Here is a 72,089-nt window from a genome sequence, read left to right as displayed (position 1 = left end):
AATTCCAAGAGACAAATAAGTAAAATGAACAATAAATACAAATATTTTGAATGTTGTAAAGTCGATTTTAAGAACATTAAAGTTTTGAATTTTGCGAGTAAGCTGGAAGCTGACATGTTTCTGTTTGGTATATGGTAGTAAAGTTCAGGGGTGAAATTTGTGCACTAGTTTCTTTTGAAATTGAAATATTTGTTTGAGATTTTTTGAAGAAGAGGAGGCAGTTGTATGGGCAGATCTATAAGGTAGTGTTCCTCTGATTCATTATCTTGGGGTTGAGGCAGTAATAAATCCAAGACAATAACAGTTTCCTGGTCATTTGTCTCTTCAAGAGTTTTATCATATTGTAATGTTTCGATTTCTTTAAGTGGGGACTAGTTTATGTTAAATTGTGACGGAAACTCTGGCTCCGAGTCCGACATGACTGAAATGACAGGGGAAGTCGTCTGCAAACTGATAATGAATCAAATCTGAACGAGATTTGGGATTTGCCATATACATGACTGTGAAAAAATGCAAAAAAAATCATTATTTGGTTTACATAAAATCTTTTATTTCATTCAGGTGAAAACGAAACAAAACAGCAAAAAAAAAAAAGATTAACCGGAAATGCAAACGCAATTTGTTTATATCGTATCTATGGTGGCGGCCATGATTAATTTACGCATACCAGAAAAAAAGTAGTTCCGCCGATCACGCAAGTGGGAGGAGCCAAAAAAGTCGATAACCTGCTAATGTACGGATACAGCAAAAAAATAACCGTATACCTTTATTCATTTAACAAATAACCTCATTGCAGGATAAAAAAAAATGTGTAATTAGAAAAGTATAGCAATAGTGTTTACATGTATGAATAATTTGCCTCCATTAGGTCAGTTGACACAACAATGTTGGAACAATGTGGCATTTCAGTATAACAGTATGACTTGCAGTTCCAAAGTGGTAGTGACCAACCGAATGGCTTTTCAGGATAACATTATGACCTATGGTTTTAAAGTTAAATGACCAACTAAATAATGTCATTTTATGTCATTAAATCACGTAACCAAGGAAATTTAAAATCTTCAAACTGGTCACATTTGGCAAAAGAGGAATTGGCCGATTTATAAGGTGGCTTGTTCTGTGAAAAATAGCAATGCATTCTAAGAGTTGTTTCCATTAATGTGTTCTACAACCCAACACCTTCTGTTTGTTGGTCAAAACATGTTTAATGCCAATTCAAAACTTTGGGCCTTTTATTACATTTCAAAGCTTGCATCATTTGTAAATGATTTAATTTTTACAAACAGTACTGCCAACAAAGTAGTGTTCTTGGAAAAATAGTATATTAAAGATCAAAGAGCTATTTATGGCAATTTACCATTTGTACTGTTTTCGTAAGTTAATTATAAACAAAGTGTTATAATTACCCCCCCCCCCCCCCCTTATGTTGTTTTGGCTTGGGTACAGGTCATATTAATTGACAGTTTAAAGATCGTACTATGAAATGACTCGATTGCCACACCAATTAACACCCAACCAGTGACAAAATGTGATGTCTGGATTAAATTTGTTGTTTAAATTACTGTCCGATTTAATTATCATATGTCCACTGATGAAATGAAAATCAGTCAGTGAATGAATTATTAATAACGTAATATTATATAATCAATTACAGTTTTGTTGACAAATTTATTACCTGTGAACAATAACCGGGTGGCCGGAATTTAGAGTTTTTTTTAATTGAAAAATGTAACCAAAACTGTGAAAAACTTGCAGATGTGCGGTTTTCGGGGGTGGCCGGTCTATTGAAGACAAAATACACAGGTATTAAGTTATATCGGCCGGGACTTTTGAAAACGACCGATTTGAAGGGAAAACCGGTTTTCTGAGGATCCACTTTGGAGAATTTTCACTGTATCTTTGTAGTCAAAATATTGACATTTCTGTCTTGGTCAGTACTCAATAAAAAATGACTTCATGATACCCTAATTGCCATGATATGATGACTTTACACTTGTGTTTTATACAAAAAAAGTCTCTTACACACATGTGACATAGTCATTCCTTCAAAACTGGAGATTTGTCATTTTTTACCTGGAGACTTGGTTTGAAAACTGGAGGTTTTTTATGTGTTTTTTTTTTGCGGCATAACATATCAAGTATGTGTGAAACTTATGGAAAACCTTGGAAAAAGTCTATATCCATGAGAAAAAATGTTGAATACTCTATTGGAATAGTTGGAATGACATTTAAGTTCAGGAAATAAGAGCCTGTTATATCCTGAACTTACCCTATTTTACGCTACAACCAAAGGATTTTCCTTTGATTAAATAAAATCTGATCATTTTAGCTGTTTTTAGCCTCATAAATACATGCACTTTGGCATAGTATCATGTGACAACAAGTTTAAACCTACAAAACACACTCAATTTTACACCCTTCCTTTTCCTTTCATACCATAGTAAACCAATGTTTGTTTGATAATTAAATTACACTAATTTTTCACTTATTTCAGAACAAGTTGGCACTGTATGCTCTGGTACTTTTTGACGTAGATGGTAACACTAGTATAGTAAAGACCACAAAAATAACTCCTGCTCCAGCCAAAAGTTCAAGGTGCACTTTACAAGTTGGATCACAGAAGTTCTTCATTGAAGTTCTTGAGTTAGCAGGTACATTCAATTTAATTGGATTGTAAGCATTTTAGGAGCCAAATGAGGCCATACGCTAAAAGAATCTTCTTTTTTTTTAAATGTGTATGCGATTTTGACATCTCTTTTATTAGATTCTTATGAAAATACCTGCCTGCATTTATCAATCAGATTACAGATATCTCTTTCAGTTTTCCAGTTATAAGGGGCGAAAGGGTACCACAGACCTAAAAATGGACCTTTTAAACTTTCTGGTGCAATTTTGAGGAAAAAAAAGTCAATTGGATATCACATGTAAATTCCAGCCACCAAATTAACCATATCTTCTACTGTTTTTGAGATAATGAGGTACAAAGTGATCCATGCATGAACCTGAAGCAAACTTTTATACTTTTAAATTTCAAAATATTCTGCACTATTGCATCTAAATGAATTGTTGGGTCAATAATGAACAGTAAGTCCCTATGTTTACTTAGTCATAAACGAATATTGTGTCCACACTTTCCACAAGTGAACACAGTTCAGCTGGCTGCGGTCACAAAGCTTTTTATCATAATATATTTGAATTACTGTGATTAAGAATTTTTGTCATGACATACATGAGACAGTTTTTCAGTCTTTAACACGATGAGTCTGTATTTTGCATATTTTTGTCCCATCCCCGTTGAAAATAAGCAGCTACATGTAAAAGGGGAAAAATGTGTTTTCATTATATTTAATAAAAATATTTTTTTTGTTAATCTGATTTAGATTTTTTTTAAACAAAATTCTCGCCCACATTTTTCAATCAAATTTCTGATATCTATTACAATTTTTGAGTTGTTTGTAGCAAATGCTAAGTCCTTTAGAAAGCATCATTTAAGGAGACTTTTGAACTTCTAGTTAAATTTCAACAGTTGTGCTATGTTTTTTCTTCAAGTGAATTTTTTAAATATTTTGCAGAGACACAACAACAACTAGAAGCCTGTCAAGTAAGTTGGGAAAAGACTCACAGAGCCCTAGCTATTGACAAAGAAATTGCCTCCAGACAGAGTAAAGATCAACAAGAAGATGGTTTCTTGAACATTTGGCCAGAGGATGCTATGGTAGAAATTATTAAGAAGCTTTTGTCTCTTAACTGTTAAAAAAAATCTTGTACATGTACTATGAAAGTACTTTAATTCGTGGATACCAATTTTCGTGCATTAGGGAAGAAACACAGGATCCTGGATTCTTTAATTCGTGGGTTTGCTGTTTTCAGTATACAAATCAAAGGAATTCTCCTTTTCGTTGGGAACCTAATTTCGTGGTCTGGCCTACCTACGAAAACCACGAAAATTGGTACGCCACAATGGTACTTCCACATTATATGCTTACAGGAAATATCCACATGAACTGATGATTTCACATTTTTACACTTTTAAAATAAGTGCAACTAGTATTGCTCCATTAGACTACTTGCTTTAAACTGCCTAGCCATCCTTCCCTGTCTGATTTTGACCTTTTCGATTATGTCTCAAGTACACCAGTCACTAGCGGAAGCTTAATCAGAGCAAGGGTGTTTTCTACACAAGCAGAACCAAAAGATACATGTAAAAGGCTATTACCAGTAGAGCCAGTTATAGTAGTTGAAAACCATACACAGCCATCACCTGATGATATTCCTGTCCTGCAGCCACCACCTAGCAAGGCACACTCGGAACAAGCATCATGTGATGCAGACAGCCCTCAGCCACAGTCTTCAGAAATCCCTCAGTTTACAACATCTCCTTCAGCACCATCATCTGACTCTTGACAGTCCAACTGATGCTTCACCGTCTGATCCTGTAAACTTTCAGTCAACAGAAAATGTTCTCCTACCTCTTACCACTACAGCAGCACCACAACTACCCATCATACAGAACCATCCTACTGCAGCCCTCTTTGACATCGACCACCAACTCATCAATCAAACTAGGCCATTGGCCTTCCTGAACTCACATTTCCAACAACCATTAGAATAAAGCATGATGAGAGTGGTTCCTCAAAGAAAATTGGAAGCATGCTATGCAGGCCCTATCCACCAGGTTAGAGACCACACAGAAATATACAGTAATCACCTGGAATTAAGAATTCATCCTGACACCATCAGAAACATTTCTGCTCAAAGCCATACAGAAAAGCAATTTATGTTTAACTTGGCAAAGCAGCTTTATCAAATTGAAGAGTTGCTGAACAGAAATACACTGGTGCCAGAGGGAAGTTGCCACTCTCCCCACGCAGAAATCATGCTTTAGAGCACTGTGTAAGTGACATGCTTGGCAAGACAAAGTTAAACTGATTGGGACAGCTGTCAGTGATGGTATAAGGAACATGTTCAGAAGAAAGTGATGTCAGACAAGTAGTGTCAATTCTTAACTATGAAAAAAAAACCACTCAAATGACAAAAGCTATACTTTGAAGTAGTGTATATGTTTGTTGTGTAATATAACTATTTATGATAATATAGGTATACACATATCCTTTTTTTGTTATCTTTATGCAGGTCACAGTTGATCTTTCCTTTATGTATAAAACTGTTCAAGTAATTTATTGGTTGAAAGGCCTTCTAATCTCTACACTCCTTGTTCATCAATGTAAAGACAAGACTTTTATTATAAATGCTACAAGCACTTTCTTTACTATTTTTTTCGTTACAAATGATTTGTAAAAAGCCCTCTACACTCATCCTATTTATTTTGATGAGGAAGCCACTGAACCAAGAATATACTTTTCAATCAAGATAAATAAAAACACTTAATAAAAAGCTACATTTGTATAAAAAGTACAAATCACTACCAAGAAAACTAAACTGTAAAACATCACAAGAGAAATTTTGAAAAAAATATCTTTATTTATCATAATCAGTGTTGGACATCTCTAACTGTTAACTTTTTTGTGAAATTATTTACAGACACACACACATATTGTGCAACTTCATCCTTAAAATAACATCTGTACTAGGAGTTCAAAAGCCTGATGGCTGTCCTTGATTCAATATAACATATAGTAAAACATGGTATAAATGATCAATAAACCGCACATTTGTCAGAAGTTAATGTAAACCATAAGTCAACTATACCGTGTACAAGTTCGTCTTTCGTCTATGGCTAGACGACGTTTTGTAAATACATCTTCACAGCAGCCCAAACATTCTCTATAGGGTTTAAGTCGGGCGATGAAGGTGGTGTTTCCGTAACATTCTGTAGAATTTTATTCTCCTCCATCAAGTTTTTGGTGGACTTAGATTTATGTTTAGAATCATTGTCCTAGAAAAAACACAAATTATATGCATTCTTAAACAGATGGCAACTGCATTTTTATTTTACAAATAACAAAATTCTCAACTGACCTACCCTTTACAATAATTGCTGGCAGCCAACACAAGTAATGCTTTTTGTATTTGAAAATTAAATAGTGAAACATGTCAAAAGGGACATGTTCAGTTTACACTTGATGGTAAAAAAAGGAGGATGACTTTACAGTGTGAGTTTCAAAAGGTTAAAGTACAAATTGCCTTAGGCAAAAAAAATCTTTTCTGCTATCCTACCTACCCTAAACATTTTATTGGCATTTTGGATCAAGCACAGTTACGTCTATATTATTTCTCCATTAGCTTTATGTATTTTTTTTTAATAAAATACCCTTTTTTTCTTGCTGCTAACAGGAAACAGGACTATATTTTTTAGGGCCTTAAAGCATATACACATTTTGTGACAAACCTGATACAGTCTGTAACCATCAGGAAAAACTGCTTCGGTAAATGGGAGTAAATTTGCTGTTAGGATCTCTTGGTAGATTTTATAATCCATCACACCTGTAAAGATGCATATGTCGGTTCTCCCGCTGTAAGAAATGCCACCCCATACATGGAAATTATCAAAATTGCAAATTCTACTTCACTTCTTTTCTGAAAGTACTCAGTCATTTGATGTTGAGATATAACATATGCATCTACATGTACATACATGTCTGATGTGTTTTCATGAAAATGAAATCTTGTCGATAGTAGCTAATCAAACCTTAAGTCTATAATTCTAGATTTGACCATAGTACAACGAACATATTACAAAATATGAAGTAAACATGAAACATAACTAAATTTGGTATGACAAATAAATGAAATTTGCAAATAGACCCCTAGTCCGAAGACCCAGGGAAATCAGGAGCTTAAGGTATGGCTTCATGTATAAATCGTATTATGTACAGTATAAATTAAAGGGGTAAAAATTATAACTAAAATCAAACATACAAAGTAACAAAAGCAAATGAGCAACTATGACTCCACTAAAAAATTTGGAGCATGGACCAGGTGCGCCGGTAGGGTAAGCGTACACTGCTTTTCTAGAAACACCCGTCGAGTTGCTCATATAAAGTAAAGTCCGGATAGACGAAAGGGGAAAGGAAAATATGACACGTTGAACAAATCAGTTTTCATGGCGCAGATCGATTCACCGTAGCGATCCACGATTTCATGATGACGACCATAACATAAAACTTATGTAAAGACGACTTCAATCTTGTAGCAACATAACCCTTTTCCAGAAGTTTATTGTTACAATTCTAGTGCGATACAAAAAGTCTGCGTAGTTTCGGCAAGCTCTGGCATAACGTAGGAGTTGTTATATGGAAACTCCATACTCATGTTTAATAGAGGGGGTATCACATTAAAAAAAAGTTTTTAAGGGGGGTAAGAAAATATCATGTGGGGTCAAGAAAACTTTATTTGATTTCAAAATGACCAGTCCCCCCTCCCAGGTAAATAATGATAAATTCTTGTATCCATTTGAATCGTAAGGGGACAAAAGGGGGCTATAGAGTTAACTTTTGTGTCCTGGATCTTTTTATGTAATATTCAAACCAGAACCTATTATTTTCCGCCTATTGCATCTTTGTATTTATATAAAATCATGTATCATTGTCCTGCCTTTCTTTTTCAAATGTGATCCTAGCCCAGACCCCCACTCATAAAAATCAGTATGGTTACTCTGAGGCGTATTCAGCGGGGAGCGTTACGGGCGTGCGCCCCCTCTAATATTTGCAAAGCATGGGTTGTCAGGGGTAGATTTAGGCGGTTTTAAGTTGAAACTTTAAAGTTCTCGCTAATTTTACCACAAAAGATATCTACATTGCACCCACTCTAGAATATTTCAAAAATTTAACCTCAAAATTTTTATAGCCTCGCTCCGCTCAGCAAAATTTTCACTGTGCGCCCCTATCTAAAATCCTGGATCCGTCCCTGGTACTCCTACAATGTAAGAGGTTGGAATTCCGTTCCTCCATACCCCATGATGGCACCAAGTCAGAAAATAGCTTGCCAGACAACCTCTATCATTGCTGCAGTACAACATGGTTTGCTACCTAATCATTGTACTGCTTTTTTATTTATTTCTATATTGCTTTTATGGAGAATATTACAATAGTTTCAAGACAGGCAACTTGTTTCATGTTAAACGGTTAAAACAAAATATGAGGAAAGTTTTACAGGTTAGTGAACAGGGACGGCTCCACTTTGAAAAGGAGCGGTGCAAGCCAGTGTGATGGTGATGCTTAGACATTATTTACCATGTTGGGTCAATTTCACACATTAAAATGACTAATTTTCTGATAAAAAGGAGGGGTGCCAACCCCTTCTGATCAATGAACAGGTATTACCAGCACAGTTGACTAATAAGTATCATTTGAAAGAATGTCCTATTAAACAATTGCATCATGAGCTTATGGTATGATTATCCTCTCCTCAACATCTCTCTTAACTTGTGAAAAAAAATCACCGTTTACGGGTCTGTAGAGTTTATACAAGGAAACCATGAATTCAGATCAATTCAATGTAAATTATAGGTACAAGTACATGGCATGATTATAATTAGCTTAACATTCAACAATAAATCCTTCTTTTTCAAAATTTTTAATGTCTGTGAATGTTTATATTTTATTCAATTTACCCGTGGAACTTGTTTTTTTTTTCATTGGTTGGTTGTGATTTCAATGCCTATTGCAATTATTTCTTGCATTTCAGAACAAAAATGTTTTACTGTATGAAATGATCCTGCTTTATACTACTCTACTATTATGACATTTTGACGCGGTTTCATAGTGCTACCTCACAGAATCAACAGTTGCTGGTTGGCATGTCATACCACTAAAAAACACATTATAATGAATTAGCCAAATAGTTGTTACACAAAATTACTTGTTTGAGAAGCAGTGAAAGATTCAGCACTAACTAGTCATAAGTAGAAAACTTAAATACATGTACCATTCATGTTTGCCAATGAGATAGTCATTCAACAAATACCAAGCAAGTAACGATTAAGCTTCTACAAGTGAAATCACCACATTGTCATCAATAATGGGCAAACCACATACCATTAGGCAATCTATAAAAAGGCTCCAAAACAAATAAAGTAAAACTATTCACAAAAGACCATAATCAACCTAATCTACAGAAAACAATGAAGTAATTTTTAGCTCAGTTGATAGTGACAGCTTGCAGTGCAATGGATTTTAGGTTGTATTCCTGGACGGTACTGTCGAGAAGTATACATGGCTGTTATTGTATACATGTATGAAAGTGACTTTTACTTTTGAAGCACAACACATTTAAACCTCGTACATTTGCATAAGAAATATGATTTTGCAAATATGTATTTTCAAACTTCAGCTTCATATCAGCTTTCATTACAGTGTAAGCAGAGATTTGAACAGCATTGAAGATCATCTAAATTCTACATGTATGTATTCTTTTCAGTCATATATATGCCATGGATGACCTAGAAGTATTAAAATCAGTAATAAATATACATAATACTCATATTCAAAGTTATTGTGATTCATAATTCCTGTACTGAAGTAGACCTCTATTTAAGTAAACCCTACATTATATGGCTCATTTGATGTTTTTTTTTCAAACAAAACATCCCATTATGTTAAAATATTACGTCTATGTTACTACCTTCATTTAAGTATCATGGGAACTGTAGTGCTACATGTTAAGCGATAAACACATATGGGATCTATCTACATTACACATGTAGAAATAATACAAATACATTTCTAAAATAAACTGTCTAATGAGGGTTTACAGCGAACAATCAAAAGATTTTGAAAAGGGGGGTCCAAGCTATTAACTTCCTCATTTTTGCTAAAATTCTGCATATTACTTCCAAAATTTGCCAAAAAAGGAGGTGGTTCCTACCTTTGGAACACCTCAAATCAATATTATTTTTCCCAATAAACACGGCATAAAAATATTGTATACAGAACCTCCAATAACTTCACAATCTATTATCATTCTTCATTTGAACAGAGCTTCCTGTTACGTATGACTTGTCTGGTAACTTGTATCATTGGTAGGTGAACATGACGGGTGCATCGGTGCATCCAAAATTTTCTGGAAAATATCAAAACATATTTCCACTCTTCGTGTCTTTATAAAAATGTTTACATGGACTGTGGAACATGTATACAGTACATGTATAAGGCTTAATCTTTTGTGTGTACCATATCTCCTGTAATTTGAACTGCACTAATTTACTTAGACTACAGCACATGATTTAGACAAATTATAATTAACAAACACATGGTATATGATAAAAACTTAAGTTATTCATCAAAATTCTTCATTATTGTAACTGTGTTCGAGCTAAATAAAATATTTGTATTTTCATCATGGCGGCACTGTAAACAATAATGAATGCATATCATTAATGTTCGTTCGTTTTGCTAATCAACATTTTGACATATAAGAATATAAAAACAGAAAAAATATAGCAAACAATTGAAATAAAAACAAACGATCATGTTCGGAATGAAAAGAAAAAAAACTCAAATAAAACATTATTTTAGCGACAAATATGCCAAAGTTCATAAGCAAGCTGCCGATAAAAAACACAATGGAAAAAATTTTAAATAGTTTGGTGTTTTTGAAGGGTTTGTATGGTCTCAAACTACGATTTTTAGATTCGTTAGTATTTAACTGAATGTGGTACTTACTTTTCGTTTAAATACATAGCCATATGAGAGTACACGAAATTTTCAACTCAAATTCAGACGACCCCCCCCAATCTGACGGCATGGTTTTTCACAAAATACCGTTCGGGGAAGTCTGACTTCAGTTAAAAAGTCATGTAAAAGTCCGAGAATCCCGAACTCCTCTTTCCATAGGCTGCTGTCATGTTGTTCAACAGATTGACTTCCGCTAACCCGAATAATTCAGTCGTTATATTCCACTCACTATCAATCGCTACATTAGATCGTGAGTCGGAGAATCGATGACGGTGAGGGCTTGAATTATTCGCGTTAGACTTCCGCCAACCAGTTTGAATCATGCCAAACGAAACAAAACAATCCGTAAAATGAATGAACCGATCACTCGTCACGTGATGACCAATCGCAGCAATGCATGATGGTAGCGTTCACCGGTCATCAGTTTGACGGGTCGGAAACTGATCGCTGACTGACCGGTGACTGATCGATGTTTGGTGACGGATCGCCAAAAACGTTCCGCGGATCGGTTCAGGTACTGTATATTCTGTATTGATTTGTGAAAATAAATTGAAGTGACCTAGCAATGTTATGTAGCCTGACCACATGCATTTTTTGTTTATTTTACATTAAATATTCAAGTAGCCATTCCAACATTCAATCAGACGAAAATAGTTACTGAAATTGCAATTTAAAGTCTGATTGCAGCTGAGATAAAATTCTGCAAATATTTATTAAGAGTTAGTATGCGTTTTTTTAAATTTCAAATGTGCTGTTTGTTGAAAAAAATATATACTAATCTAAAAAAAATTGCAGATGCTGTACTGGCTTCCCATGGTACTTCGGAAACAGCCATGTGGGATGAATGTTCCAAGTTCCTAAAATATGCCCCCAAAAGGAGTGGTGGTTTAAAGAATAATTGACTTGTGCATGGTGATTTTTTTTTAATCTTAGCTGTTTAAATTATATAGTAAATTTATAAATATACCAATAAAATAATACTTAATCACTGTGATATTCTTATGAAAACCTCAAAATTCTTGATGTTGAGTTGTTGGTGGGATCAGTTGTATTGTTTTTGTCGTGTTACCAAGAGAATACAAGAAACTATTAGTGCATGTTTGCCAGATGACAAGCAAAATATACATGTAGGTTTCTATCTCAGGTACATCAAATTTGACAACAACTATAGACCATTTTATTTCTATAGGATAATGCTAAACCAGCAGACTGTACCTTATATATGTAACTGGCATATTGAGAATTTGCGATCGAAATTGCTTTTAAAATCTCAGTATTGATATTGTACAACATTACAAGAAGCATTTTAATGTTGTTTTTCTTGCTACCATAGTATACTTTAGCTATGGTCAAAATACATTCAACATGGAAAATTAAAAAAAAAATTCAAGGTTGGCTCAACGTGGATATTGAGTCTACAATTATCGTGGATTCCATGTTAAAATTCAACTTTGATTCCACCTTAAGTTTCCACGTCATTTCAATTTTCAAATCAATACCATTTTTCAACGTTTAATCAACGTTGAATCCACGTGGTGTGCCCGCTGGGTTATTACCTGTCAATCAACGATACTGCATCTTTCCTTAAAACGGTTTATTCTTGAATGCCAACATCCTTTGATCTACTGACAATTTACTTGTAAAATTTAAAAGGTTCCTACTCCTATCGAATACCACAGCAGGGTTCTTTAACGTGCGAGGAACGTGGCATCTTTCCCAACACGGTGCACCACTATGGTTTGCGGTCAGGTTTTCCGTATAATAGCCTGACAACCCCAGCATGTAACATGCCCGGGGTACCCCATTCCACCACCTGGGGCACACATCCCAGTTGCTCTGTGGGCAGAGCGCCTAGCCTCCGGCTAGGTTTCTGAGCACTATTTAGTCGCCTTTTACGACAAGCTTAGCGCTGCTGCAGGCCTATTCTTTTGACACCCGGACCTGCACGGGGCTATAATAATACAACAAGACCGTAATATTTAATACGTAAGAATGAGTTTCATGGCACCATGAAAACTGATTTATTCAACTGGTCATAGTTTTCCGTTCCTCGTTTGTCTACCCCGGACTTGATTTTTTATGAGCAACTCGGCGGGTGTTTCTAGAAAAGCAGAGGACGCTTACCCTACCGGTGCACCTGGTCCATGCTCCCAGTTTTTAGTGGAGTCCGAGTTGCTCATTTGCTTTTGTTACTTTGTATGTATGATTTTAGTTACTTTATGTTCTTTGTTGTGTATGTCTGTTTTCCATGTCTGATCTTTGTCCCAGGATTACATTCTTTTGATTACCGCTATAACCTTGGTTCCCTTGATTACTCTTTTAATTCCGATTCCTGTTAAAACTAAACAAGATTTAAAAGTGACCATCAGAGTGCGTGGTTAACGTGAACAGAGATCAACCACGTGTCCACTGTGGCCCGGTGGGAACGTGTCCAAGGGTGGACACAAATGGTCCCAAGCCCACCGTGCAGAGGGAATCGTCAAAACAGCCTATAATCGTAGTGTACATTGACGACGTTATTGCAATCGAGCAGATTTTACTGTAACGATATCATGGTGGATAACACACATTCAAATGTTAGTATGTAAATGTTGTTATTTGTTGAGATCTTTCCCATTTTTCTATTTTCAATTTTATTTTTCAATTCATGTTGTATACGTAGTTGGCAGATAAACAAGGATTTGGAATAGGAAGAATAAAACGAAATACATAAATCGTGACATACTAAATTTATGCTGAAACAATTCTTAAACCTCTACCTTAAAAAATCGTGACATACTAAATTTATGCTGAAACAATTCTTAAACCTCTACCTTTTATCATGTTCCATTTATTTATCCTCAAATTGAATGTGAAGATGATCATACAGTTACATATGCAATATTCAGTCCTTCTAATGTACACATTTCCCCAGACGTTAAGTATATATTCTCATCTGATTCTCTTGGGGTTCGATGGGGTTTGTTCCTTTTATCAGGCACGAGACCGCAATTAATTTTCAAGTGCATTTCAATATACACATTTGAGCAGATTAAAAAAATTCCACCGGTGCAAACTGAATAAAACTTCTCTGGCCTAAAGATATGTACAAACAGGATTTTATATATCAATTGTAGAAAATTTTACCATCATTTTCTGAAATTAATACATATAATTCGGAGATGGGGTAAACATGACAAATGAACTGAGTTAAAAGTCCTAAATTTTAACCTTCTTCCACTGAACCAAATCACAACTTTTAGTCAGAATTGATTAATGAAAAAAAATCCCAAGTAATTTTAACCTATTTTCTACCAATTAGAGGCAAAACTTCAGCAAATAAGTTTCCAGTAAAAATATGAAAAAATGTGGAAGGTACCTACTACCAAAGTTGGAACTATATTCGTATACAACGAAAACCAAGGGGAATTAATTGTGTTCTCGTACCTATTAGATCAACAAATGTGCTCAATTTGAATACAAAATGCACTCATGTCAAGATAAACCTTTTTTGACTTCAAGTACAAAGTTTCATCATGATTAGTTGAAAAATATATAAGTTATAGCAAATTTAGTATCAGTGGTACATTGCATGACTCGCATGTCCAATGGTCGAAGGAAATAAGGCCCCTCTAAAATGTGCATTTTTTTTTTTAATGCAATATTTTTGTGATTTTTTACATTGGTTGCATCATATTATGTGTATTTGATGCAATGAAGTTCAGTTTACTCAAGTTCCAGCTGTTTTAAGGCCAAAAATTGGGTTTTTATACATGCGGCCATGGTCAATGCACTTTTAGACCATGTATAGGGGTACACATAAGAAAACTCATTATATGATGCTGACAAAGACTTAAATTGATCAACTTCAAACATAAAGTGGTCTACACATATCAAATGTACATTGAAAACAATAAGAAGTGGTTTCAAAACTAAAACTGTCACTCCAGATCAATTTAAACCAGACCTCTACAGAGCTTGTTCAAGTGTGATTGTGTCCGATATTAAAAGTTAGCCTTTATTTGGGTTTTGAAGGATGAAAGATCTGAAACAAATGTAAAATAATGTAAGGTTCTAAGCTTATCAGGTACATAAGCAGACAGTCAGCTGTATTTTTCCAGTTTTTCTACAAAAAATTTCATTTTTGAAACCTTATAGTGTATGCGGAAGTCTAAAATTAGGTGTTTTTGAGAATCACAAGGTATATACATGTAGTGACTTACATTAGATGCATGAATATCAATGGAATGAATATATTAGGTTTTTTTTCACATTATTTATATTATTTACTAGCAAATACAAAAGATTCAGACCAATAAAACACATATCTGTGATTTTATAGATCCTAAGACAAGGCTGTGAAAACCCCTGATTTTGCCATATTTCATTGACTGGGTTCATAAAAATTACACTAAATTGTCAGATTTCTGCCTAAACCTTGTTCATAAAGTATGTTTTTTGTTGATTTGATGTTCCTAGTGTATAGTTAGAGGAGAAAAACTCAAAGCTGTACAATATTTTCCCCACAGGTTTATATTTCATACCTAGCACCTTAGCAAAAGTGCAATTTCAATGGAAAATCCCATAGAAACCATATTTTTTATTTTAATTTCAGAAAATAGAGAATAAAGGGCCAAAATCTTATTATTTCATGTAGATTTACTGAATTCTTGAAAATAAACACCAAATTACCCCCAGCAAATACTAGCAAATACAATTTCTGATACCCTGGCAACCCCCTTATTAGGCACGAGACCGCAATTAATTTTCAAGTGCATTTCAATATACACATTTGAGCAGATTAAAAAAATTCCACCGGTGCAAACTGAATAAAACTTCTCTGGCCTAAAGATATGTACAAACAGGATTTTATATATCAATTGTAGAAAATTTTACCATCATTTTCTGAAATTAATACATATAATTCGGAGATGGGGTAAACATGACAAATGAACTGAGTTAAAAGTCCTAAATTTTAACCTTCTTCCACTGAACCAAATCACAACTTTTAGTCAGAATTGATTAATGAAAAAAAATCCCAAGTAATTTTAACCTATTTTCTACCAATTAGAGGCAAAACTTCAGCAAATAAGTTTCCAGTAAAAATATGAAAAAATGTGGAAGGTACCTACTACCAAAGTTGGAACTATATTCGTATACAACGAAAACCAAGGGGAATTAATTGTGTTCTCGTACCATCAAAGTTGTTATTTCGTATATATTGTACGCATGCGTGAACTGTTAACGATTCAAAGTTATATTTACCCATAGATTCTACTTCCTTTGTCTCCATTCATGCGTTATTTTTCATATATCAGGTACCAGTATCGTATTGCATATCCCTGAAACATGGATGCTATAAAAATATAGTGCATTTTCTTTTTGCCTCTCTACAAACTAATATTTTGTCAAAAGATATGAACAATGACTTATAAAATAGAGCAAACATCACACTGTAAGATGAAGAACTTTTTTAAAAGAAAATCTAACATAATATCATAAAAATGTTCCACTGAAAAGGTTGGTTTGGTGAGTGCAAAACGAAAGTGAAAGTAGGGAAAATGGCTATTTATAGTTCGAGACTACTTTTCTGTCCGATCTTCGTGGACTCACCCTATTTTCTTTGCGGGAAATTATTTTTTCACATGTCCTTAGAAATGCTACATAAGTGAAAGTTTTATTGAATCAATTTACATATTTTTTTAAAAATCCTAAAAATATGCACTTCACTATAGAAGTCTATGGGAAAATTAATACGATACTGAGACCTAGTAAGCCAGTTTTTCAAGTAAAGTTGGATATTCAGCAAGTGGTCTTTACCAGCTGAACAAGTAGTACCCCAATGCAGGTAACACTTTTAAGATGAATTAGCCAACTTTTGAACCTGATTTTTTTATGGTAGCTCTGGTTTTTTGCATTTATGGTTAATCTTTACCAAATTTGGAAATGCATTTTGTTTTCATGAATTTGTATAATATCAGTTCAATAAAATTATTATCTTGACTGTTTATGATGAGCATATCTATATTCATGTAACCTAAAGCAAGTAATACTCCTGCATAAAGGATAGTTTTCAAGTTACAACACATTTTAAGTATGTGGTTAGGACTTGAAAATAGTCATTTTCCATACATTGCCTCTTATATATGAAAAAATGAATATTTTTTTAATTTTTTGTTTTTCATTCAAATAAATAGCTAAAATGAGTTGCCATATAACTGTGTGGTTGATTTAAACACAGAAATGTCACAAAAGTCAACAGCCAATTTTTTAGTGGACTTTTTTTAGTGGTTCAAATGGACAGATTCTAATGCGGCAAGAAAAATAAAGGTGTTTTTTCATATAAAAACTGAATTTTTTCAAAAAGTATCTAAAACAGACAGTTGTTATTGTAATATTTATACCAATAAACTATTTTTCTTGCATCATAGCTATCTGTTTTAAAGAAAAAGTCCTTTTCCTGTCATATTGAGGTCCTTTTGTATCTACCTGGGGTACCAAAATGGCTTAAAATCTGTATTTTCTGCATATGAAAAGCTATATTTTTTTAAAACTGTGATATTGGTATAATTTTTTTTTGGATTTATTATAATTGAAATGACCATATCTATAGTTTAAAACAGTTGGTTGTACCAGTCATTATACTTTACTTTAAACAAGAGGCTCCCTTGAGTTAAAGACAAAATAGGAGGTTCGAATATTAATATTTCCATACATGGAAGTCACAAGTGGGGATTAAATAATGATTTGGAACTCATAGTACAGCTCATGTATCTACCATGTCAGAATAAACCCCAAATTTGCTTAGCTTGACTAATGCAGCAGCTTTTTATCAAAAGTAATATTTTCTGGCTAACACTGAGATATTAGTCTCATGCCTGGAATAGGGTACCTATATACAAATTTTAATAGAAAACTCATGTTTATAGCAGGGCAATGATGTTCTGAATTTTCAGTATGAAAATGAATACTCTAGCAGAAAAACAACAAATTTTATGATTATATTGAAATGTTTATCAGTAGTAAGCCAGTTTTTCAAGTAAAGTTGGATATTCAGCAAGTGGTCTTTACCAGCTGAACAAGTAGTACCCCAATGCAGATAACACTTTTAAGATGAATTAGCCAACTTTTGAACCTGATTTTTTATGGTAGCTCTGGTTTTTTGCATTTATGGTTAATCTTTACCAAATTTGGAAATGCATTTTGTTTTCATGAATTTGTATAATATCAGTTCAATAAAATTATTATCTTGACTGTTTATGATGAGCATATCTATATTCATGTAACCTAAAGCAAGTAATACTCCTGCATAAAGGATAGTTTTCAAGTTACAACACATTTTAAGTATGTGGTTAGGACTTGAAAATAGTCATTTTCCATACATTGCCTCTTATATATGAAAAAATGAATATTTTTTTAATTTTTTGTTTTTCTTTCAAATAAATAGCTAAAATGAGTTGCCATATAACTGTGTGGTTGATTTAAACACAGAAATGTCACAAAAGTCAACAGCCAATTTTTTAGTGGACTTTTTTTAGTGGTTCAAATGGACAGATTCTAATGCGGCAAGAAAAATAAAGGTGTTTTTTTCATATAAAAACTGAATTTTTTCAAAAAGTATCTAAAGCAGACAGTTGTTATTATAATATTTATACCAATAAACTATTTTTCTTGCATCATAGCTATCTGTTTTAAAGAAAAAGTCCTTTTCCTGTCATATTGAGGTCCTTTTGTATCTGCCTGGGGTACCAAAATGGCTTAAAATCTGTATTTTCTGCATATGAAAAGCTATATTTTTTTAAAACTATGATATTGGTATAATTTTTTTTGGATTTATTATAATTGAAATGACCATATCTATAGTTTAAAACAGTTGGTTGTACCAGTCATTATACTTTACTTTAAACAAGAGGCTCCCTTGAGTTAAAGACAAAATAGGAGGTTCGAATATTAATATTTCCATATATGGAAGTCACAAGTGGGGATTAAATAATGATTTGGAACTCATAGTACAGCTCATGTATCTACCATGTCAGAATAAACCCCAAATTTGCTTAGCTTGACTAATGCAGCAGCTTTTTATCAAAAGTAATATTTTCTGGCTAACACTGAGATATTAGTCTCATGCCTGGAATAGGGTACCTATATACAAATTTTAATAGAAAACTCATGTTTATAGCAGGGCAATGATGAACATGTATCTTGTGTTAAGAAATGTATTTGTTTAGTGTAAATAAGTCCTTAGTAACCAAATATGTTGAATTTTCATCATTGTCATGGAAGATATTCATGTATCTTCTTGCGATATGTGTTATTCTAACCTCTTTTAAGTAAAACATGTTTTTTCTTTGGCTCATAATAAAATGGATAACTGAACAAACTTTTTCTTTGCAAATAAGTATTGTTGTGCAGAAAAGAAAGTCAAAACAAGCCTTTTAGTTCCCAGTCTTATGTTTTGGGAAAATTCCATGATTTTCTATACTGTCAGCCTCATATGCTATTTGTGGGTATGAAAACCAATAATGAGATAAAAAGATCTATAAAGTACTGTTTTCAGTGCCCAGACTATGAGAGTTCAAAAAAACTATTTCTGAATGTGTTTCTCATTTTTGCCATGTATACAGCCTTTTTCAATATACGAATGCATGTAGCAGAACACAAGGCAGAATTATCCCCAATCTGGGGGAGCAGACCAAGTATTAGATTTGCTCTAGAATCAATATCCTATGTCTAAATTTAATAAATCAGGTATTTCTTAATTCCAAACAAATAGAGCTTTCAAAAATCGCAAGAATTACATAACTTAAAAAGTCTCACGCTCCTTATGGCAAGTTCTCAGGAACCTCACATCTGGAAAAAATATGATTTTCACCATAGAAACCACAATTTCTTGTATATGTTATGGTGCACTGAGTATGAAAATGTAACTTGTGTTCAGAAATTTATTTGTTTAGTGTAAATAAGTCCTTAACAATCAAATGTGCTGATTTTTTTTTATCATTTCAATTGCAACGTCATAGAAGATATTCTTGTATCTTCTTGCGATATGTGCTATTCTAACCTCTTTTAAGTAAAACATGTTTCTTCGTTGGCTCATAATAAAATGGATAACTGAATACACTTTTTCTTTGCAAATAAGTATTGTTGTGCAGAAAAGAAAGTCAAAACAAGCCTTTTAGTTCCCAGTCTTTTACTTGGCATTTTATAAATGTCTTTTCTTTTTGTAGGCATAATATAAAGATGTGCAAAGTACTACTATTTGGCATCGATTCCCTGCTTTTAATTATTCCCTCAACAAATGGTATGTAAAATATGGTACATTTTACTATGAATGGAGTTTGTGATACGCGCTGTTTTTGAAGATTTTTAAAACTACCAGTCTATATGAAATTCTGACACAGCCTATAGTAGAGCATGTAGAGATAATTCATGATATAGTTTATCAAGAACGATAACTCTTGGCTCTTGGAAAGTGTCAATTTTATAGACAATGCATACAATTTTTTTATCTGAAAAGCACAGCAACCGAATAACAAATTAAGACTTATGTGCTTTGTAACTGATTCTGAATTACACATAAAATGAAAATGAAAACAATACCGAGCGTTTACATTAAAACATAATGTTTATCATTTCTAAATTTCTCAATTTAATCATTCAGGGATCTTCATTTTACTCTTGTTTTTTTTATTTTTCATTTTCGTCTTCCTTTTAAGACTAACTCTCATGAACTTTATGAAACACTATTAACTAAATTATATCTTGATATCTAGACGATGTTAATCGCTTTGTGCGAAACTCTCGCCTAAGGATTACAAACATCTCTTCAGAAGTATCACTCAATATAACACAAGAATTTTATATCGCAATTCAGACGATGTTGATCGCTATGTGAAACCATCGTCCAAGCTCTTTGACCACAAGATCAAGAAGAAAACGAATTATGATGATTGGGGGTTCTCGCACGACCGTCCCTTGCGGGCATTTTGTTAGTAATGTCAGTTAGTAGTAGAAGGTAGCAGAGCCCAGCCTTAGGGATACCTGACCGAAGAGTTCAGTCAGAGTATGTCCTACTAGCGGCTGATCATGGGCTGCTGTATTGACGCTCTGGCCTACTCCTAGATCCCACATGGGTCCGAGAGCGTTTCCCCACTCTAACTATTTGGGAGTCCGTCAACGTATAGAGTGGGCGCGAATTAACTAAGGGGGTTTTGACGTCCTTGACTACCCTGTCGGGACTCGCGCGGACGGCCCGATTTGGTGGGCTTTAAATAAGTTTGCTATTTATTTAAATTGTATTTTAAACAAAAATAAAAAAAAAAAAGAGAAATTATAATAAGTTAAAAAAAATAGGAAAAAGGTAATATAAATTATGAATAGCTGAAATGTTAGATATTAAATAGTAAATAGTAAGAATGAAATTTTAAAATGGACCATGTAAAAGAGGAAAATTCAAGTTGGATGGAGAAGAGCTAAGGACAACCAGTCGGACCCAGAAGGCGGAAGACCTGTGTGATTTAGTTTGCCAAATAGTATATGCGTTTAAGAGTTAAATGGGTGTGGTTTCGTGAATATCCAAAGGTGAAGTGCAAATTTAATAATTGATAATGCTAGAGTTTTAGTTACCAAAAGTGTATGCGTTTTAGAATGCCGAAAAGTTTATGCCGAGCCAAAAACTGTATGTAAATTTGCGCGAATTACTGATTGCAACGGCATTTATGGACCCAGGTCACATGACTTAACCATATGACTTGATCCGTCTATAAAGACAAAAGGGGTGGTTACAAAATATCGACCATACCTGAGCATTGAAAAAGATAGGTTTTCTCCATGTCAAATGAACTAGCCCTACTTACGGTATAGAAACAATTCAACTAAAACCAATTGAAATTGCCAAAAAAAAAAAACAAATGTAACTACTTTAACAATAGTATTGATGTTTGTTTGTTTGTTGGGGTTTAACGTCCGAGCAGCAATATTTCAGCTATATTCAGACGATGAACATGAAATTGATGATAAAATGAGCATGAGATGATGATGAAATGAAAAAGGGATTGGACACAAGGACAATGGGATCAATAATTTTTGATTGCCACTTGAAATAGGGAGAGGTGGGTAGGGTCAGGCAATTTAGCCTCCTGTGGCGGAGCCCTATGGTTCCTACTCCGGGAGAATACCACAGTAGGGTTCTTTAACGTGCGAGGAACGTGGCATCTTTCCCAACACGGTGCACCACTATGGTTTGCGGTCAGGTTTTCCGTATTATAGCCTGACAACCCCAGCATGTAACATGCCAGGGGTACCCCATTCCACCACCTGGGGCACACATCCCAGTTGCTCTGTGGGCAGAGCGCCTAACCCCGGCTAGGTTTCTGAGCACAATTTAGTCCCCTTTTACGACTAGCTTAGCGCTGCTGCAGGCCTATTCTTTTAACACCCGGACCTGCACGGGGCAACAATAGTATTGAATAAACTACTGTAATTGTACTTATTTTCACGGGAACGTAATGTCGTTATTACTGGTCTATGAACATATTCGCTGCTACTTATTTTCGCAGAAATTGTAGTTTTTCCGTATTGAATAGTGATAGAAATTCTCTTCAGTGCTTCATTGTATTGACCTTAAAATTGTGCACTATTCCTTACAATGACTGTATAAAGTTTGGATAATATTTTAAGTTCTTGCGATGGTCAGCGTTATTGTTTACTTAACAGATAAAAGGGATTCAACTTATGTATGTAATTTGCCGATAATTGCCGTCATATTATTTGTCGAAATTTAAACACAGTTGTGTAATTGACAAATAGAGGCGTGGATTGTGTGATGAAATAGATGTATGACTAGTCCGAATTTTCTCTGCCCCTGCAACCCTCCTCTTTTTTATTTGGATATTGATATGTCGGGTTGGGGTCAGAACGAAGTGTTTGTTGATCTCACGTGACCATCTGTGTATGACCAAATCTAGCTTGCGTCACGGAAAGTTGGAAATCGAAAGTAAATGGCTGCTGACCCTGGGTTAAGGCTTTCAAACTTCTTTTTACCGAGATTTGATGACAAATAGCCGATAAAACTTATATCAGCATAAAGAAAAATGAATCCCGAATCTTTGCAATCTCTTTCAAGACTTTGCAAGAAAATAGATAAAACGAGAACTAGAAGATATTGATTCTCTGTCAGAGTTGATAAAGGCCGTGAGGTAATTAATGTTGAAACGAACGAAAGTTTCAAGCAGGTCAATGAGTGCAAAGGCTACAGCGGTTTTCAAAGACCCCAATGTAGCAAAAACATTGTCAACTATGCACGACAAACATGTTGTCGTACCAGCAGACAAAGCCCAAAACAACATGTTTTTGTCTGCAAAACGTTTTACGTCCAATGTTAATTATCAGAGGTAGATGTAGAAAATAATAGCAGTGATAAGATCTATACTGCTACCACACTCTCCAACGAAGAGATTGTGGAAAACCATAAATCTGTGCTATCTTCTATTGGTCTCTCTACCAAGGACGATGATTGTGATTTACTGTCTATGTACTGGATTCCTAAACTCCACAAGAATCCATACAAACAACGTTTCATAACTGGATCTGCAAAATGTACCACCACACCTCTTTCAAAACTTTTAAATTCTATACTCACAACTGTCAAAGAGGGTCTACAGTCCTACCACAATACTTGTTACTCCCGTAGTGGTATTAATTCAATGTGGATCCTGAAACATTCGAAAGATCTTTTGAAAACAATCAGTTCAAGACTATTATCTGAATATAATAGCATTAAAACCTGTGATTGTTCAACCCTGTATACTTCTTTTCCTCATACTTAGTTAAAATCCCGACTTAAATATATTATGCATCGTTGTTTTTCCAAAAAAAACATGGTACACCTAGATACAAATATATAGTTCTTGGTAGAGATTCTTCATACTTTGTAAGAAGTAATTCCAAATCATCTTAAAAAAAAACAGAGGAAGATGTTTACAAAATGCTGGAATTTTTAATAGACAACATGTTTGAGGGATATATTTACCTAAATATGGTGGTAATCATTACTTGAAATCACGTTTTGTGTAGATTTGAGCAAAAATTTGGTTAGAAATGAGGAAAAACTCGCTTTCATTATTGCGGTTAAGGACATATAAGCATTTCCCTATGGCAACCTGAAAAATCCATTTTTGAGTACTTTTTTTGCTTTAGATGCCCTTTACTGGTCATGTTTTAACGTGAAAACACTGTATTTTTATATTTAAAGCCAAAGATATCACCTTTTGTGAAAAGTTAAAGATTTTGGGTTTTTAACATGTGGCCAAGAAAAAGGGGGAGGCATGGCAGAAAGAAATTATTAAAAATAGACCAATTTTTCAGAATATGATTATTTTAAAGGCTATCCCCTTATTCATATTGTTAAAAAACAAGTCGTGATTGAATTTTTTTATTTGAAAATTCAGAAAAAGTTCTTCGCAAATATTTAAAGCATTTAAGTATGGTAAAATATTGTCACTTTTTTACTCGCGCAACGTGGTTAACCTATATTTAACAATAAAATATTTAAAAAAGTGCTTGTCATATTTCACTGAAACTTTGCAAATGCATTCAGTATGTGTATAGGGAGATACTTGTATAGTTATTTAATTTTTCTAAGACAGAAAGTGACACTTTAGGTTACAGACCATCAATTCAACCAATGAGCATTTGGAACGTACGCAAAAATAGTCCTACGCAGAAATTACCCCTGTTCCTCATAGTGCTGCGAAAAAAGTTCTCATTTATTTAAAAAATTTAAACAGTTTCTGAATGATTTATAAATATAGCCCTATCTTGTGAAAACACTGGGATTTCCCATGCTATTTATAGACCCTTCACTTCCGGTGACCAGTACTGCACTGCAAGTCTGCTAACCCCACATGCCATTCTGAGGATTGTGAGCTGACATATGTAGAATCATGCTGATATATAGTCCTCTGCAGGTTAAAGTTAAGATAAAATCCAGAGAAGCCATTGAATATTGTGAAATTAGCGTAGAAGCCTATGGGAAGTGGAATTAGTGGTTTCTAGCCTTTATGGTCGTCATCATGAACTCGTGGATCGTTATGGTGTATTCATCTGCACCATAAAAACTGATTCATTCAACGGGTCATGGCTTTTTATGGGCAACTCGGCGGATGTTTCTAGAAAAGCAGAGGACACTTACCCTACCAGTGCATCTGGTCCATGCTCCCAGTTTTTAGTGGAGTCCGAGTTGCTCATTTGCTTTTGTAACTTTGTATGTATGATTTTAGAGTTTTCATGTTCTTTGGTGTGTATGTCTGTTTTCCATGTCTGGTCTTTGTCCCTGGATTACATTCTTTTGATTACCGCTATAACCTTGGTTACTCCTGTACATGTATTCCCCCTAAAAGACTGCCTATTTTCTTAGTTTAAAAGACTTATTCATAAGTACCTACTGACAGGAATTGAAATGTGTTTTTATGTTCCGAATTACAGAAAATGAATATCGTAAATTATTAGTCAGGATGTAGTTCGTTCCTAAGTATACAAAGGACTGATCATTATATCAATGCCTTTCAGTCAAGGAGAAAGTCTTGTTTATATATTTTCGAGAGTCAGTAACAGTATATCACATGTAGATTCTTTTATGCATGTACAAATGGACATCATACTTTTACTGTTTTTTGGCTTTACTGGATTACGATGAATTCAAGGTCAGATACTTTTTCAAGGTCATTATTAGAACATATATATGCGCTATGTTTAATAAAGTTGAATACACTTAGCTGAAGAAAATTGGTTTAGAAAAGGGCAATTACAGGTTTAATACCTAACTTTAGATCTTCTTTTGCATATCTCAACCATGAAAAGTTACCATTTTCAAGGGAATCTCCTTAAAGAAAAATGGCGGCTATGTCTCTGTCGTCTTTAATTTTTCGAAAACAAATTTTTCAATTATAAGTTTCTCAAGGGGTCCTACCAGATGCACTAAAGTTTTTATGCGATTGCCAATATCACTTTCAGACGGTTTTGCATGGTTTTCTCATGGTCAGCCTCTTAAACTTATGTTGTTTCCACATTTGCCGCAACTGTTCATGGTTCGACGACTGGGGTTGTATCATGCTGCGCTCAATTTTTCTTCAAAACTCTTTTCCTCTAAAACAACCGGGTCAATTTTAACCAATCTTGGTATTAATGCTCCTTATGGTGTTCTTCATAACGTTGATTTGGGAATTTTTTATTCATCGAAAAACATTGCCGAAGTTACTAAAAGTAATAAAAAGGGTCAGACAGAAGTTTTTTGCATATATTTCCAAAACTGTTAGGTTAAGCCAAATTGTGACTGTGCAAAAGTGTCCAGCATGATGCGATCTGTCTTTCGTCATATTTCTATGAAAACTGTTTAGCTATGATGGGGTTACTGCCCCTCTTCGGCATACTTATGATATATTTAATGTTATTACGTGAACAGTATCTCCCAAAGAAATGCTGGACAGAATATAAAAAAAAATGATAAATTAAAAAAAATGAGCGTTGGGATCAGTTCGTTTTGAGTTATTGGACTTCATTCGTACAAAATGGGATGATTTTATCCTGTCAATTTATATCCGAAGACCTATGCTACAATATCAGTGAATCTTTGGTAATCTGAAAATATTATTTACAGCACCCTTTCTATTTTTGAACAACAACGAAGACTAAAAGAAAGAAAAAAAATGAATAACTGTGCATAAGTTTATTATGTGTATCTTACAGCTGAGGTTTCATGGAAGGTAAAAAATCCCGCTGTTTTTAACACAAATGTATACCTTCTATGCATAATAAATGACGACTACTACAATTGTAAAAAGTTCGTGAAGCAGTGGCTTGGTGGAAAGGACTATGGATCTTTGTGCTACGGTACAGACTGTAGAGGTTCCACGAAGTATAGTATTATGAATTCAACTTGTTCGTATACATTAGTGATAAATCAATTCTCACAAGAAGATTTGAACTGCGAATACACATGTTCATATGGTGTTTCAAACATGCGTATGAACCTGACTGAAACGATGGGACGATTCAGATGTAAGTTTTAATTTAAGCCTTACTAAACATTAAACAATTTCATTCACTAGAATTTTAATGGGAATTTTGTATAGTCCAGACGATTAAGATGGACACCGGAATATATTGTTCATTTACTTTTGATACTTTGTATTTATTATGTTAGTTATTTTATGTTCTTTGTTGTGTTTATCTGTTTTCCATGTCTGGTATGTGTTCCTTTATTACATTCTTTTGGTGTCCGCTAGAATCTTTTCTTATCTTTTTTGGTTCTTGTTAAGGAGTAATCATGGGGAACTAAGGGTCCAGCAGAAATCAAAAGAATGTTATCCAGGGAAAAAGACCAGACATAGAAAACAGACAAACACAACAAAGAACATAAAGTAACCGACATAATACATACAAAGATACAAAAGTAAATAAGAAATTCGGACTCCACTAAAAACTGGCAGCATGGACCAGGTGCACAGGTAGGGTAAGCATCCGCTGCTGTTCTAGAAAAACCCACCGAGTTGCCATAAAAGTCAAGTCTGAGGTAGATAAAAGAGGAAATGAAAACTGACACGCTGAAAAAAATCAGTTATAATGGCGTAGATGGATACACTGCAACGATCCACGAGTTCTTGATGACGACCATAAAAGTTCTGTAGTGATGACTTCAAGCTAGTAGCAACATAACCCTGTTCCAGTAGCCTATTTGTTAGAATTCTAGCGCGATACAAAAATCTACCTAGTAACGGCAAGCTCTGGCATCACGTATGAGTTGTGATATGAAAACTCCATACGCAGGTGCTGAAATAACCATATTAGGATGTTTTAATTATCAGGAATTTGTGTGTGAACTACCGTTGTTGAAATGATAGTATTTTCATCAAAACATGATCTATTCGTTGTCCACAACTCCTCCTTAAGGACTTGTAGGATTGATATGAAACTCAAAAGAGTGTTCGATTAGCAGTTGTAGACGTGCATATTGACAGGAATCAGTCATATGTTATTATGTTATCAACAAAACGGGTATTATATGCTTTTTAAAGTTGGGTGTTTAAGAAAAGTTGGCAAATTGTGTATCAAAAGTGCTTACTTTTTCCACTAAAATGTGTGTCCAATATGAATCATGTGTCTTCATTGGTCATCAATGTACAGGGTTCAACAGGCTGTGGTGGTTTAAAAACCGTTAGGGGCAATGTATATAGTGTATATTACATTATTACCTTTTGTAACATGTAATATGATTTTCAGATTATCCAGAGGGACATGAAATTTCCAAAAAGCGTCAGCAAGATGACATGGATAGTTTAACTGTAGAATTTAAAAAGATTTATCCAAAGCCTGAAAATTGCTTCCTTTCGATAGTAAGTATAATGATATGTAGTTAAAGGGGAAATTATCAGTAACCATCGAAGTTGAAAACGATGGAAAATCCTTTGATTCGACAACACTGAAAGCACACACAAAATGAAGGACAGGACTAGCCTGACCCCGGGCTCTAATTGCTTCTTTCAAGATACCCGTCGTGCTGCTGATGGTCAAGGAAAAGAAGGATTTATTTGAGATAAATTTCGCTAGTCATATTCAATCAGGCAGGTCATGACGACGACCGTAGAGTTTTCGGAATAACGAACTTAATCAATGGGCTACATATACTTATAGAATTTTGCTTAAGGTACAAACATATAAGTAACAATTCCTAGAAAATTGATTTATTTGAGAGACGAAATTGTATGCACTTGATCCCGTTTGCATAATGATACTACAAGTTTCCATACAAAAAATGAAAGGATGGATTGTAGCCACTTTCCTATATGGAGAAGTTTCATAAATTTTGTCGTACACTTTATATGCTGATCTTAGTCTGTATTTTTTTCTTCACTTAGTGTTGTTGACGTTACCTTCTTAATGTAATCTATACCTCAAAAGGGTGAATTCAATACAATTCAAACGTTGCATAGTGTTCGTTGCTAATAAGGGGGCGGGGCATACCCCCCATTTAAAATCAAATAACAACCCCTACTGACGTCATACCTAATGTCAATATATGCTGAGTCATCATAGAATGACATTTTTCACCTCATTGAAAGTCTAAGATATGTTCAACATCACCAAATGGTAATAAAATTTACATTGAATATTCAGCATACAACTTACACAGTTCAAGATCAAAGCATTATATCTGAGTCTGAATAACACAGTGGATGATTGTACTTCTATCAAAGGCAGGCACACATAACCAAATGATTAGGAATCTGAATGAGGACTAGAACGGGGGTGTTGTTATTTAAAACTTGAAATTAATAAAATGTGGAAAACAATGAAGAAACGTCAAATTATAGTAACATAGTGCTGTACGAACTTTAAACAAGGACATAACAATGAATTATTTTTTTCGTCAATAGTATCTGGAGAAACTGATTGCATTTTTTTTCATCCCAAAGCTTTCCCGAGACACTCTTTTATTTTTTGGCCAGTTGTTATTATAATCTATGATCGTAACAACAATGTGTGGATATCATCCTGGGTGTGTCCCGCAGATCTCAAATGACGACGTAGATGGAGGTCTGGGTTCCATTTGTAGTCACTACGATAGCCATTCATTCACCTATAGGTTGTTCTGTCTTGCCAACGTAGTGCATACCACATTGGCACTGAAGAAGGTATTTGGTGTTTTCGGTTGTCCTAACTACCACATTAGCCAATTTTTAAAAATAAACTCTCTAAAACAAGGGCCAACAGTTTGAAATTTGATAAGGCTGTTGACCATAATGTGTCAATAAAAGATCCAAGTTCGTATTCAACGATATTGGGGCACTTGGATGTCTTTCCTAACTACATGAAAAATATGTTATCGTCTTTGCGGACAAAGCTTTAAGCAACTTTGTATTTGTTTGTAAAACCCATTAAATCAAACACCTTATACGTCGTTTTCGACTAGTTTCTATTCCGTTTCCGTTTTGTATTAAGATTGTACGTGTACCTATGTCGCGTGATTTTTCGGAACTCGGATGCATACAGAGACAGTACTTGCTGATTTTGAGAAAAAAATATTCCAAAATGCAACTGATGGTGTGTTATGCTTGTGTGTAAATCAGACACTAGAAAAAGTGCAAGCAAATACCCGTTCATGGAAGATGTTGAATTTTATCTTTTTCCAAAGAATAGATCTAGAGCACTCAAACACAAGTGAGTGAATCCTATTAGGCTATAGACCGTGGCACCATGTTCAATAAAGCAAACCAGAAGATACCTCCCTAATTTTCAGGAAACAACTATAGAATAGAGGAAATAAAGATACCATCAACATTTATAACAAAAAGTTTATCTTCAGCCAATAAAGGTGCCACATTCACAGGTAATAATGTACATGCAAACAATTCACCAGAACCACAAACCAGACAATTGCATTAAGAGTCTGAGCATTGAAACAATTCGTAACTCATACTGTTTGTATGTGTGGATGTAACCAATAAAACTGTTCCGTAATACGTATATTTTTCATGTGGGTTCCGTCGTTGATTCATTCTTTCGTAATATCTTGAATTAGATACTTCAGGTGACCACCTTCCGAATTGAAGAACGTAGTAAAAGGGCAGATAACCCAACGGTAAAGTTCGACTAAATCTGCTGATTCCGCGGGGTCGTGCTTCACGTGGATACCTAAATTGTTATTTATTTGTTATACGCACTAGACAAGGTAAGTTAGTTGTTTCTATTTTATTTTATTTATAGTTTATAAGTATTACTTATAATTGTAAACGGTTGACAATCTTTAAATATTTTAAAATTATGATTTTGTGGTAAAAGTGTTTGCCGCATTCATCATGCTTCTTAGCAAATGAAAAATGAAGTAGTGAACGGCACCCATTGGCACTTTTTCTGAAGCGATGAAATTGAGTTTTATAGTTAATAATGATTTAGTTTAAGCGTTATTTTATTGCAATTCACATAAATTTGTCATTTTTACAATTATTCATGATATCAGTTGTCTCCCTTCGATAAAGTCTTGTTCATATAATACACATAACTCAGCTTATTTTAAATTGCAATATAAGATATATATATATATATATATATATATATATATATATATATATATATATATATATATATATATTTGTACTGAATATTCAATACAAACATTTTACTATTTGTGTGTTAGTATTTTATGTAGATTTTCAAACTCATCATTAAAGAAGAGGGTGGTAACCAAAGCTAAGTTTTAATTATCTGTCCATCCTATAGCATATGAAAGTTTGTGGATAATGCAAAACACCATTACAATAAATACCAATTACAGTGTGACCAAGCTTAGGAAGATAATTTTTCAAATAATTTGCCAAAAAAAATTATAATAAACAATTATAGAATGCACATAAAAGTAAATTATTAGAAAAAAATAAGCAGTTTATTCTGGATGTTGTCTTCCCCCTCACCTATACCGTGTTCATGTAATACACATTTCATTTATATGATTGATCTTTTGCAGCGTATTTGTACTTTCTGTTAGAAAGAACAGTTAGACCTACCTGCTGCATAGTTAACTTTTCATCTCATTTAATGGTATGTATGGTAGCTTCTATTTTACATTTTGACATTAGCATGGGGCGGATCTATATAATTTGAAAATGTTTGAAGCAAGCTTTGGTTCCTCAGAAAAAGGGATGATATTATGACATGATTTAATTTGTATAGTAAAAAAGAGGGGTACTAACCCCTTGCACACCCCCAGGGCCGCCACTGAATTAGTTAACTCTATTAAATGATTTGGATTGATATATATTTAAATGCATATTGAAAACAAAATCTTATTTGGATGCTTGTTAAGATGTACTTTGTTGTAGTAACCTAACTATAAGGAAAGGGTTGTATTTTATTAATTCAGCAGGATCGTAAGAATGAAACGTTCATATTCTGTGCTTTTACAGAAAATGGCTAGAAGTGGTCTTATTAAAAGATTTTGGATGGAATTCCCAAAAGGTGATGATGCTAATGCAGCATTAATGTACAGATTTATCTTTGGTGAATATTTTGGAGTTCTCCAAGATAAAAATATGGCTGAGGAACTTCATGATGCCTGCACATATCCAGGAGACTGTAATTGCCGTACATGTGGGGAGAAGGCAAACATAATTGCTGCTGTTGATGATGATGATTTTTTTTATTTAGATTTTGTAGAGACATCATCAAATGAGTCTTCATCAGAAAACAGTCAGCTGATTGATGTCATAGGGTTTTCATCTGGTGATGATACCCTATCTGATTCTGATACAAAGTTACTTTTAAAACATTCTGAAAATTATTTTGAAAGTCAACTGTTGTCAGAGTCAGAGTACGCCAATGACAATGCAGATGAATCAGTCAGTGCAAGTTTCATTGATTCAGATGAAACACAACCTCCAATTTGTTTTCGAACCAGTCTCTATGACTCAATGATTCTTACACAGACTGATTCTCCTTTGCCTTCACCTGAATCAGAATGTACATTTGGCAGTGATGATGAAACTCAGCCTCCTATTGGCTATGAGGTTAGTTGCAGAGGCACTGCTCTAAATTTACAATCTGATTCCAGTGTTGAATTAGAATTTCATCTTCCTCCCATGATTATTCCTGAAGATAGTAATGAGCAAAGTGATAGAGATTCTTCACCTCATAATATCTTCAGCTATATCAAGCGTAGAAAGCGAAACCAGTAAATTCATCTTTAAATATTAATGCTACTATATTGAGAATAAGTTTTATTATCTCCCTTTGTTACTATTTTGAGAAAAAGAGTTTTATTGTCTCCCTTTCTTACAATAACTTAATAAAAACATTTTAGTTATATATTAACAGTCTGATTCTAGTGAGGAATAAGAATTTCACATCAAAACTTTTGATTATTCTAAATTTTTTTAAAAGCCAGCTATAATTGAAATGGATTTTTATGTATATAGCAATTACTGTAATAAGAAGTATAGTGTAAATTTTATTTTTTATTTGAACATAAAGTCTCTTTAGTATTGTATGGTATTATGTAAGAACCAATGAAGAATAATACGTCTATAAAGTGTCATCATTAATTGGAAATCCAAAACAAAATATTAGTGTGTGATAAAGGTGAGATAGCTAGCTTTGCAAAGTCTTAACTGTATTTCATTAAATGCATCTCTAAAAATCACACTGCTTATCATTTTATCCTTAGCTTCTTTAAATGAGGTAATGCAATACTAACATGGAACACATTCCACCTTTACCCATCCCTATTATTCGTTTTACCAATGGAAATGCTGTCCAGTTACTTAACTTTGCAAAGAGATATAAGGGATGTGGTTCTAGAAATATCCTACATCATTGGGTATGTTTAGCCACAAAAATAAATAAACAGGAGGTAGTTCCTTCAAGTATTGAGAAGAAAGTAAAAGCTGTGGCACATAGAGTGCGATTGTTAAGGGCGGCAAAAAACTCATGAACTATTTTCCTATGAACGTGAGGATTTCCCCAGAAAGTATAGGACAACAAGATACATAAACACTCATATTAACACCTTTAGTATTTTGAAGAAAAGGGTACAAGAGAAAAACATTAATATCGGAAATGAGAAGAAGAAGGTTATTAGAAGAAAAAAAGTTATTAACGATTTGAAAAGTGAAATATCCTTCCTAAAGAAAAAAAATCTTATAAAAATTAATTCAAGAAGCTGCCAGACTGTGAAAATTGAAGATAAGTGTGTAAATGTTGAGGACAAAACTACCCAGTGTAATATGTTTAGACAGGACACTCATTTATTGAAAAAAGAAATCATATATTGGCAAAATAAATGTATACAGGAACAAGAGAATAGAAATTGTACTTCAGATACTGGTAACAATGATACATTTACATGTATTGAAAGTAAAGACTCAGAAAGAGGTAATCCTTATTCTTAACAAATGAGGCAAAGTGTATTTAGCTGTTTAGGAAATAATGTTCCTATTCAAAACATTTCGTCTGTTGTAAGCAGTATCATTAAAATTTTTACTGATGAGGAAATTCTACAACTGCCATCAATTTCAACAATTCATAACATGATTAGGGAAGGTCGGTCAGTATGCAATAAACAGTTGGAAGTAGTCATCAATGATAATAAAGATATCACACTGATGAATGATGCAACTACAAAGAAAGGCAGACATTTTTATGGTAACAAAATTGTTACTAAAGATGGAGAATATACATTAGGTAAAGACAATAGACGTATGATTAATTTCACCCCATTTATGAGATATTTAGTAAAGTTCCAAATGAATTAATAAAGGTGGGTGGCACATGATGGTTTAACATTGTTAATTTGGAATAAATTAAAATTTTGTAACCAAATATTTATCAATTTTCTGCCTTCGTAACATTGTTCTCCAGTGCAAATTCTGCATTAATTAATTTGTGTTTTTTTCATAGTTTCTTCTACACAAAAATGTTTTTGTATAGAATTTTACATTATCACATGAGTTAGCTCCCTTACTTATAGTACATTCTAATCAAAGTAAACTGATATCAAAAAGGGCATAATAAAGTTTTTAGAGGTGAGGAAATTCAATAATATGGAATAAATTCATATCGTGTGCCATACAATTGAATTAATAGTGTTGTTTTTTTTGGTTAATAAGTATGAATTATCTCCCTTTGCATATATATATATATATATATATATATATATATATATATATATATATATATATATATATATATATAGTTTCACATAGATGTGTTCCAAACATTTTGTCCTAAGTAGGCTTTTAAAAAAATTTTAAAGCTGAAATAACTATTACAGGCATTAAGGAAATATCAAGTGGTACTGCTGAACATTATGTTGATGCTACAATGGAAATGGTTACTGATGTTACTGATCAAACATTATTTTTAGAAAAATTGAAAAACACAATGACGAATAGAAGTGCTACAGAATTAAAAGCAAATAGGTTACTCAGAAAACTTAAAGATAATGATGATAATGATAGTTATTTTGAATTTAATGAATTTAAATGCAGTGTGCATCATTTAATTCTGTTTGCGAGTGAAGCAGAAAATGTCATTAAACTTATTGAACAGGAGGAGGGAGTTAAATTTGAAAAACGTTTTAGAAATAAAGGTGAATCTTATACAGGAAACCTGCTAAGGTGTATATCTAAGCTTTTATACAATGACAAAGTTGGTAAACCATTAAGTTTTAAAAAATATTTAGAATCTTGTGGAAAAGAATATGTGCCTATTATGAATTATAAAGGAAATCGTTTTAATGTATTTTTTCATAATGTGTGTGGTTCATTCTATTTAAAAAATTTCATCAAATCTTTCATTACATCATGCTCTTCAGGACCATCACCAAATTTCATGAAATCATCTATTGTTCAACTATTGGAAAATACAACTATTTAATCAATTCTGTTTGCACTTACCATGATCAACATTCACATCACAACTCCATATTTCAGTTTGGGGTCTACCGATTTTAGAAATGTCTCCATTTTTTAATACTTTTGTCAACAATTGGAACAGATAACATTGAAACCTTCTTTAATTTTGGACCAAAGATATAGACTTTTTCCTGCTAGAAAATTTAATATTCCAGAGTACCAGTTGTGTATTTTTGATTTTGATTTCAATTCAGATGATGTTGTTTTAAAGATAATAAAAGCAGTTACAAATAAAATATTGAAGAAGGCTCAAAGTTTTTTCAAGGATGTTTTACCAGAAGGAAAATACTACAGTGTAAATGAAAAAAAACAAAGATAGAAAGTTCCACCTGTCCTTCTTCAAATATTGCTTTAGAAAGATTAATGGGCCAACTTGATCGCCACAAAGTTATTTCTCCAAATATAAACACAACTACCCTTAATACCAAGCTTTTATTGAAAAATAATAAAACAATGGAGTGGTTAAATATTACCCGCCATATTTTTGGTTCCCTGCTAATTTATTACTTTATGTGGTAAGACTCTTATTAAGTACCAGTTGTAGCATTTTCATTCGGAACTTCTGGTTTTGTCTTTTACTAAAGGTAAAGAGCAGAAATATGGCGGGAAATCATGGTATTTCAGCTCTTCAATTGTGAGATAATAGGGAACATTTCAAAATATCCATAGAAACAAGATGGCGGATAAACCATACATTCAATGCAAAATTCTCGTAGGAAAAATAAATTTTGAATTTTTTCAATCTCGGAGGTAAGAACGAAAAATAATTATAGAAGAATCGTAGTACAGAACGACATGAATAAAATGGCAAGTTTTTGAAAGGAACCGTCGAGTAATTACAAAAATAAACGCAAAAAACCGCAAACAATCTGAGGTGACTTGGACTATAGATTGATTTTTTTTCCTGAAGTCCCTACTTGAATGGTTCCGGCATATCAAAACTCACATGTTTTGCGTATTTTATACTTTTGATATACTTCTAAGTAGCTCATGGCACCAAATTGTAAGTTTATAACATATTATAATACTTTTGAGATATATTTAAAGTCCTGGTTAACCTGTATTTTGCATATCTTTCGGTAGTTCATGATGTTACATTGATTTTCCATTGCGTCATACAATTTGTTGTACGTTTTCTTATTTTTTAACTGTAAACCCATATAATATCCATATAACCCCTTCTTATGATTTTAAGCAACCCTTTACGCCTTTATTTTTTATTTGTTGCATCGCAATAGGGGCACGTTCGGTGATTTTTTTAACGTCCTAAATTTTGACCTTTTATGTATTGAAAATCACTGTAGGAATACATGCGAATCTTTTTAATTTTTCATGGAAAGTAATGTGGGCATCGATTTTTCTGCTTTGTCTTGTTAATCGCCAATATTTTACCGCAACTTTTCGATATGTTTTCAAACCTTTTTAGGAATTGAATCATTTTCATAATATGATTTTTGTATTGCCATATTTTATGTACATGTATTCATTTATTTCTGTAGTACATGTTGTAAGGACTGTCATATTTTGTATTTTCAGTATTTTACCCTCTACGGAAGTTGGTTCATCCATGAAGCTTAAAGAATTATCAATACTTCTTCTCTGTGTGACAGAACAAAAACATTCATTAGGCAGCACTTATGTGTCTATGTGTTTATGTAATAAGTTTTAAATATTAAAAAGTAGTTACTTTAATGGGCATGTTAATTGACTAATTTTACTGTGAATTAATGGAAAATTTATATTATATACAGCTATACAACTTTCAGTTGCTCCAGATGAAAAAAATCAACTAAGACAACCAATATATACTGTCCGGGTTCAATGTGAAAGAAAGAAAACAACAACAACAGAAATACTGATAGGAATGTAAACTTAAATCATATACTGTAAACCTAATAATTTTCGCGGTGTACTAATTTTCGCTATCTTGGCAATTGTCTCAAGAACGCGCAAATTAGTACCTGCGAAAATATGTTCACATAGCCAAGTCTTTTGACCGTGATAATCATGGTTTCAACAATTTTGAATAGAAACTTCGTTTTTTTGTAAGGATCGTATCATTCAATGCAAACAAGTATGCATTTATACTTAATCACTTATTAAAACTTATACGGTAAAAGGATGTGGGTTATAATTTCTGAATTTATGATCTTGTTTATATAATGATTTGCATCAGTGACCAAAGAGTATAAGAGTTATATGCTGTTTTATTTTTGGATGAGTCACATTCAGCTGATCACTCATATGTTCAAAGCAGATTCCACAGGGAGTTTAACACATCAATTAGCAGAGAAGACTACACAAACAGCATTGGATCTCAGGCAGACCTTAGCTCCAGTGTAGTTCAAAATTTAATAAGTGAAAATGAAAGTTTAACATTCTACTATTGCATCAAACTCATATAATGAATATTGTGACATCATCAGATAAGAAAGTAATTTTTGCACTGGCATGCATTATTAGCTAACAAATATTTGTTGGAATATTTAATATCCTAGAACCTGCATTTCTTAAGTACTATGGTGGTGTTGCTAGTACAGATGAGAAGTATGAAAATTGTGGGAAGAAACCAGCTCAATCAAGGAAATTGACAAAATATGAGGAGTACACTTTGATTTCGATAAGGTTACGACATGCAGTTCCCTTAACAATACTTCCCGATTTTTTTAATGTATCAAGTGCTAGAGTTTCCCAAATCTTCACCACATGGACATGTCACATATCTGAACTTGCATGTCTACTTATCATATGGCCATCTAGGCAATTAACTCAAAAACTCAAGCCTGTATTTCTTAAAAGGAAGTTTCCAAAATGTAGAACCACTATTGAATGTACAGAGATATTTATTGAAAGACATAGAAAGCAAACTGCATAGGCTAAGACCTATAGTAACTATAGAAGTCATAATACATTTGAAGCTTTAGTTAGAATAACACCAACTGGGGCCTTCAATTAATTGTCAGAGGTATGGGATGGTAACACGTCAGATAGATTTATCACAGAACATATTGGTTATCTTGAAATAAAATTCAGCTGGTGATGTAGTAATGGCTGATCGTGGTTTTCTGATACGAAATTTATTAACAGAAAAACGTGACTACTTAACTCTTCCTTCATTCTCACGAAAGTGCTCATGGGGAAAAGGGAGACGACTCAATGCATCTGAAATTGATGATTGATTTGTAAACAATGTATTTAGCGAGGCATGATCGGGTAGCAATGATTATAATGTATGCTTTCACTATTTTAAGCTACAAAATAAAAATGGATAAAATACAATTAATAGGAGGTACTTCATAAACAATATATTGTTCGATACTTATGATGATAGGATCTCCACATTTCTTATGGATGAATATTTCTTAAAAAAATAGGATATATATCAATATTTCAAGAAGAAAAAAATTGAGTCATTCTTAGTGTTATATGTAATTCATTTTATAAGAAACAAAAGACAGGTAAAAGGAATAAATAATAACATGAATTATGCGTCATAACTTTCCTTTGGATGGACCATTTGATAGGGTTAGATAGTGTAATGCACCAAATGCTGCATAAATCACCCATTCACAACACAGTGTTATAAATGAGGTTAACCGTCCTCAGCAAACTAGAATATGACATTTTTTTAAAATTAAGTTCACGTGTTTTATGAGTGTTTCCTTGAATACATCAAAATGTTGACAATTTTATTATAAATACATTAATAACGAGAAAACGAATTGTTGTGTATTCTAAAAGCGTATTTTGGCATATATTTAATGCTCGAATATATGTTTTCTTTTACTTTTAGAACGGGAAGAACTTGAGCGGCGTTCTCAGTAACTCATCACGACCATCATTCTTCTATACGGCGAAGTACACGTTCACACAACCTGCAACTGTATGTAAGGATACAGCGGGGACAATTTTCTGTACTTTCGACAGTAGTGACATCAAGAATTTGACAATGATAGCTAACAACACCTGCGAAGGTACTATAATAAAGTATTTAACCCATTTGGCATTATATATACATGGTCAAAAGAAAAAAATCAAGGGCTACAATAGAACAATGTACATTTGAATATAACATGTATAACTGTAATGATGATAATTCCATTATTTGCAATCGCAAAACTGATTGAAGTGTAGTCGCAAAATTTGAACGTTGAAAGCCTCGTTTTTCCTTTTTTTAATTGTTTTTATGAATGTACGGGATCTTTCCGCTTATACGGTTTAATTTTTGGTTGCAACTGATTGTTAGTTTAAAAAATAATGCAATGTTTACAAACTAGCTCAATAACTGCTATAAATTTAACCACATTAATAATCAGTTCCTTGTCTCCCCTTTTCTATAATACCATATACAATGTATAGTTTGTTAAATTAAAGCAACACATTTTACTTTTTTATTTAAGGTAGTGATGATAATATTCCTTTGGCAGTAGTAATTACAGTTATAGTTATAGCTGCTGCATGTTTGATATTACTTGTAATAATTCAGAAACGACTTGGGTAAGTTTTAACTTTCTTTTATATGCTTTTAGTGTTGCGTAATTACCCCATACATTGTTTTCGTCTTATTTAATAATAATAATAAAAAATTATCTTGGTACACGAGTATGATTGCCATTCAATGCACAGCAAGCATGTGCTTCATTCTTTTTCATTTAAAATTCATCAGCAATTGCTTGCCAATCATGTTTGTTGGTTGGGTAGAATATTACTTCATCTTTTATATTCCTGAACAATTGCCTGAAAAACCTCGGGTAAAGAAGTGTTTATGGTATTGCGTGCAAATCTAAAGTCGTACTTAAAGGTCGGATACTTGTCATCGGCAGCTAAGTGCCTGATGGCGATGTCAGGCTTAAAGTCTTAGTTCGCGTTTATTTTTTAAATATGAGTATTCATAGAGCTTACTTTAGTTTTCGAGAAAGAACTAATTCGTTTCTGCTAAAGATGCCTAGACAAAACGTACAATTTAAAAATGCATTTCGTCGATTTTGAGGAGTCTACGGCTTTTCTAAACGGGTCTTCGGAGTCTTGGACAAACTCCATTGATTACTTCAACTAACATCTCTGGTATCTTAAAAAACTTTAGAAGGAAGGCTGATCCTCAATACGTAACTCTTCCATAATTTGATCATAGCGGTAAAACTGTAGTCTTATTTCAACTGATAGCCAAGGGCGAACCCGAAATGACCTAGTTTTTGACTTAAATGTCTTGTTCTTGTTATTCTTCTTCTTCGTCGCCTTCAGACTAATAAAACAGCAGTCTGATTTTGTAATTGTTTAAAATAATTCAGAAGGACGACTACATTCGATTGTGTGTCCATAGTTCAACGGGATTGGGTACTATATGAACAAACTGTAGAGTTTTTAAACCTTGTTAAGTGGCAATGACATGAGCATGAAAAGACGATGAAATGGACGTTTTAGCTATAGACGGGTCGTAATAAGGATGTGGTAAGGACGGCAAGGGCGTGGTGAAATCTTGCTGCTTTGGTCTTGCATAGAGTGGAATGAATGTGTTATGGTTCTAGTTCAAATGTGGGTCGTAGTGGGAACGAAATGACATAACATTGCATTATGATCGCAGAGCAGTCTTTCCGTACCAACAATGCTGTAATGACCATGCCGATTTTATCACAAAATTACTACACTCTTGCCACGCTTCTACCGCCACCAGATTTCAATACGACCGCACTACGCTGGTTTTAAACATGGTCTGTCCACGCTCATATAGATCATAAAGACGGAACTACATTCTGACCACAACCTAACTGCGATCATCACGGTCGTGCCGTGATCGTAAAAAACGCCATCATTTCTGAGAGTGTAGTGCGATCGTAACTTAGTGTAACAATATATTACCCAAAAGGAAGGTGAAGAATGATTTGGAGGTTGTGACTTGAACCATTTACGAATAAGGAGCCATGAAGGGGCAACTTTGATTTTGGTCAATTTGTGTCTTGTTGCAATCAAATTTCAACGCTGTATCAGTTTGAATGGTGTGTACTTGACTTTCCTAACTGTTCACGGTTCGATCCCTGTGGTCAAACTAAGCGCGCTCTACAAATCATTGTATTTAAAGGACCAAGGACAAACATTTCAAAGAATTGAACTATGTAACTCCAGTAGACGCACACAAATGTCCATGCTATTGCTCCATTATTTTTTGTTGCACAAGAAGTGGTAAGAAACAAGCATTTTCCTAATGTCCGGTTAAAAATTGTGAATGTAGTTGAACTTCAAGATACCATTCACAAATGGCGTCTTGGGTTTAATTTTAGGGTTGTGACTCGAGTGTGAAAAAGATATAAACAAACGTTTTCGGATTTTTGCATGATTAGTTGTGTAAATGTTGTAATTGTACCAAAAGATACCGTACCTCTTCAATAAAGTTCTGATTTACTGTGGAGATTGTGCTTGGGACGAATTATGAATTATTTAACGAAAATTTGTCAAGATGATTATCACCCCTTGCAAATATAGTTTGGGGGATATGTAGGTTTCACCTTTAGTCCGTCTGTCAATCCGAACTATTTTCTTAATAACTTGCAGCATTGTTATGAAACTTTGTAGGATGTACAATAACATGGTGATTTATACTCTCATTAATTCATGTTTGGGCAAACATTGTAGAAATGACGGCTGTAAGACTTTATGTTGTTTCAAGTAGATTTACAGTCATTTTCTATTATTGTGTTGTCAGTAAAAAATAGTACTGATTTCCGTTTTGAATTTGGTTGTGTTGGCAATGATAATGGCAGCAAAATTGTGTGTTAATTGCTTAGTCTATCCCAATAAACACTGTGTCCAATATGAATCGTTCGTCTACATAGGTCTCCAGATGTATAGGGTTCAACAGTCTGCGGTTGTATTAGTACCATAATAGGCAAGGTCTAGTTTTGGTCAAATTCTTATCCTTTGTTATATATCTAATTGCAATCAAAATTCAATTCTGGGTGAAACTTACGTACCCCAACTGTTCAGGTTTTGACTTAAATGGTCAGAGTAGGCTTTGCCCTCAGAAACTTATTTTTTTTCAAATTTGAATAATTATGTAATTAAATCTTTTTTTAAAATGAATATACATGGCTTCGATTCATTAGTCAAAACGTTTAAAGACAAATACGTGTTTAAAATATTGCTTATCTATATGGATTTCTGATTTTATTTATATGTAGAACATGTAGAAAACGATGCTGTTTACCCCGAAAAGATGATGATAAACTCTATAAAGAGGTAGGAAGCTTGAAATATATATACGTTCTATTTGCGTTTAAAAGTAATACGCTGAACATTAATACAGTCTAAAGTGTAAGTATAACATGATAATAACAAAGGAACAAAAAATGAAAAAAAATAGTATTTGAATATCTTTCAATGATAGTTTAATGGCTAATATATGAAACGATAATTCTTTTCTCTCAAATCCAGTTGTGTTGCACTGTCACATTTATTGGTCAAGCTGTATATAATTGATAAAAAATGAAACGAGACATCACGTGATGTTCTCCATCAATACATAAACGTAATTATTTAACGATATCTGATTTATTATTCAATCTAGGAAATTGTTCATCTTTGTTTTTTTTTTAGGAAAGAGGAAGAACCGTGGCACTAATTTCGGTCAAGGAGAATAACATGGAACATGAAACAAATGCCATTGAACAAAATAATCAGATATAGTCACAAATGCAACACATTGTTACTATTACTATTATTGTGTGGATTTGAAGTAATTGAAGTCATAACTACAGAAGTTTTATGGCCGTTATCATGAACTCGTGGATCGTTATGATTTATTCAATGGGTCATGATTTTCCTTTCCTCTTTTGTCTACCCCGGACTTGACTTTTTATGAGCAACTCGGCGGGTGTTTCTAGAAAAGCAAAGGACGCTTACCCTGCTTACCGGTGCAACTGGTCCATGCTCCCAGTTTTTAGTGGAGCTTAATTTAGTCCGTTTAATTGTAAAAGCGTTTATTATATTATATAATGCAAGAAAATATTAAAACATACATAAAAGGAGCATTAAAGATCTTCTAGATACAAGTAAATTTAATTGCTCCGAAGTTAGTTCTGTCATATCGCTTTAAAGTGGAGCAGAGTTCGGATCCTGCAAAACCGATTGAACTCCAAAGCTTGTTCAGCGTGTACTCATGTTCGAATGTTTTTCATCTTAGGCATATTTGACGCCCTTACTTCGAATTTTCAAGTTGTTTTCATCAGACTACGAATATATAAGTTTTTTTCCTCAGATATATTAAAGAGAGGGTTAGGATCCCAAGGATCGGTTTAATCTCACCGCATGCAATGCGCCTGTCCCAAGTCAGGATTTTATCAGTGGCAGCCTAATAAAGTATACGTCAACTCTTATAAAAATCAAAACTAAATATGCAAGTTTTATTCGTATATCTATGTATTCTGACAATGTGTAGGAATATTTTATTTTTATCGGTGTGTATATTTACTTGTGTCATCAACTCAGTGCCCACTATTTACACTAAAGATAGGGGTACTTACTTCGCATATTCTATAAATCAATGAATCAACAGTGTTTGATCAACGCTTACCCTACCGGTGCACCTGGTCCATGCTCCCAGTTTTCAGTGGCGTCCGAGTTGCTCATTTACTTTTGTTGCTTTGTATGTAAGATTAGTTAGTTACTTTATGTTCTTTGTTGTGTATGTCTGTTTTCCATGTCTGGTCTTTGTCCCTGGATTACATTCTTTTGATTACCGCTATAACTTTGGTTCCCTTGATTACTCTTGAAAAAAGTTTGAAACGATTCCTATATTTTTAGCTTGTTGACCTAAGCAGTTATTTGTTACTTAATGTTTTGGACTGCACCTACATTAAAGTTTACTACGGCATTACTTTTATATTTGCAATTGCATGAAGACCTTTTTTTTACGTAGACATTTAATGACATATTTTTTTTATTAAAGTCCATTGGACTCAATTGAAATTTTTTGTTTGATTAAACAATGTGTGGTTATCAGCTGCTTTTGAATTTTTAACTAGCCCACTTAAAAACGAGCATTTTTCCGACGCAGTTGGTATAGTTCCGCTTTTTACTCTTTGACCTTAAAGACGCTCTCCCATGGAAACACAAGTCACCTGATCGTAGTTCTGTTACCCGATTGGCCAAATAGTGACAACATAGTGGCGTTCGAAAAAATGTATCGAAAATTGAAATTGCGTGACATGTATTACTTCCTGAAGAAAATGTAGACAATTGTAAGTAAAAAGAACGAAATTTTACTGCGTCGGCTTTTTTGTAAAGATAGTACTTGTTTTCGAGGTAGTGGTTGTATTATGTTTCGATCTCATGATGTCAACATATTTTTATGGTTCGTTTTGTTATTGTATTTTCCCACCACTGTCCTAGACAACAAACATGTTTCACCCCGCCATATACTTTAAATGTCTGTCGAAAGCCAGAAAGCTGTAATCCAGTGTTTGATGTCTTTTTTAAGTTCATTGTTATTTGTATTTTTTTTTTTTTTTTGCTATAGATTAGGTCGATTTTGGTCTTTTATAAATAGTTTCACTTCATTTAATTTCGGGCCTTTTAAACCTTTTATAGTATAGGTTTCGTCCATCATTGAGGACAGTGTGGTGACTTGTAGATGTTAAACTGTCCGATCCTTGGCTTTTTTATGGATTCCTGTCTAACTGCCAAACATACCACATCTCCCAATTTTATAGCAAACCAGTTCTAAAAGTGATATTGGGCTGATATTTTGTATGTGGGTCAAGTATGAATAGTTACAAATCATATTTAAGTTTCGTTCCGCTCCACCAATATTTTATCAAGTAATGGCCCTTGGACTTTGAAATTTCACTAAAATCGCCATTTACGGCACTTTTTTCGCATACGTTTGCAGATATTGGGCTGATATTTTGTATTCGAGTCAATTATGATTATTTCCAAATCAACGTAGCCGTAGAGCAATTCATGAAAATGGACCACCTCAACATGCGTGGGATATGCTTGATCCGGAAGGAAACATTAGGAATTTAGATGATTCTGCAAGTAGACCAGACGATAATGATGGCAGTGAGAAAGAACAAACTGTTAGGCTACAATTGCATTCTGCACCAATATCTAGCTCAAAAACTTATCCACAGTTTGAACAAGGGGCAAATGCTGTTATTTAGACACATACATGACTGGTGTGTTACATACAAGATGGGGCTATCACCAAATCCATTTCATATTTTCATAACAGGAGGAGAAGGGACTGGAAGGAGCAGACTTATTAGAGGAATATATCACCAAGTATCAAGAACATTACTAACATCTGTTCAAAACCCTGATCATCCCAGCATTATGTTGACCGCATCAACTGGGACTGCTGCTTTTAACATTGGTGGAGCAACGATACACAGTGCATTGAAATTGCCCGTGAAGGGAGCTTACTATAGTTTGCGTTGTAATCCCTCAGTCCTAGCAACATATCGATCAAAGTATGAGGACTCAGTGATCCTTGTCATTGATGAAATCTCGATGCTTGGTCGAAAAGTATTAGCGCATGTCCATAAACGTCTTCAGGAAATAAAGAATTTGGAAGGCTCCTATAAAATATTTGGAAATGTCTGCATACTTTCCGTTGGTGACATGTTCCAAATACCTCCAGTGCAAGCATTCAGAAAATATGATACAAAATCAACTGAAAATCCGGATGAAATAGGACTCTTACTTTCTGGGTTGTAGACATTATTTTATGGTTCATGAACTTCAAACCATTATGCGTCAATAAGATGACTTACCTTTTGCAGCTATGCTAAATAGGGTCAGACTGGCTGATCATAATGAGGAGGACATTGAAGTTCTGAGAGATCGTGTAGTCGGAAATAAAGCCTACCCTTCAGATGCGCTTCATATTTTCTCAACTAAGATAAGAGCCCAAGAACATAATGATCATATGTTGGATCAACTGGATCCTGAAATACACAAAAACATAAAGGCAATCACTCGTATACCTGCATCAATTCTATCATTCAATGTCAACAATGCAGTTTCGGATTTGTCGTACATTCTTGAACTAGCACCTAGAGATCGTGTAATGCTTATAAAAAATCTTGATGTCAATGATGGACTTGTGAATGGAGCAACTGGAATCGTATTGGACTTGATATATTCTCCAAATGTCAATCCACCATCTCTGCCTAAGTGCGTTGTTGTTAAATTTGATGATCCAACCAGTGTATTGCTAACATGGCAAGCATCAACAATATCTCTGTACAATTATCCTGAAGGTACTCCGATATGTCCGATAGAAGTCCAAGAACACATTGGAAGAAGTGAGACATCACCAAAAATAAATAGGATACAGATACTGCTTGTACTATGCTTTGCATGCACAATCCACAAAATACAAGGTACTACACTAAACAATGTTGTCTTGTCATGTGCAGGAATAAAACAGCCAGGAATGATGTACGTTGCATGCAGTCGAGTGACCGAATTATCTGGATTACACCTACTAGATTTTAAGCCAGATGCAAGAGTAATCAAGGGAATCAAGGTTATAGCGGTAATCAAAAGAATGTAATCCAGGGACAAAGACCAGACATGGAAAACAGACATTCACAACAAAGAACATAAAGTAACTAAAATCATACATACAAAGTAACAAAAGTAAATGAGCAACTCGGACTCCACTAAAAACTGGGAGCATGGACCAGGTGCACCGGTAGGGTAAGCGTCCTCTGCTTTTCTAGAAACACCCGCCGAGTTGCTCATAAAAAGTCAAGTCTGGGGTAGACAAACGAGGAAATGAAAACTATGACCCGTTGAATACATCAGTTTTCATGGTGCTGATTGATACACCATATCGATCTACGAGTTCATGATGACGACCATAAAACTCCTGTAGTGATGACTTCAATCTTGTAACAACATAACCCTGTTCCAGAAGCCTATTTGTTAAGAGTTCTAGCGCGATATAAAAAGTCTGCGTAGTTTCGGCAAGCTCTGGCATAACGTATGAACACTCCATACGCAGGAGCCGAAGGGATGTTGCCACAGATGAAAGGAAAGTTAACAATTCTGAATGAAAAGTCATCACGTTTGTCGTAAAATTTGGTCAATAGTTTTCCTTTACCATCGATTTCTAAGTGTAGGTCAAGATATGAGGCTGACTTCACAGCGTCTGTAGTATCCTTTATCTCAAGTTCTTTTGGATAGATGCGATGTATCAAATCCCCGAAATTAGGATTGTTTAAAGATAATACGTCATCTATATAGCGGAAACTGAGATTGAAGGATCTAGAACGATATTCTTTTTTTCTGATCAGATCAGCTATAAAGTCAGCCTCATAAGAGTGAAGGAATAGGTCAGCAAGTAAATGAGCACAATTTGTTCCCATTGGAATGCCGACCGTTTGTTGAAAAACACGTCCACCACACTGGACAAATATGTTGTCGATTAAAAATTCCAGCATTTTGTAAATATTTTGCAATCAAGTCTTGTAAGAAAACACAAAAAGAAATGACACGTTTGCGTTCAGACATGCCACTGCAGACATTTTTTCACAAACTGGAAAAAGATCAAAGTAGCATTCGTATTTTGGTGTTCAATATCAGATCTGTTCAACACAAAGAAAACATTCTCGATTCAGACCTCTATTTAAACGATGTGGACATTATAGTCTTGACTGAAACATGGAAAAAGACTAAATCAGACCTAAATCTTGATCAATTTCCGTATCAGCATCATGACATCAGATCACATGAACATATAGAGGTCACTGGCAGTGGTGGTGGTGTATCAGTACTGTCCAATATCTATGTTACTCCAGTAGTCTTGAACAAAGTGCCAGCAGGTGCATGCAATGCTGCTGTCGTGACTTGTAAAATCAACAGTGTCAATGCAAATATAATTGGTATATACAGACCTCCATCCTGCAAATTTGAGACATTTATGAAGTGGCGTACTAAGGTCATTGCCAGTATAGATAGGAGCAAGCCTACTGTGATCGCTGGAGATGAGATTTCAATGTAAACTTAAGGTAAACATCTGCAGACAGTAGAGGATTGAATGTGTTCATGGACCACTTACATTTCCAACAAATAGGAGACGCACCAACTAATCAATTCGGAGCACTGCTAGATCAAATATGGATCAACTCGGACATTACATATTCCCAGATCATGTTAGCAACAGCTCATTATAGTGACCATTTCCAAGTTTTTACTGATCTTGAAATATAAATATTGTACAGATGGATCACATTTGTATTTTTAAGGTTATTGGTAAGAGTACTTGATTATTTTTCTATGTATTGCTTATTCAAAAATTTAAGCAACACATAGGGGTCACTTTTGAAACTATGCACTTGTAGTTTGACCAATTTCGAAAATTCATAGTCCATCCACTATGGGCCACATATGTCAAAGATAAATATTGAGTCCATATTGGTCCCGAAGTACAGTTTTCAACCAGCGGGGCCCTAAGAGATGGCTGCCATCTCCATGATATCTAGTTTGAACATATTTGTAATTTACAGTACACCTCTATCTGCAACGGTATGTGTCTCATAAGCAAAAATCTGCAAAAATCACTAAAAATACATGTTTTCGGGCTATAACATCAAGACGCTACATAAAACCGCTTAGTCTTCTCATAACAAATGAAGATCCTATTTAGATACACATTTTAAGCGTCCATCATTTTCTTCTATCTGTTTCTGTTTTGGAGTCCATCCCATAACAAGGCCAAGGTCAAATTTCAAAGTTACCTATGACCTTGACATTTTTAACCACACAACATATCATCTAAGATCTACAGTGAAGGTCATAAATCTATACCACTTATGGTTTTAAAGTTAAGTGACCAACCGAATTGTAAGTCGCGAAATCGCGTAACCAGGGAAACCTCGATTTTCGTTTTCGAAACATGTCAAATAGTACTGCCCTCTGTTTCTGAACACGTTGGAACTTTCTGCTTATGTGTACCTATGTCGGTTGAAGAAATTTTTACAAAATTAGTTTTTCCGCTACGGGTCAGATAACTCTAGAACGACAAGTGATTACGTCTCACAGGATGAATTCCAAAGTCTTATCTCAGATTGCAAAAGATGGTCAAAATCTTGTTGCTATACAATTTAATCAGAAGCGGAGAAATTTGGCAGAAGAAAAAAATGAAAGGTCAACTGTTCAAGAACAATTGTCAGGTCTTTCCTATCCATTTCCTGTCTATTCTGCACTAATGGAAATGGCCAAATATCATTACCGTCTTAACAAAGAGAGCATATCAAAGTTGTTATAAAAGGATGAGACCCTAAAAGGAGATGAGACAAGATGATTTATTTCATGTATATATTTTAAAAGGTAAAGTTTCTGACAATAATTAAATATACAAAATAATTATCCTACTAATAAGGAATAGTAATTTAGTTGTAAATTTAGAAGTATTATATTTTTTTTCTGTTAATTTCGTCAAAACTGTCGTTAATAATAATGCCAAATGATTATTTTCGTTGAAATAGAAGAAATCAAAGGGAGGTACTTATAAAGTACCCAAAGTAAGGGTCTCAATTATCACTTCAAGGTCAAATCGCCATCCCTCTATGTAGTACTAAAAACACACTGACAGTAGATATATGCTTTGTAAATGGATAAGCTGTGTGTGTGATATTCGAAAGTAGTCCAAAAAAAATCTCAGGATGTGTACTTTTAAATCATAATTTTAATTTATAAAGTGTATGAATAGTGTTAACATGTGTGAATAATAATTTGCTTTCATCACTTCAGTTGACACAACAATGTTGAAACAATGTTCCTTTTCAGTATAACAGTATGACTGATTGTTTTAAAGTTAAGTGACCAACCGAATTGTAAGTCACAAAATCGCGTAACCTGGAAAACCTCAATGTTTTTTTCGAAACATTGTCAAATAGTACTGTCCTCTGTTTCTGAACACTTCAGAACTTTCTGCTTATGTGTACCTATAACGGTTGAAGAAAATTTTACAAAATTAGTTTTTCCGCTATGGGTCAGATAACTCTGGAACGACAAATGATTACGTCTCACTGGGTGAATTCCAAAGTCATATCTCAGATTGCAAAAAATCGTCAAAATCTTGTCGCGATATAATTTAACCAGAAGCGGGGAAATTGGGCGGAAGAAAAAAAAAGAATAATAATATTCAGAAGAAATACAAGGTCTTCCCATTCAATACGATAAAGAAACTACACTTTTTGAAAATGTCGTGAATCGGTGCATTTTCATCGATTCCAGAAATAGGTCAAAATTTAACAGAAGTATTTATCATGGCACATTTTTTAGTGGAGTCTGAGTTGCTCATTGATCTTTTTTACTTTGTATGTATAATTTTAATTACTTTATGTTCTCTGTTGTGTTTGCCTTTTTTCCCTGTCTGGTATTTGTCCCTTGATTACACGCTTTTGATTTCCGCTAGAATCTTGGTTCCCTTGACCATTCTTGCTTTAAACTTAATGATAAATGGGCGGTAACAAGATTTTACAGAAAAAACACCATCAAACAATACAGTAATGAAGAACATAAAATAAGCAAAAGTTGAACTCTCTAAAGTATTTGTTGTATAAGGAACATCAGGTATCATCATATATACTTGAAGTTGATGAAAAATTTGCCAAATAAGAAGAGACAACATTGTGGTGTTTTTGCTTCATACATATATAAAATAGTTCAATGATAGTGATTTTGACATAGCTCTCCCCCTCCCACACACACACACACACACACACACATACATACATAAATACACTTCACCATAGTAACGAATGAAGTATCACCATTCAAGGAATACATGTATATAACAGTTATGTACAGGGTGTACATAATTTATTCAGCTTTATATATGTCTGTACATCACTACATGTATATTGTTTGAATGTGCTAGGGCTAAATGTTGATACATGTAAATGTATATTCATGTAATAATTCAATGATTTTCTTTTATATAATATGGCTATGAACATACTTAAAGATCTGTTTTATAGATCATAGTTAACACATGCATGTATGATTAGCAGGAAGGGTCATGCTTCTTCAAATTTTCGGAGTTTTCAACTTTTGATCTGATGAAGATTGCAAAGGAAAAGTATGATCTGTTTTAATGAATGAACACATTTTGAACATGTACTGCAAACCGAATTCCCTGCAAAATATTTTTGATGTGAATTATGTTTTTTTTTTAACATTTTATTTTCAAAATAATTATGTATACATACACAACAATATTAAGTGTTAGCACAATTATAGAAAGTTATGTTAATCACATTAACCACTGTACCTGTCCTATAGGATATGATTCCATTAACACCTCCATCCAGTCATTGGAATGTAGTTAAAACACAATTTGGCACAACACTTTTTCAAATGCACTTCCATTTAACAAATAACTAATACATCCAATTTCAATGTACATGTATGATATTAATGTACACACGAATTATGGTAAGTAAATGCTTCCTTCTGTTAACTTTGCAAACAGTTCTTGAAATCAAAATTGAATCCTGCATCTAAGTTCCAGGGAATATTTATTCACAAATAATAAGTCAAATGTCTTGTCAGTCTGAGTTGAAAACTGTTGAAGTTCGGTAATATTCTATACTCGATATTCCATCATCAAAGTTATAGCATGTAGAAACCTGGCTTGTAGGTATCTTTAGGCCACAGAAGTTTTATTGTTTGTGCCAGTGAAATTGTTTTTAATCTGTTCAAATGTGTATATTCGAATGCACTTGACAAGTCAATTGTGGCCTCGTGCCTGATCGCGCAGACGCAACTATCAACCATAAGTGAAGTTAACCCTGCTGTCCATGGTTTTGAAAAAGCTTTGAGTTGTGAAATATAAACATACAGTTACTAGTATCAATTTACAAATTTGCGATAGGGTTAATATATTTATCATTTCAATTCACATTTCGGCAGATGAAGATTTTTCGTGTTTGAAACTCTGATGACAGTTGCTCGATGTATGTTAGTAGGTCAGTGATGAATGAATCCCGGCAAGGCGGTCCCGCACATAGTTACAACCGTCTTATACCCAAACAAAGAGATTTTAAGATACCACTTACCCAAACTTTGAGAATTGTTGTACTGGTAACTTGCATGACTTCCGAATTCGTCGATGATCGAAGTGTTAATGTCTCGGTAAATGCAAACATGACGTCTTATTTGTTTACTACAGGTGCTCTAACGTTTCAACCTTCTCTGTGACGTCAAAATCGATACAAATAGTGTGTCAGTTTTGTTATGTTGTGTTTCTTCATAAAGATGAGGGTTCATTCAATCGTTAATTTTATATATTAAAACAACTAAGGACTACATTTAATGCTAAAAATATTCTGACGTTTTATTTACAAAGATTTTGGTTACTTCCGGAAAGAATTTTCCCAACTTAAAACGTCACGTTTTTGTGCGCGTGATCAGACGTCAACCAGATGTTCAAGAAAACTCCTTAACGTACCCACGGAAGAATTTGAAAAGAAATTCAAATAAAAATAGTTTAATTGAAAAATTTAATGTTTCACCGCTGCCTGTGAAATAAAAAAAATATATTAAATACAATTTACTCTGCCTAATTTAAATCAATGCATGCATACAAACATTTTCAGTACAAAACAGGTTCTACATACTCTTAGATATAAACAGCAATATTGTGCTGAGAAATTGAATCAGTAACAACTGAAAAATGTAAAATTTTGGCCAAAATTGTGCAGATTATAGCTTGAAAACCCTTTCATAGTAACCTCTGAAGCCAGTCTTTTTTAAAATACTCGTGTTCAGCTCCGAAGTTATTTTTAAAAAGAATCTGAATTGCTATTCGGTGCATCTTAACACCCCTTATAAGTCCTGGGTACACACAGGACCAGATGAAAACACTAGATACCTGTATGTGACGTTCATCATTACACTAGAGGTTACAGACCACCAATTCAACCAATGAGCATTTGGAACATACGCAAAAATAGTCCTACGCAGAAATTACCCCTGTTCCTCATAGTGCTGTGAAAAAAGTTCTCATCTTATTTAAAAAATTTAAACAGTTTCTGAAAGGAAAAACATTTCTGTACATTTTATAGGTGCATTTTGCTTCTTGTGATGTGAGGCCTAATCTCCATAATGATTTTTAAATATACCCCTATCTTGTGAAAACACTGGGATTTCCCATGCTATTTATAGACCCTTCACTTCTGGTGACCAGTACTGCACTGCAAGTCTGCTAACCCCACATGCCATTCTGAGGATTGTGAGCTGACATATGTAGAATCATGCTGATATATAGTCCTCTGCAGGTTAAAGTTAAGGTAAAGTCCAGAGAAGCCATTGAATATTGTGAAATTAGCATAGAAGCCTATGGAAAGTGGAATTGGTGGTTTTTAGCCTTAAGTTGAAGCCATGGCAAAATGAAAAGTTTCTTGAAATAGCTTTAAACTACTTGAAGATCTTGTTAACTTTGCCATGAGAGGAATACACTACAAAAATCCTTCAAAATATGCATTTTTTTAAGTTATAGGTCCAAATTATGGAAAATTGGTCTTTTTGGCTTATTTTCATGTCCTATCTTGTAAAAAGTGTAGAAAATTTAGTAAAAATATCAAATATTAAACTTTGAGGGCTATATTTACCTAAATATGGTGGTAATAAGCACTTGAAATCAAGTTTTGTGTAGATTTGAGCAAAAATTAGGTTAGAAATGAGGAAAAACTCACTTTCATTACTGCGGTTAAGGCCATATCAGCATTCCCCTATGGCAACATGGAAAATCCATTACTGAGAACTTTTTTTGCTTTAGGTGCCCTTTACTGGTCATGTTTTAATGTGAAAACACTGTATTTACAAATGTAAAGCCAAATATATCACCTTTTGTGAAAATTTAAAGATTTAGGATTTTTGACATGTGATCAAGAAAAAGGGGGAGGCATGTCAGAAATAAATTTTTAAAAATAGACCAATTTCTCAGAAAATGATTACTTTTAAAACTATTTCTTCATTAATATTGTTAAAAAACAAGTTGTGATTGATATTTTTTATTTGAAAAGTCAGAAAAAGTTCTTTGCAAATATTTAATGCATTTAAGTATGGTAGAATATTGTCACTTTTTTGCTCGCACAACTTGGTTACCCTATATTTAAAAATCAAATATTTAAAAAAGTGCTTGTCACATTTCACTGAAACTTTGCAAATGCATTCAGTATGTGTGTAGGAAGAAACCTGTATAGTTATTTATTTTTTCTAAGACAAAAAGTGACTCTTTAGGTTACAGACCACCAATTCAACCAATGAGCATTTGGAACGTACGCAAAAATAGTCCTACGCAGAAATTACCCCTGTTCCTCATAGTGCTGTGAAAAAAGTTCTCATCTTATTTAAAAAATTTAAACAGTTTCTGAAAGGAAAAACATTTCTGTACATTTTATAGGTGCATTTTGCTTCTTGTGATGTGAGGCCTAATCTCCATAATGATTTTTAAATATACCCCTATCTTGTGAAAACACTGGGATTTCCCATGCTATTTATAGACCCTTCACTTCTGGTGACCAGTACTGCACTGCAAGTCTGCTAACCCCACATGCCATTCTGAGGATTGTGAGCTGACATATGTAGAATCATGCTGATATATAGTCCTCTGCAGGTTAAAGTTAAGGTAAAGTCCAGAGAAGCCATTGAATATTGTGAAATTAGCATAGAAGCCTATGGAAAGTGGAATTGGTGGTTTTTAGCCTTAATAGAGAAAATTGTATACGAGTATTTACGCTATTCAGAGAATATACAATATACCGTGCAACCGACCCGGCAGGTGGCATTTATTACGATCCTCGAAATCACAATACCTACATGTACATGAAATACTTGAATCACATAAGCGATAAACATGGTACCGTATAAAATGATAATGTTGTTTCATTATTATACAGATCTATGTTGATTTATAATGTTCGTGTGATATATTGATTACAAAAAAATAATAGATTTCTTCTTTTCTATTCTTTTATTTGTTTTGTTTTTTTTTTTTTCATGTTGTGTGTGCAGTTTTTTATGAAATAAAAATTATAGTTAATAAAAGAATGTATATAGAGAAGGAAATGGGTTAAATCGTGCCTGTCAATAATAGTATTATCTTTTTAAATTAATTTGCAATTAATGTTCTATATCTTAAGTACATCTATGTATAGTCGGAAGAGAAACCAAAATATGTTTTAAGCATTTTAAAAATCATTGAAGATATGAGAGATGCGAGATGCATCCCCTATATAGCATGAGGAAGGACGATAGTATGGACTAACGGAAGTACGGACACCCTACATCTCTAGATATCCTCATTTTGCAAATTTAGGTATATCCTATATCCAAATGCCTGACCGTTTAATGATATGATTTAACGTCTTTTTGGCAGAAAGAACGAGAACGACTTTACCAATCGAACAGACCCTGCTTTAAACTAGTCGTACAGCCAAATAAAAGAAGTTCACTCTCGTTTGCACTGAAAATAATGTGTCTGACTGTCTTTTTTGTTAAGATGTAACTTGTATAAGTATTACGAGATATGTATTCAAAATCTGTAGCGGATGTTCCGCGTTAATGTTGTAATTTTGCATGATAACGCAAAAAATATAATAAAATAGTTAAGTTGATGCTAATAAGCCTCTGTGGTTACATGTACATGTGTGACATAATATACAAAAGGTTTATGAACTATCTCACTTTTTATCGAGTAAAAAGTAGATAAGTGGCATGCAGCAAATTCGTATCAGTTTCATGTTTAACAATATACATGTTATAAAAACATGCAATTATTGAATCCTTTTAGTTTGGCTATACATTTTAAAATCGAATGTTTGAATTTGTTAACAACAAAACACAATCATCATAATCATCTGAAATGTAAGCAGATTGTTTCTATGGTTTATAAGCTATTCTTTTTTAGACAGCAGTTTCGGTGTAATACTTAGATCGATTTTATTTTAAACGAACATGTGTCTATTGGTGTCAGACAGGAGACAGTAATGCGGGGGTATAGAGGTGGAAGATGTCTTTTCTTACATTTGTATAGTTATTGACCTGTATCAAATTAAAAGGGACTTCGTGTATGTACATGGACAATGTACGTGTATGATGAATTGTCAATGTGTACATTTGTATTACTGTTTTTCTGTATACTAATCTATATAATATACACGCATGTTTTATCGCTAAATTTAGGGCGGTCCTTTCTTGTGTTACTCCCAATATTATAAAAACCTTAATCAGGGGTTTTATTAGGTAAACGGACGGAAAGTCACAATTTCGGTAAAACAAAAAGTCACAGGACAAAAAGTCACAAATCATGAATAGGACAAAAAGTCACAGGACAAAAAGTCACAATTTTAGTAGGACAAAAAGTCACAATACTTTATATAGCACCATAGACATTTTATACAAAACAATAAACAAACAATAATATAAGCACAGAAAGTCAATAAATAAAAAGTTTTGCAAGGTTTTCATTTACACACAATATCACTTTGAGCATTTTGTTTAAACACATGAGTTCATTTTCACTATTGTCACTGTTTTAGCAAACACTGTTGAAAGTCTATTTAGTTAGAAACGTCTAACTCTGCACCTGCAGCTGTAGTACGTCTACCCAGGCAAATGTTGAAGGCGACACCATTCAGGAATTCTGGAACTGTCTTTCTGCCTGTGTTGGCTGTGTACCGATTGCGTCTTGGAGAACGCTCAACTTGACGACCAAATACTGCTGAAGTTGCTCTGAGTAGACCATCTTCAAAGTCGGTTACCACTTTAGTGATGTTGATCTGTAGACCCATGTTGTTGCACTTGTCGATGATTGCTTGGAAGAGTTCTTCATATGCTTGGCGTGACTTCTTCTGTGTAGGTCTGTGGACAGGCTACCTCTGCACCCCTGACTGGACTTTAAGGTGCACTCCCACCACTGCTTGGTCTTGCGTAAAGCATGTCTTGTGTAGGTGTAACCTTCAAAGCAAAGCTTTGAACCGCCTTGGTTGCTCTTTAGGATCTCCATTTGGAACTGAATGACGAGGCAACAAAGCCTGTCCTTTTTATGCCAATTTTGCAAAAAGCCAGACATTTACTCATAAAAGCCCTACCATGGACAAAGATATATTTTTGGAAAATATGAAAGTCAGTTGTCTCCTCTGTATTGTTTTCCTTTCTAGAGAAGCCCTAAATTATCCCACTGATTATAAATTGTTAAAAGTTGTAAAAACTAATTACTAACTATCACCCCCAAATTGTTTCTTTAGCAATTAGATTGTTGTTTTAATTACTACATGCAGGTCTGTCCAGATGTTCATGCATTTCCTTGGAAGCCATACATCTTTAAAATCACACATTGATTGGTCAAACAAAACTCACAACTTTCACTATGCACCTCCTATCAAGTCATACAGATTTTGTAGCACATTCATTGATCATAAAAAAACTACTGGAAATTTCACTTCTACAAATGTATATCCAACAAAAACAATCTTAAATACCTTTTTCATAAAAATTAAATATTTGCCTGTAAACTTTAGCAAAACTCTTATTATTTTACCATAATTGAAAAAAAAAAAACTATTTGAAAAAAAAAATACAAAACTAAAAATTAAACCCCCCAAAATTTAAAAAAAAAAATATTTCTATTTCATATTTGCCTTAAAAATTATCAACACAGACTTTTTGTCCTCAATTTCCACTGTGTCTTTTTATCCTGTGACTTTTCGTCCGTGACTTTTTGTAGAATTTAACATAAAATACATGTATTTAGACACATGGTAGTTAGCTGACAGTTGATCAGTGACACGCGTATATATTGCGCCTTTAGTGGCATTACACAGATACTGAGTGGAATTATTTAATATGTAATATACTAGTGGTATACTTGTACATGTACATATGTTCATTTGTGGTATCGAAGCGATGTTATAAAATCTGGTACTGACCAAGTGAACCGAAGTCGAGAAATATGAATAAAATTTAAACCTTATACACACGTAGTTACACTTGTAACAAAGAATTTAAAAAAAAAATGATAAAATTCCGAGCTGAATGGAGCTTTAAGGCTCTTCCCTTACATTTTACATGTATAAAATTCACGTGAATATTTCTATTTAAAGATTAGACAGCTCAGCTATAAACATACAAATTACCTTAACGATTATTTTCATTGCGTGATGTTTGGTACGGATGCTCATTTCCTTTACATCATATGTACAATTGTCCCAAACAGAGTCGGTTTACTGTTCAGTAGGTTGATTAAAGACAAACAAATGGTCAATAATGATTGTCTTTTTTGGCCATTTGTGTGTTTTTATAATGCATGGCTAATGTTCCTGTACTAGACACCATTGTTGAAATTATATTCTAAGGCTTTGTCGTTTATGGATATGTTAATGTACCTGTCTTTGGAACTATGTATACAGAAACTAAGCGATTTTTACGTGACACTTAAATATCTACGGAATAACGTGTAGCACTTGAGCAACTGAGAAATGCAGTTGGTTGAGACTATCGTGTTTCTAAGGATATTTGTTTCAATAATTGTGACTTTAATTGATTTTTTTTAAATGTCCTTCGTTATCAGAATGGGATTTAAAAATAAAAGAAACAGTTCAGTGTTAACCATTTATTACAATAACCCATACTTTAAAAAGTTAATGGGATTGTCTTTGGACTCCTTTTTAATTGAATGATAGGTAATAGTGTCCACTTGAACCGACCAGACTGGTGTTTAAAGCATGCAAATTGGCCTCCAGCCTGTTTGTAATGAAAACACGGCTTCTGCTTTTTTTTTTTTAAAGAATATTAATGACAAAAATACATGCAAACAAGATTTATTTACAATTCATAAAAAGATACATTCAAATTCTTCTTTTAAAACTTGTAGTTACATTTGATACATGTACATGTACATGCTTTATCTTATATGGTCTTTATTACTTAATTATCATCAACTTCAATGTTATTTTTAACTCAAGGAAACAACAATTTTGTTCATATTTCGATATACATTAACATTCCATAGTTTTTTTTTTATCATGTGTTGAAATTGCCATTCATAGTCAGTGTAAACTAGTCCTAATTGGGTCTATCCCCCAATCACAATGACTTCATGTAGGCTGGATTTCAACTGCAAAGACTAATACAGCCTAAAAATGTAAAACATAATAAAAATGATCATTTTCATTAATATATATATATACATGCAAATATAATATTCATTGTAATTCAGTACACGCACTGGACATAATTTCCAAAATTCAAAATTCATTCTGGAAAGATGATACATGTATGTACTACAGACATATACAGTATGCTCAATATTTGTGGGTATGATTGCTTGTTTCACACCAAAACAGTTTTTTTTGCGTGTACATCCATACTACTCGGAGAAGCTGAGTCCAGTGTTTTTTGACTGCTTAGTCACTTCAAATGTCAGCTCAATATCTGCAAGCGTTTAGAAAAAAGTGTGGAAAACTTCAATTTCGGTAAATTCAATGGCCACAACTCTGACAAAAATTAGTGAGGTGGAACGAATTCTATACTCTAATTGTAACTCATCATGGTAGACTCGCACACCAAAAACCAGCTCAATATCTGCAAGCATTTAATAGAAAAACAGTTCAGAAAACTTAATTTCAGTAAATTGTTCAATGTTCAAGGGCTATAACTCGGACAATAATCTACCCAGCGTAACAAAATGTTAATTAGATCTGTAACTCATCATGGTTGACTCACATACTAAAACACAGCTCAATATCTGCGAGTGTATAGAAAAAAAATGCGGAAAACTTCATTTTGTTTCTGGACGGACAGACAGAGTGCAAATGTAAAGTCCCCTTCGGCTAAAGCAGTTAAGGGACTAATAAGTATTCCTACTTTTAAATAGAAAATCATAATTTCCCATTTTGTTATTTATATAATGGATAAAAAACACAATATAAAGGATAATACCCCAAATTGGAGGTTAACCCTAACTTCAGGTCTTGTTCCCAACCTGCAAAATGGCAAACAAGAAGAAAATAGATGAACTAGTGGGGGTTTCCAGGGGAGGGTTCTGGTGGTGGAAACTCCTTTGTATTGGAAAATTGTGTTACATTTGTGCTTAAGATACTGTAAAATTAGTAAATAGCATCCTAGAAACCACCTTTTTAACGCCACTGTAACCCTCTTTTTTTCAAAATCTCTGGATCTGCAACATTTGATAAATGTAATGTTTGTCCAGCTGTTCCTGGATTAAAAGACCCTTCTGACAAGTATATATACATAGTCAGTTTTGAAAAAAAATACATGTATGTATACTTTTTCAGGTTGTGCTATGGAAAAAGTGACAGATCCATACAAATACAATGAAATTATTACCAAGACCTGTAGATGGAGAGAGATTTAGATTAAGATCTTATTTTAGATATTATACATCTTATAGTTACAGAGTGCAAGTTAAATTGACGTGTACATGTAAATGGAAATTACTTTTTGAGTAAATAATTTGAAACTGTCAGATAATACTCACCATATAATCAACTGATGATAATCAGGTGACATGTAATAGATCGAAATATATCCATTGCCTAATTGATTTTTACAATTTTGTATGGATTTTTTTCAATACGTAATAGTTATTTTGAATTATACTTTATTTTCTTAATTATATTTTTTTGCAGTTCTTAGGGGTGTTATTGTTAGTTATTAATTTTAATTTTTAATTTTAGGAACTCCATATTCATCTACATAGCTGCATCATTATAGAAATCAGCTTAGAAAATATTGTTGGGTCGAAAGTCCTTGTGATCGCACCTCCATTTCTGACTCATTGTTTTGAAACTTTTATGATTTGTAAGTACCAATTAATCTTAGGATGGAGTTTCCTAGAAAACGGTCATCTAAGGGGTTAACTTTTTTTGGAAGGGTGATTTCAGTGTTATAAATTAACAATTTAGGCGTGTCGCCTTGATGGGTTCTATATATTTTGGATCGATTTCTTTGATAAGTAGCAAAAAATCTTTAATAACATTTATTTAATTTTTTTTTCAAATAAATCTGTGAAGGCAGGAGGGTTACTTTTTATTTGCGGTCATATATTGGTATGGGGCTGTTGTCATTAAAAAACTCCAAAAGGGAGGTTGGTATTGATATTGGGGTTTATAGCCCAACCGTTTTCGGAGAAGGGGCATAAAAAAGCATTTGATAGAATTCAACTTCAGAACTCCAGTACAATGTCTATGATATTGTTTAATATTCTATACAATGGTCAGACTTGGATTGATTTTTGGGATAAAGATATGAAGATATTAGGGACCAGAAACATACATTTTCGTGATGACCAAACAATATCTTGACTATTAGGGAATGAATCTCTTTGACATTGTATTTCAAGGTGATATACATGTACAATGTTCCACCAAAGGAAGAGTGGATTTTCGGAGTTAAGACTTGAATCTTGTAGGAATTAGGGGCCTGAAATAAGCATGTTTCTCATATGTCTTCATAGTTACTTGAATAAAAGTGAACGGATCTCATATAAGGTGCCATACCACGAAAAAAGACTGGGATTGATTTTTGTGGTTGTGACTTGAGTTAAGTAAGAATAAGGGGTCACAAACGGGCCATGAAAAACAAATTATGATTTCTGGACAATAACTTTAGTGGAAAGAAGTGGATCACTCTGAAATTGTACCACAAGGTGCCATTTTTCCACATGAATTTGGGATTGATTTTTACAGGTTTTTACTGGAACCATTTTGTTAATAATGGCAAAAATGTGACCAAATTGGTTCTGGTCAAACTTTTATCCTGTGTCAAATATCTAATCGTAATCAAATTTCGTAGCGGTGTCAAGTTTAAATGGTGTGTCCATACTTGCCCCAAATGTTCAGGGTTCAACCTTTGCAGTCACATCAAACTGCACCCTGCAAAGCATTTTATTTGAGTTTACCTTCAAATGTGTTCAGTAGTTGGCAGCAATACAACTTTAATAGAATTGATTCAACAGTTGAGCATAAAAGGAGGGTTGACTTTATTTTGGGTGTTAGAATTGAATGTGAGTGAAAATGTGTGGTCATGGGATAAATGTTATCATGTTCACCAAGGTTATTTGATTCAACCATTTATCAGGGGCCAATTGTATAAAATTTACAGTTTGTTTCAAAATTTTGAACCCCTTAAACCCCTTTATTCCGCTCCCAAAATGGCATATTGAATGAGAAATTTTCCAATATTAACCTGAAATCCCAATTCCTTATTTACCCTGAAAAGTCTGTAAATCAAATCAACAACATTGTCCTTATTTTAAGGGTTGCAAAAAGAAATTTGTTTAAGTTAATGTGTTTATTTTTCACATATATACACATGTACATTATCATTTCAGCAAACTTTTTTTAACTTGCAAAGCTCTATCATGTTTTTTTTAAACATTGTAGTAGTTGCTTTAATTGGTTAATTTAATTTCTATTATATAATCCTAACACATTGAATTAGATCCAAATGGCCTTCCATATTAGAAAGTGAAAGTAGAAATAAATAGAATTAAAAGAAGTCCCAATATAAATGGTTTCCATTTAAATTCATTTTGAGTAAATTACTTGTTACAATTAAGTATAGTTTTAAGATTTAGAATCCGTTAAATAGGGTAACTTGCACTAGATACATGTTTGATAAATATTTGTTTACTTTTTATAGATAAATATGGAATTACAACAGATGTGTATTTAATGGCAGTCTGGCACCTTTATATGCAAGATTCAAGGATTATAGTAATGGAAAAATGTTTTTAAATGGCTTAGAATGAGAGGAACATTTTGGTATATGATATGATGTTATTATGGCATACACTTATAAAATATTGAACTTTCAGTTTTTGGTTTGTTTTCCTTTAGCGGAACCTTAAAGAATAGTGTATGTACGTATTGATAACAAGTCTTAGTCGTCCGTATTAATCATAACTTTTCAGTTTCGGTCTGCATAAGAAATTAATTCCTGCACGCAAATATACATATATCTTGAAAAATATATATTTCCCTTAGGATTCGGTATTTTTATTGTATTTTAATCATCGTTTTCAAATGCAAATAAGCAGACATGCTACTCTAAAAACAACATTTAGAAATTCAACACTTTCTAACCATGTTTAATACTGAACGTGTTTAGGAATATATTAGAAATCTAAACAACGTCTTAGATTAAATTTAAACACGTTTATATGTTAAACATGTTTCATATTCAATTTGGTAAGTGTTATTGTATTATACAAAAATCACAGCTTAACATTTAGGCACATATGTCTAGACATCGAAGCACTTTTAACTTGAAATATTAATTAAGATAATAAGAAAGCATTTTGAAATGCACACATTTAACTTGTTTCTAATAGCTTTAAACATAATTCAACTACACTTAAAAGAACGCATATGTCTCTTAATGTTTTTTTATTATTATTATTGAATTAATTACGATTTCGTAAACGTTATGTTGTTCTTGTGTTCTGATTTTTGTATAATTTGCTTTATTTTGCTCCTCATTTTTTTATTCTATAGCATTTCAAATCACCGGAATCATTGTTTTTTTTTTCGTCAACGTTTCGGAATTACTTTATGCGTCATGAGGTATATGCTGGCACCGACTGTCTACTTACTTTTGTATCATAGACGCTTGTCGGGTACCAGCTTACAAGAGTAATCGGCCTTTGTAATTTAAACATAACTTAGGCCCGGAATTCGTAGCGACAAAATGTAGTCGACCAGGAGCTCTGTCAATAATTTCTGCGATTCCACTAGATCCCGACAAGAAGAAACGTTATAAAACCAACAAAAACACAATGGGTTTTTGCAATATTCAGCATTCGTAGGTATGTTAGTGCTAACATTTTGGTTATATTGGTCAAGGAGAATTCCTCACTAGTTTTTGTCCATAATATCAGACAAAATGTCTAACAGATTACTGATATTTTGCCTTTTAAATACTCTATCATACAACTTTTCATTGAGGAATGAAATTTTGAGGAAATTAGCGAAAAGTGCTTCTTTCTTGAAAACGTCGAGATATACATTGACAGTACATTAATGTGCACTGCATTATCGGTGTACTTGTCTACTTAATTACACCAGAGCCATTTATCGTGTCTCCTGAATTCATATATACCTAATTCCTTTTCATAATAACCCTTGTATATACATTGTTTATCTCATTGAAAAATAAGTCATGGGTGACCAATTTTATTGAGATTTTTGTACTTTTGTACAAGTAATGTGAAAATTCTTTTTGTTGAGATCTCGGTCTTTGTTTACCTCACAGACTTTACCCACTCTAACAGAGAATCAATGTGTTCTTGTTCTCGTTTTGATTAAGAAATTTAATAGTCTTCAATTGTGTCTGTAGGTGTAGGGGGCTTTATATTAGTTTCGGTCAAGCAAGCAATATTTGTTGCTTATTGTGGACAAACAAAATTTATTCATAAATTCTAAATTTAAATATATATGAGGATCTGAACCAATGGGACATTTTCTATGAGCTCTCAAAACCTCATGTCCATATGAAATGGCGTTACTAGGATGCCAAGTAGTTTTCTAACAAGTTGCAAAGGTTGTCTAATGACACACCTTTTTTAATCTTATACAAGGGTTTTCTGTCTTTTTCCACGAAAATAGTTTTGACTAGATTTAAATTACCAGTATAATGTATTGTAATGCAAGATACCAGTATGTTTTAACCGTTTCTACGATTTCATTTTCGGTCTTAAGATCTCAACAATAAATAGGTCACTCATCTTGTTAACAAGCGCGTAAATGTCAAAAATAAATTGTCACTCATCTTGTTCACAAGCACCAATAATTTAACAATAAGTTTGTCAGTCATCTTGTAAACAATCGCCAAGATGTTTAATCATCTTGTACACAAGCAGCAAGATTCAAACAAAAAGCTGGTCACTTTAATTGTACACAAGAACTAAGATCTCATTAAAAATTTTGTTACTTTCGAGGCATGACTTTTTTTTCGGTAGTATATCGGGGAATTTAGATAGTTAATGTAATAATTGTAGAGCACAACGCTTGGCGGCGTTCGCCATTCTATTTAAATAATACATTCAATGTATATATACTTGATAAAATATGAAAAGAAATAAAATAAGGTTTGTACATAAATGAAACATATCGTTCATGTACATCGATTATGCAGTGTATATATAACCCAGATGTTTACTTACCTAAGAATGCTGAATGTATGACAAAGACCACTTTGCGTCTTCGTTTTATGTTGTCTGGAACAGAGCTCCTAGTTGACTTCATTTTTGTAGGTATGAAGTTCGGAACCTTGCTGTTCAAATCTCAAAGACCGATAACACATAATACAAAACGCAATGCCGAGAGGTTCACGGAACAAAAGCCTTAATATTCCGAGAATATGATTATACGATGACAGGCTTGAAATGTCATAAAATGAAAAGAAATGACGAGCTTTATCAAACATGAAGTATTTCTGAAGGAAACACAAAATGAGAACGTGTAGAGTAATAATGTTCTTAAATTAAAATATAAAACATCATTTTTGTAAGTTTATATGTATAAAAAATACAAAAAAAAAAAAAAAACAAGGACGTTCAGGATTTACTCTTAGTTGATTCATGTTTGAAGCCAATAGAAGCAAGTTAAATGAGCAAACATCAAAATGCCATCTTATTACCTTAAAAGTAATATTTGTTTGCTTTCCATCATTCACTGCAGACAATATCTTTGTAAGATGAATTGACATTTCTTTCGTGGAGCAAGATGAAGATCCTGCAATATACCTTTCTTTGTATGGATTCTTATGAAGTTTTGGAATCCAATACAAGTAAAGCAAGTCCTCTCATTTTATTTTGATGTTGAGAAGAAACATGAAGAACTTGTGTTTATGTATTATTTCATCTTTGTCAAAAGTAGTACGTTTGTATGTGCCATTACCTCGGATGTTACTATCAATATCCAATTCCTTAATAAGGCAACTGATGTAAAGCGCTTTACAAACAAATACAATGCTATACGAAGCTTTGTATACAGAATCAATAACATATTTATCATATAGTAAGAAAAGGTATTCAAATGCCTCACAATCACTGAATACGGTCTGTTATTGACACATTTCTGCAGATTGTCAATGCAATTCCGTACCAAAGATCGGATGGCTCCTATCCAATCTGACAGGGACTTGACTTCTAGTTCTTTCGGTCCTTTTCTCTCTTTATCCACGATTTAGCATAATATTAAACAGCATCTATTATGGTTTTGAAATAAAGTTTCCAATCGAGGCGCTGTGGTTCTCTGTAAATTGGACAAGGAGAAACTACCGTAGGTGTTCATTCTCAATGGTATTCAAATTTCTAGTGCATGATGACATGACCAGAAGGACTGTAATTAAAGAGAGAAGAAGCACAGTCACATGAAAATAGAATAAGACTTCTCTCCTCTATCCTAAGATCTACAAAGAGTGCAAATACTTTTTTGTATTTGTGGTGCTCAGTTATTGATTTCATTGAGAATATATTGTCAGCTGTTGCTTTTGGTCTAAATCAAGTTTGGTTTCTATTGGTTTTTATTGTTTGAGTTAACAAATGTCAGAAGTATATCATGTATAATTTTGTTGAATAATTTACCAAAATTTGAGATTATTGATATTCTCTGTAATTTGATGGGTCCATTTCATTCCATTTTTATGTATCAAGGATAGCAACTTTCATTATATATTATTGGGAAGGTTCCTTTATTTAATATTAGATTAAACAGTCTACAAAAAGGTTTGAGCATTATTTGGTGTGTTCACGTTTCTCCAGCATTTGATAATTAGACTAAAACAACATTCAATTAAGGTCAGGGATATCAAGTTCACGTCTCCAATCTTAGCGTTCCTGTATCGTCTACCGTGCGTTTACAGATCGTTTGTTTAAACGCACGATTTGAGCGTTCGTCTATCGTGTGTTCAAACGCATGCTAGGAGCGTTCGTTTATCGTGCATGTGGTGAGCGTGTAGCGTACGTCTGGGTATCGTGCCTGTGGTGAACCTAAACGTCTGAAGGAATGTACGAAAGCCTATTGAGCTCATTTTCTTAGATTAAAAGAAAAAAAAATCGCGTTAAAACTTACACGATACCTTTATGTAATAATGCAAAATAATGCAAAACTTACGCGAATTAACTCGATACTTTTTTGTACTTAAGCGAAACCTGCGCGAACTTACGCGATGATTTCGCGTTATTCTTGGAACTTACGCAAAAATAAGGCGCAACTTACACGAATTAACGTGAAACGTTTTTCTTTGTTTGTATATATAATAAAAAAAAAAACCGTTTGATTTGTCCGCATGTATTTTTTCACTTGGACTTTCTAATTGTTTAGCTCACTTGGCCAAAGGCCATGTAAGCTATTGCCATCACTTGGCTTCCGTCGTCGTCATCGTCCTTCGTCATTAACAATTTTTCAAAACCGTTAAAACTAAAAAATTATATGAATGTTCCTGTGGGTATTCTGTGGGGAGTTTTAATTCGTCGTGAATAGATCCGCCGTTACTAAAAGACATAACATAGGGGTCCGACGGAATAGTTTGCAACGTTTTCCGTTTTGATAATTTCTTTTGTTAATGCGTATTTCGGAATAGGAAACAGGATAGCTTCAAGATTCAAGTGAGGCTGTTTCACATCGTAATCTTTGTCTGTACTAACATTTATACATTAATGAAACGAATAATACTCTTTTGTCCTCGTTAATATTTTAGAGGTCATATCTTCTTATACAAAAGATGATTGTTGTTCCTAATTTCAGTTGTTTTTTAGTTCTTTCCCCACATGAATTATCTTACTGGATTTCCTATGATTATTATTATTATTATTATTATTATTATTCCGTAAATTATTACAATTGATTTGGCAAGAACAGTATGCGACACATTGTTGACACTTTAGCAAATAGTTCTGATTCAACAGGACTATGCGTTTCAAACTTGCATGGAAGTGACATGTGTTTTACTATTTTTGTGCCGCGTGTCGCGTTGCGAGGGGACATGGAAATGCCGGGAGTCCGTCCGTTCGCGTTTTACACACTTGTTTTGTTATGCTTTTTCCAAATAATTTTTTTTTGGTATGTTGCCTTATTATGAACAGTTACAGATTAAGTTCGACTTTGGATACGGTTGAAAGATTTTTTACGGAAGTTACGGCCTTTAAACTTTAACAATTTCAATGAATTTACAGTTTTCCGTTTTTTTCTTTGTAATGCTTATACCAATTTATCTTTTGTATGTAGTCTTACTATGAGAAGAAGGTACAGATTAAGTTTGAGTTTGGTTATGGTTAATTGATTTTAACGGAAGTTACGGCCCTTGGACTTTGAAAATTTAAGTGAATTTAAAGGGTTTTTTTTGCACTTCGTTTTCGCGGGGGGGGGGGGGGGATACATTGGAACGATGTTTTTTTATTGATGTTATTTCTTTCAAAAAATCTTCTCCTTTGACACTACTTGACCAATTAGAACCAAGATGTTACTTAGGGTATCCTTCACAGAACTCATGTGGGGATTTTTTATCTGTCGCGATGGGACATGGAAATGCCGGGAGTCCGTCCGTTCGCGTTTACACACTTGTATTGTTATGCTTTTTTTCCAAATAAATTTGTTTTATGGTATGTTGCCTTATCATGAACAGTTACAGATTAAATTCGACTTTGGATACGGTTGAAAGATTTTTTACGGAAGTTACGGCCCGTGGACTTAAACAATTTCAATGAATTTACAGTTTTCCGCTCTTTTCTGTAATGCTTTTACCAACTCATTTTATATTTTATATGTAGTCTTACTATGAGAAGTTACAGATTAAGTTCGACTTTGGCTATGGTTGAATGATTTTTACGGATGTTATGGCCTTTGGACTTTGAAAATTAAAAGGGTTTTTGCACGTCGTTTTCGCAGGCGGGGGATGCATTGGAACGATGTTCTTTTATTGATGTTATTTCTTTCAAAAAATCTTCTCATGTGACACTACTTGACCAATTAGAGCCGAAATGTTTCTACGGGTATCCTGCATATAACTCATGTGGGGATTTTTTATCTGTTCGAAGACATGACCTCTGTTACTAAAAATAGAATATAAGGGGGTAAGGCAGTTGTTTTTCACATATATTTCTTAAACCTTTAACTTTAGCAAAATTCTTGCAATAGCTGAAATGATCGTTATTATTAAGACTACAAAAGTCTTCGGGAATAAAAATTGTCAGACGACTCCTTGTAAGAGTTATTGCCATTGAAAGGGGAAAAATAAGGGCTATTTGACAGTTTTTGGCCAATACTTCGAAAACTATAATAGATAGAAATTTTCAGTTGCTGAAATGATCCTTATGATAAATCCTACCATAGTCTTTTTGAGTCCAAATTGTTGGACAACTTAAATTTATTGCCCTTAAAAGACAAAATTCGACCAGGTTAGCAATTCAGGCTCCTGGGAGCCTCTTGTTGATTACAGATTATTTTGTTTCAATTCAATGCAGTCACGATCGGTGAAGTTTAAGGATCCTGAAAGGGATTTTATTCCAAATTTTACATTTCAAACTTTGAAAATTACTTTTGGAAATTTAACTCGATTCGTAGGAGAAATCGAAAGTAATACAAAACACTCACGGATGTAAACTAAATAACTTCGCCGTTTAAGGCCTCTATTGAATTTTTGAAGAATCGGTAGATTTTAATAAATTTTGGCAGAAAAATTAGGCAACGAAAACATCTGATAAGCTTTCTTACCGAAAGATTATAAAGGGAGCTAACTTGTCATATGCGGACAAATTGAGATGCCTCGTTTAGCTAGATCCTTTAATCTCAGTTTCCGCTATATAGATGACGTATTATCTTTGAACAATCCTAACGTTCGGGGATTTGATCCATCGCATCTGTCCCAAAGAACTTGCGATAAAGGATACTACAGACAATGTGAAGTTAGCCTCATATCTTGACCTACACATAGAAATCGATGGTAAAGGAAAACTATTGACCAAACTTTACGACAAACGTGATGACTTTTCATTCAAAATTGTCCACTTTCCTTTCGTCTGTGGCAACATCCCTTCAGCACCTGCGTATGGATTGTTCATATCACAACTCATACGTTATGCCAGAGCTTGCCGAAACTACACAGACATTTTGTATCGCGCTAGAACTCTAACAAATAGGCCTCTTGAACAGGGTTATGTTGCTACAAGATTGAAGTCATCACTACAGAAGTTTTATGGTCGTCGTCATGAACTCGTGCATAGTTACGGTGTACCCATCTGCACCATGAAAACTGATTTATTCAACGTGTCATAGTTTTCCTTTCCTCGTTTGTATACCCCAGACTTGACTTTTTATGAGCAACTCGGCTGGTGTTTCTAGAAAAGCAGAGGACGCTTATCCTACCGGTGCACCTGGTCTATGCTCCCAGTTTTTAGTGGAGTTCTAGTTGCTCATTTGTTTTTGTTACTTTGTATTTACGATTTTAGTTACTTTATGTTCATTGTTGTGTATGTCTGTTTTCCATGTCTGGTCTTTGTCCCTGGATTATATTCTTTTGATTACCGCTATAACCTTGGTTCCCTTGATTACTCTTTGAAAATGTATAACATTCTATTTACTTAAAGTTATGCACAAGTATTTCTTTAACATTGATTCTGCCATATGGTCCATACTATACGATGAATAATTGAGGACATTCTTATAACGAAAAAAAAGCGCTCGTATATTGGTATTGCGCTGTCGTCGTTGTTTGAAAATTTTTATTGAATTTCAAATTTTCTGCAATATAGTGTTCAAACCAGTGGTCGTGTCCATAATGAATTGTAAGTCCCTATTTTGAAGTATTTCCAAAACTGATATTGTGTCCACATTTGCCCAAACCTTTCAGGTCATAAATATTCCCATAGAAGTGCATATGTTTAGGATTTTAGAATAAAAATATGTAAATTGATTCAATAAAACTTTCATTTATGTAGCATGTCTAAGGACACATGAAAAAATAATTTTCCGCAAAAAAGAGTAGGGTGAGTCCACGAAGATCGTAAAGAGAAGTAGTATTGAACTATAAATGATTGTTTTCTGTTTTTATCTTTTGATAAAACATTAGTTCGTAGAAAGGCAAAAAGAAAATGCCACATTAAAGTACCTTCCATGTTTTGACGTACACCCGCTCATGAACATAAAATACAGGTATCTACAGGGTTTGACCACTGTGGTCCTATCATGCTGCACTCAGCGAAGCTTTCTATAATGGTTAACCCTATACCCATGATTTCCACTTTTTTTAAGTATCTCGTATAATAATTACTGAGGTTTTTTTTTTCTGAAGTTTTCGTGATAGACGAGAAACAAATTAAGATAAAATGTATGGCTATGTTAAATGTCAATATGAATTAAGTATATGTGTTTTAAAAATGTTTTCAATAACATTAATAATGGGATTCCCCCTTTCTAAATTAGACAAGCTTTTAGCGGTGCAATTCGCAGTCGATATCCTGTTTTGGGTCGAGTCCATATCTTTTTTTATTCATAATTCTCTCCATGTAATGGTAGTAATTTTTTAGTATTTATATTTTATAGAATAATAAACAACGTTTTCTTCACAAAGAAATTAAATGGAATGAAGACAGTAGTATGATTAAAAGTGTTAAATTACATGGAAAATTCAGAATAACAGTTTGTCACACGGATGCAAATATTAGCTGTACAGTTGGAAATATTACCATTCCTTTATATTATGAAAAGATACAAATGTGTGATGGTGAGTCAAAATTTACTGTTTACCTATATTATTAAGATGAGACTAATATGTGTGACAATGATAACTGATTTAATATCTTAACGTGTATTTTCTCCTAAAATCTCAAGGATCAGGAAAAATAATAACATAAATAAATGTAGACTAATTGAAATATATGACATGTGGACACAACTGCTTTGGTATATGGTAGTAGAGTAGAAGTAACGGCTTCTCCACCAGCTTTCCGATATTTAAGAGATAATGTTACGACAGGTTGGGA

At 33.6% G+C, this 72,089-nt stretch overlaps 2 protein-coding genes and 1 pseudogene across 4 annotated transcripts; all 3 read left to right on the top strand.

Moving 5' to 3' along the window:
* The first annotated feature begins 13,112 nt into the window (after positions 1 to 13,112).
* LOC148608604 (uncharacterized) lies at positions 13,113 to 44,062 on the top strand. 2 transcript variants are annotated; one of them, XM_088543809.1, is made up of 8 exons: positions 13,113 to 13,210; positions 19,841 to 19,914; positions 26,358 to 26,669; positions 27,891 to 28,003; positions 38,868 to 39,048; positions 39,475 to 39,571; positions 42,247 to 42,304; positions 42,662 to 44,062. In XM_088543809.1, coding segments are annotated over exons 1-8 (927 nt in total). In that variant the 5' UTR covers positions 13,113 to 13,208; the 3' UTR covers positions 42,752 to 44,062. The 2 variants fall into 2 exon arrangements, with proteins under 2 accessions (XP_088399935.1, XP_088399936.1); XM_088543810.1 differs by having other exon boundaries at positions 13,193 to 13,214.
* LOC148608606 (uncharacterized) lies at positions 30,265 to 32,799 on the top strand. Its single transcript, XM_088543812.1, has 3 exons — positions 30,265 to 30,339; positions 31,132 to 31,205; positions 31,571 to 32,799. The coding sequence occupies exons 2-3, from the start codon at positions 31,203 to 31,205 to the stop codon at positions 32,336 to 32,338; spliced, it is 771 nt and encodes a 256-aa protein (XP_088399938.1). The 5' UTR covers positions 30,265 to 30,339; positions 31,132 to 31,202; the 3' UTR covers positions 32,339 to 32,799.
* On the top strand, positions 32,923 to 38,833 carry LOC148608605 (uncharacterized; annotated as a pseudogene). Its single transcript, XR_015915337.1, has 5 exons — positions 32,923 to 33,897; positions 34,089 to 34,108; positions 34,432 to 35,025; positions 35,131 to 35,824; positions 36,611 to 38,833. The product of XR_015915337.1 is annotated as an uncharacterized LOC148608605 (transcript).
* Positions 44,063 to 72,089: the final 28,027 nt, after the last annotated feature.

Source organism: Perna viridis, chromosome 9 (assembly GCF_037379345.1).
Source record: "Perna viridis isolate PV_CMFRI_1.1 ecotype Kerala chromosome 9, ASM3737934v1, whole genome shotgun sequence".
Classification (NCBI taxonomy): Eukaryota; Metazoa; Mollusca; class Bivalvia; order Mytilida; family Mytilidae; genus Perna; species Perna viridis.
Note: the sequence above shows the minus strand (reverse complement) of the source record. Positions and strands in the feature narration are given on the sequence as shown.

Bases quoted from the DNA above. Each gene is read 5' to 3' on its own strand.
- LOC148608604 (XM_088543809.1), top strand. The intron at 19,915-26,357 runs GTATGTAAAATA...TGTATCTTACAG, and splicing joins AATTATTCCCTCAACAAATG to CTGAGGTTTCATGGAAGGTA. The intron at 26,670-27,890 runs GTAAGTTTTAAT...TATGATTTTCAG, and splicing joins AACGATGGGACGATTCAGAT to ATTATCCAGAGGGACATGAA.